The sequence below is a fragment of the Amblyraja radiata genome, chromosome 21 (genome assembly GCF_010909765.2).
Source record: "Amblyraja radiata isolate CabotCenter1 chromosome 21, sAmbRad1.1.pri, whole genome shotgun sequence".
NCBI classification, from domain to species: Eukaryota; Metazoa; Chordata; class Chondrichthyes; order Rajiformes; family Rajidae; genus Amblyraja; species Amblyraja radiata.
The window spans coordinates 42766608-42836948 of record NC_045976.1 but is presented as its reverse complement, the minus strand read 5'-3'; the positions used below and the strand labels follow the sequence as shown (position 1 = coordinate 42836948).

The following is a 70341-nucleotide window of genomic DNA, read 5'->3' as shown; positions in this document are numbered from 1 at the left end:
GACATTTAGGCTGGAGCTATATTCACAGATGGTCATAGAGAAGGCAGCATGGTGGCACAGCGGTAGAGTTGCTGCCTCACAGCGCCAGAGACACGAGTTCAAACCTGACTTCGGGTGCTGTCTGTACGGAATTTGCTTGTTCTCCCAGTGACCGCGTGGGTTTTCTCTGGGTGCTCCCGTTTCCTCCCAAAGACGTGCAGGTTTGTAGGTTAATTGGCTTCAATGAAAATTGTAAATTGTCCCTAGTGTGTGTAGGATAGCGCTAGTGTGCGGGGATCGCTGCTCGGCGCGGACTCGGTGGGTCGAAGAGCCCTTTTCCGTGCCGTATCTCTAAACTAAACTAAACCTACGGCAGAGTGCTAAAGAGGGCTGACAGGTTAGCACGCAACAGAAGCTTTTCACTGCACCTCGGTACACGTGACAATAAACTAAACTGAACTAAAAGGCACGTTTCTTGGTACATTTCCCGATCTCTGGCTGTGGTCCAATCTAGTGCAGGAATCGAGGTGATCAGGAATCACGTTGGGGCATTTATTTTACAAAATCAAGTTTGTTTGCAGGTACAAAACGACAATTAAAACATAGAAACATAGAAAATAGGTGCAGGAGTAGGCCATTCAGCCCTTCGAGCCTGCACCGCCATTCAATATGATCATGGCTGATCATCCAACTCAGTATCCTGTACCTGCCTTCTCTCCATACCCCCTGATCCCTTTAGCCACAAGGGCCACATCTAACTCCCTCTTAAATATAGCCAATGAACTGGCCTCAACTACCTTCTGTGGCAGAGAATTCCACAGATTCACCACTCTCTGTGTGAAAAATGTTCTCCTCATCTCGGTCCTAAAAGATTTCCCCCTTATCCTTAAACTGTGACCCCTTGTTCTGGACTTCCCCAACATCGGGAACAATCTTCCTGCATCTAGCCTGTCCAACCCCTTAAGAATTTTGTAAGTTTCTATATCGTAGAAACAAGGAACTGCGGGAGCTAAATAAACTAAACTCAAGAAATTTAGCCTGAGAACTATATTCTGCAGACAGACACGAAATGCTGGAGTAACTCAGCGGGACAGGCAGCATCTCTGGAGAAAAGGAGTGAATGACATTTTAGGGCGAAACCCTTCCTATATTCTGCACTCTGGTATCCTTCTCTGCATTACACCTATTGTGCCTGTGTTTGGCTTGACTGTTTAGTTTAATTTAGAGATACAGTGCAGAAAAATGCCGTTCGGCCCACCGCATCCGCACCGACCAGCGATCACCCTGTATACTAGCACTATCCTACACACACTAGGGACAATTCACAGAGGGCCAATTAACCTACAAACATGTATGCCTTTGGAGTGTGGGAGGAAACCGGAGCACCCGGAGGAAACCCACGCAGGTCACGGGGAGAACGTACAAACTCCGTTCAGACAACCCCGTAGTCAGGATTGAACCCGGGTCTCTGGCGCTGTGAGGCAGCAGCTCTACCACCGTGCCACCTCAAGAAAAGTCTGAATAAGGGTCCCAATCCAAAATATTTCCAATCCATGTTCTCCAGAGATGCTGCCTGACCCGCTGAGCTACTCCAGCACTCTGTCCTTTTTTGTAAACCAGCAACTGCGATTCCTTGTTTCTACATTTTATGTCTCAAGGGAATTGAGGATGGGGAATAAATGCTAGCCTTGCCAGCAGAGGCCACACGTTATAAACAGAATACACAAAAATAACATACCCCATCAACTTTCTTAATTTGCTTGTATTCTATTTCATCCCTGTATCCAGCTTGTTGGAACCTGTACAAGTTTTCTATTTCTTCAGTCCAATGTTTGGCCCGACTCATGAACTTTGGTTTAACTTCCATTCCATCAGGTCCAAAGGTGTGTAGCGACATAATGTAAAAAATACCTGAAGAGCAGAAGCAAGACATTTTTTTATGTACTGGTCTGAAGAAGGGATCCGACCCAAAACATCTCCTATCCATGTTCTCTACAGATGCTGCCTGACCCGCCGAGATACTCCAGCACTCTGTGAAACGTCACCTATCCATGTTCTCCACAGATGCTGCCTGACCCGCTGAGTTACTCCAGCACTCTGTGAAACGTCACCTATCCATGTTCTCCACAGATGCTGCCTGACCCGCTGAGTTACTCCAGCACTCCAGATACACCACATCCACTGGCTCTCCCTTATCCAATCTACTTGTTACAACCTCAAAAAATTCCAGAAGATTAGTCAAGCTTGATTTCCACTTCATAAATCCATGCTGACTTTGACCGATCCTGCCACTGCTTTCCAAATGCGCTGCTATTACATCTTTAATAATCGACTCAAGCATCTTCCCCACTACTGACGTCAGGGGTAGAGGTGAATCGGACAGTACCCTAGCTTATGGAAGGACCGTTCAGAAGCCTGATAACAGAGGGGAAGAAGCTGTTCATGAGTCTGGTGGTGCGCGCTTTCAAGCTTCTGTGTCTTTTGTCCAACATGCCCACGCTGACCAAGATGCCCCATCGACACGAATCCACCCACTCCACATTTGGTGCCTATCACTAAACCTTTCCTATCCGATTAGCCAGGGTCACTGGTTGTTACCACCCACCACACGACAATTAGAAAGTGCTGGAAGAACTCAGCGGGTCAGACAACATCTGTGGAGGGAATGGACAGGCAACGTTTCTAGTCGGGATTCTTCTTCAAGAGAGGATTTGAGTTTCGGAGCAAGGAGGTCCTACTGCAGTTGTACAGGGCCCTGGTGAGGCCGCACCTGGAGAATTGTGCGCAATGTTGGTCTCTTAGTTTGAGGAAGGACATTTTTGCTATTGAGGGAGTGCAGCGTAGGTTCACCAGGTTAATTCCCAGGATGGCGGGACTGACATATGATGAAAGAATGGGTCGACTGGGCTTGTATTCACTGGAATTTAGGATGAGAGGGGATCTTATAGAAACATATTAAATTCTTAAGGGATTGGACAGGCTAGATGCAGGAAAAATACTCCCGATGTTGGGGGAGTCCAGAACCAGTTTAAGAATAAGGGGTCGGCCATTTAGGACTGAGATGAGGAAAAACTTTTTCACCCAAGAGAGTTGTGAATCTGCGAATTGTCTGCCACAGAAGGCAATGGAGGCCAATTCTTTGGATGTTTTCAAGAGAGAGTTAGCTCTTAGGGCTAACGGAATCAAGGGATATGGGGAGAAATCAGGAACGGGGTACTGATTTTGATGATCACTCTTGATCATATTGAATGGTAGTGCTGGCTTGAAGGGCCGGATGGCCTACTCCTGCACCTATTTTCTATGTTTCGAACCTCTCCCGCTACAGATGCTGTCTGACCCGCTGAGTTCCTCCAGCACGTTGTGCTTTGCGCAAGATCCCTGCGGTTCCCTCGTGCAGGCATCTGGAACTTACCCGGTCAACTGGTTGCACTGGGTTTGGCAGAACTGAGTCCCACTCTCTCATCCGCGGCGTCCGAGAGGAGCTGTCACTGGACTGGCGATCGAAGGACACGCGTTCAAATCACACCAACAACCGCTGCCTGTGCAATGGAAAGTCACGACATTCAGTGTGAGAGAACTTTGCACAACTTTAACTGTTCTGCTTGTTGGGGGAGTCCAGAACCAGGGGCCACAGTTTAAGAATAAGGGGTAAGCCATTTAGAACGGAGACGAGGAAACACTTTTTCACACAGAGAGTTGTGAGTCTGTGGAATTCTCTGCCTCAGAGGGCGGTGGAGGCCGGTTCTCTGGATGCTTTCAAGAGGGAGCTAGATAGGGCTCTTAAAGATAATGGAGTCAGGGGATATGGGGAGAAGGCAGGAACGGGGTACTGATTGGGGATGATCAGCCATGATCACATTGAAGGACCGAATGGCCTACTCCTGCACCTATTGTCTATTGTTGACACGTGTTGCAAAGCTCCAGATGCCACGTTGTTCTGAGGAAAGCCTTGGCCAAATGATTGGAGCATTGTGTACAGATACCTGTTTCTCTGTGTGTGATGTTATTGTCTGTTATCTGCAAAACCAACGGTGCCGATGTACGGGTCTGAGTAATGTAATTTAGGCGGTTTCAATAAAATCGCAAACAAAGGGTCTCGCCCAGAAACATCACATATTCCTTCTCTCCAGAGATGCTGCTTGTCCCGCTGAGTTACTTCAGTAGTTTATGACTCCCTGACTTAGCGTTTTAATAATAATAATAATTTAAAAAAATATTTATGGGCGCCTTTCAAGAGTCTCAAGGACACCTTACAAAAATTTAGCAGGCAGAGGAAAAACATGTAAGGGGAATGAAATAAATAGTAGAGACATGACTAGTACACAAAGTAAAGACAGAATTCAATACAAAACACAAAATGAGGCAATTAATGCACAGAGGGAGGTTCGTTCGGTGGTATATAATCCCGTGCTGTCTGTACACTTGAGGAACTATGGCCCGGGGCAGTCCCTCCGTGATATCATGTATTAAAGTCTCGCTCTCCATCAGTCCGAGTCCTCGATTGATTTATTTGACAATCAATTAAGCTGGAATCAAAAGTTAGTTTTATATACAATACAATACAATTCAATTTATTGTCATTTGGACCCCTTGAGGTCCAAACGAAATGCCGTTTCTGCAGCCATACATTACAAACAAATAGACCCAAGACACAACATAATTTACATAAACATCCATCACATTGCTGTGATGGAAGGCCAAAAAAACTTATCTCTCCACTGCACTCTTCCCCCCCCCCCCGATGTCAGAGTCAAAGTCCAAGCCCCCGGCGGGCGATGGCAATTGTCCCGTGGCCATTAAAGCCACGCCGGGTGATGCAAGGTCGCACACCGGGTCTTGGTGTTAGAGCCCCCGGCGTGCGCTCGCAGAGACCCGCCGCCATTCCAAGCCGCGCGGAGCAGTGCTGTAAAGCCCCGCTCCAGGAGCTCTTCAACCCCGCAACTCGGGCGGGAGAAGTCGCCGCTGCGGAAGCCCCGAAAAGCGGTCTCCCTCCAGGGACCCGCGGGCTCCCGGTGCCGCCGTCCGCCAAACCCGCAGTTGCAGCCACCGAATCTCCGGGGGTCGGGTCGCAGCAGCGTCCACCACAGCTCCACCCGCTCTGGACTCGGCCAGCTCCGCGACGGTGAGGTGAGTAGTCGGCACCACAGCCCCCGGCCTTCCTGTTGGAGGCCGCTCCTCGTTGCAGCCCCAACGACAACGGAGACCCGACAAAGAAAAGGTCGGGTCTCCCGTGCAGGGAGAGATTTAAAAGTTACCCCCAACCCCCCCACACCACCCCCACACACATACCCCAATGGTGACCCTACAACTATAAGCACGGTTTTGGAACAGCTCCATCCGACACCGCAAAAAAATGCAGCCCAGACCATCACACGAACCAACATTCCCTTCCATTGACTCCATCTACACCTCACACAGCCTCGGCAAGGCCAGCAGCATCATCAAGGACCAGTCCATGACCAGTCCATTATCAAGGACTAGTCCAAGGTCCAGTCCTCCCCTTCGTACTGGAGTTGGGCGTTTCAATGCCAGCGTGTGGAGATGGGGGCTTTCGGGTGGAGACCCTTCTTTAAATATGTGGTGTCATGAGATTCTTGCTACAGTGAACAGCATCATGTCAATGCCTCCTGTTATATCACCGCATGCTTTATCAATTATATACAGGGTACATTTCAGTGAAACGTGTGTAAAGGTATATCACGCTGATCTAATCTTGCTCAGTCATACACCCAGCTATGTCTGAATAACTATCACCAGCCTTAAACAGAAGCTTGAAAGCGCGCACCACCAGACTCAGGAACAGCTTCTTCCACTCTGTTTAAGGAAGAACTGCAGATGCTGGAAAAATCGAAGGTATACAAAAATGCTGGAGTAACTCAGCGGGTGAGACAGCATCTATGGAGCGAAGGAATAGGTAACATTTCGGGTCGAGACCCTTCTTCCCCTCTGTTATCAGGCTTCTGAACGGTCCTTCCATAAGCTAGGGTACTGTCCGATTCACCTCTACCATTGCGGACACTGGACTCTGGAACTGATGCGTTACAATGAATAGTTTTCAAGAGTTAGATTTAGCTCTTAGGGCTAACGGAATCAAGGGATATGGGGAGAAAGCAGGAACGGGGTACTGATTCTGGATGATCATCCATGATCATATTGAATGGCGGTGCTGGCTCGAAGGGCTGAATGGCCTACTCCTGCACCTATTGTCAATGTTTCTATCTGTAGTTTAGTTCTCGATTCCCCTACTCTGGGTAAAAGACTCTGTCCATTGTCTGAAGAAGGGTCTCGACCTGAAACGTCACCTATTCCATAGATGCTGCCTCACCCGCTGAGTTTCTCCAGCATTTGTATCTACTGTCCATTAAACTCCCCTGTCTGTTTCCTCTCTTGACCTTGTACACCTCCATAAAGCATATACTTGAGGAGCGGGGGCGGGGTAGGGATGGGGGGGGGGGGGGGGGTGGTAATAAAAGGGAACGGTTGCCAATAACCTCGACAAGGGGAGAGGAGATTCATAACTGAAATCTTGGGTCCGGTTTTGTGGGAGGTTGGGTGAAGTTATGCAATAAATTACACAAGAGTGCTGGAGTAACTCAGCGGGTCAGGCAGCATCTGTGGAAAACATGGATGGGTGGCATTTCGTGTCGAGACTCTTCTTGAGTCTAGCTAACTTCTCTCTATCTCACTTTCTTTCTCTCTCTCACACTTTCTTTCTTTATCTCTCTCTCTATCACCCCCGATGTTGTCCACCCCCGATGTTGGATTCTGGAGGTGGATACTTACCGCGAGTATCTTGTGGCTTGTCAGTGAGCGAGGACGCACACACTCTGTGTGTGTGTGTATGTGTGTGAGTCTCTCTCTCTCTCTCGGCTCCTGTCGCAGCCCGGACGTTGGGAGTTTGCTGATGGAGTTGTTGTGCTCGGTTGCTCGGCAACGTTTGACGCTACAATATTCTGCCAGCACTGGGTAACGTCCGCGTGGAACTCCCCGCCCACCGCGTGTGGCAGCGCAGGGCTCCACTGTCTGTCTGTCAGTGCCAGCCCAGAGTCTTAGAGTGAGTGGTACAGTATGGAAACAGGCCCTTCAGCCCAACTTGCCCACACCGGCCAACATGTCCCAGCTACACGAGTCACACCTGTAGCAACAATACACAGTAGGTGCAGGTGGAGGCCATTCGGCCCTTCAAGCCAGTACCGCCATTCAATGTGATCATGGCTGATCATCCAAAATCAGTACTGCTTTCCTGCCTTCTCCCCATATCCCCTGACTCTGCTATCTTTAAACATAGAACATAGAAACATCAAGTCAAGAGAGTTTATTGTCATGTGTCCCAGATAGGACAATGAAATTCTTGCTTGCTGCAGCACAACAGAATATTGTAGGCATAATACAGAACATAGAAAAATCGGCGCAGGAGTAGGCCATTCGGCCCTTTGAGCCAGCACCACCATTCAATATGATCATGGCTGATCATCCAAAATCAGTACCCTGTTCCTGCCTTCTCCCCATATCCCTTGATTCCGTTAGCCCTAAGAGCTAAATCCAACTCTCTCTTGAAAACATCCAGTGAATTGGCCTCCACTGCCTTCTGTGGTAGAGAATTCCACAGATTCACAACTCTCTAGGTGTGTACCTCCAGATTCAGGGTCAGTTTCTTCCCAGCTGTTATCAGGCAACTGAACCATCCTACCACAACCAGAGAGCGGTCCTGAACTACTATCTACCTCATTGGAGACCCTAGGATTATCTTTGATCGGTCTTTACTGGCTTTACCTTGCACTAAACGTTATTCCCTTATCATGTATCTCTACCTTCAAGTAACCCTTGCTTTCCCTGTTCCCTACCTGTCCCACTGAGTTACTCCAGCTTTTGTGTCTATCATATATCTGTACACTGGACGGCTCGATTGTAATCACGTGTTGTCTTTCCGCTGACTGGTTAGCACGCAATAAAGGCTTTTCACTGTACACGTGATAATAAACGAAATAAATTAAACTGAACCTGCCTGCGTTTGGCCCATATCCCTCCAAACCTGTCCTATCCATGTACCTGTCTAACTGTTTCTTAAACGATGGGATAGTCCCAGCCTCAACTACCTCCTCTGGCAGCTTGTTCCATACACCCACCACCCTTTGTGTGGAAAAGTTACCTCTCAGAATAAATCTGTTAAAAAAGTTACCTATTAAATCTTTCCTCCCTTCACCTTAAACCTGTGTCCTCTGGTCCTCGATTCCCCTACTCTGTGCGTCTATCCTATCTATTCCTCACATGATTTTATACACCTCTGTAAGATCACTCCTCATCCTCCTGCGCTCCAAGGAATAGAGACCCAGCCTGCTCTACCTCTCCCTGTAGCTCACACTCTCTAGTTCTGACAACATCCCCATAAACATTATCTGACTCCTCTGTGTATACGTGGGAGCCCAGAGCTCCTGTCTGGACACTGCATTCCCCTCCTAGGGACATCTGCAATCCTTGGCTTTATCCTGCTCAAGAAACATGCACCTGCAGATAAACATAATCAGTACGGGTGTCAGAGGTTACGGGGAGAAGGCAGGAGAATGGGGTTAGGAGGGAGAGATAGATCAGCCATGATTGAATGGTGGAGTAGACTTGCTGTGCTGAATTCTACTTCTGTCACTAATACTGACTTTATGACTGGAGATGCTGGTTTACACCGAAGACAGATACAAAGTGCTGGGGTAACTCAGCGAGTCAGGCAGCATCTCTGGAGAAAAAGGAATGCAGATGTTTTTGGTCGAGGCCCATCTTCAGACGTTTCAGGTCAGGAATCTCCTTCTTTAGAGTCTGAAGAAGGGTCCCGATCTGAAACTCCACCCATCTTTATTCTGCAGAGAAGATTTGTGACCTGCTGCCTTACTCGCTGCATTTTAATTTTGGATGAGGGGATTGAAGGCTTTGTGGCCAAGTTTGCGGATGATAAGAAAATAGGTGGAGGTAGTGTAGAGAAAGCAGGGACTCTGCAGAAGGACTTGGACAGGTTCGGAGAGTGGGCAGAGAAGTGGCAGTTGGAATATAGTGTAGCAAAGTGTGGAGTCATGCATTTTGGCAGTAGGAATAAAGGCGTAGACTATTCTCTAAATGTGGAGAGAATCCAGAAATCGGAGGTGCAAAGGGAATTGGGAGCTGGTGCAGGATTCCCAAAAAGTTAATCTGCAAGTCGAATCGGTAGTAAAGAAAGCAACATTTATTTCAAGAGGGCTAGAATACAAAAACAGGGATGTAATGCTGAGGCTCTATAAGGCGCTGGTCAGGCCGCATTTGGAATATTGTGAGCAATATTGGGCCTCATATCTGAGGAAGGATGTGCTGGCTCTGGAGAGGGTCCAGAGGAGGTTTACAAGAATGATCCCAGGAATAAGTACATTAACATATGATGAGCGTATGTCAGCACCAGGCCTGTACTCGCTGGAGTTTCGAAGAATGAGGGGGAACTCATTGAAACGTACAGAATAGTGGAAGGTTTGGATAGAGTGGATGTGGAGAGGATGTTTCACTAGTGGGAGAGTCTAGGACCAGAGGTCACAGCCTCAGAATTAAAAGACATTCTTTAAGGAAGGAGATGAGGAGGAATTTCTTTAGTCTGAGGGTGGTGAATCTGTGGAATTCTTTGCCGCAGACGGCTGTGGAGGCCAAGTCAGTGGATATTTTTAAGGCAGAGATAGATTCATGATTAGTGCGGGTGTCAGGGGTTATGGGGAGAAGGCAGGAGAATGGGGTTAGAAGGGTGAGATAGATCAGCGATGATTGAATGGCAGAGTAGACTTGATGGGCCGAATGGCCTAATTCTGCTCCTATCACATATGAATTTATGAACATCACCCATTCCTTCTCTCCAGAGATGCTGCCCGTCCTGCTGAGTTATTCCAGCTTTTTGTGTCTATATTTGATGTTGTCTGGCCTATTTTCAACACTTTGATGCAATTGCAGTAACAACTTAAGAAAAATCTACCATTCAAATTTGTTTGCAACATATAAATGTCAAATATTGTTAAAGCAGGAAATGTTTTGCACATTTGCTTTCTATATTTTGACATTGTAGACATTTTAATCCCCACTGCCCAGATAGATTGACGCTCCCCACTGCCCAGACAGACAGACGTTCCCAATGGCCCAGACAGACAGACGTTCCCCATGACCCAGACAGACAGACAGACTCTCCCCACGGCCCAGACAAACGCTTTCGTGCTCACCGACTTCCGGGTTCCCCAGATCCCGCCCCCACCGCGCGCTGATTGGCCGGTCTGTGAGGCGGCCTGTAACAGTTTGCCGGCGGACACAGCAGGGAGAAGGGGGGACACGGGGGGAAGCGGCGGCGATGAGCTCGTTCGGGGGCCGCATGGCCGAGTATCCCAGCCTGTCCATCGACAGGTTCGACAGAGACAACCTGGTGGCCAAGGCCTTCTTCCTCTCCCACTGCCACAAAGGTGCGACCCGACTCCTCTCCTCTCTCTCCCCCTCTCCTCTCCTCTTCCCTCCCCTCCCCTCCCCTCCTCTCCTCTCCTCTCCTCTCCTCTCCTCTCCTCTCCTCTCCTCTCCTCTCCTCTCCTCCCCTCCCCTCCTCTCCTTTCCTCGCCTCCCTTCTGCTCCCCGCTCCTCTCCACGTCTCCGCTCCCCTCTCCTCGCCTCTCCTCGCCTCTCCACTCCTCTCCTCTCCTCTCCTCTCCTCTCCTCTCCACTCCTCTCCTCTCCTCTCTCCCCTCCCCTCTCTCTGCCCCCTCATCTCCCCCCTCTCCCACCTCCCCCCCCCTCTCCCCCTCTCACCTACCTCCTCCCTCCCTCTCTCCTCTCCTCTAACCCCTCACCATCATGCCTCTTCCTCCCCACACCCTTTCCCTTCCTCCCTCCCTACCCCTCCTCTCCCCCATCCCAAATGGTCTGGTTCTTGATTTCCCTACTCTGAGTAAGGGTCTATCTATTCACCTCATGATCTTAAACACCTGTAAGATCACCCCCTCCAAGGAATACAGTTCCAGGTTACAGAGAAAAAGTACACGGGCCTTAATGAGCTAGATTGGAAAATCAGGACTAGACCCTAGCTGTACACAGAGTGCTGGAGTAACTCAGCGGGTCAGGCAGCATCTGTGGAGAACATGGATAGGTGACGTTTCACAGAGTGCTGGAGTAACTCAGCGGGTCAGGCAGCATCTCTGGAGAACAAGGATAGGTGACGTTTCACAGAGTGCTGGAGTAACTCAGCGGGTCAGGCAGCATCTCTGGAGAAAAGCGATGGATGACGTTTCGGGTCGAGACCTTTCTTCAGACCATTTGGGAAGGAGGGAGGAAGGACGGACTGTGAATAATCGTGTTTCCCAACCATTATTGTCCGCAGATCACATGAAAGGGTTAAAAGCACCAGCTCTTCAGCGGCGCCTGGAATGCAGGTACGATCCCCCTACCTCCGTGTCCTGCCTGCTATTTGTCTTTGTGGCTGGCTGGTGTTTGTGGTGGGCAGATGTCTCAATAGTCAATGGTGCTTTATGCAGTACTTGTTACATGTGTGTGGCATGTTGGCGCAGCGGTAGAGTTGCTCCCTCACAGCGCCAGGGACCCGGGTTCCATCCTGACTACGGGTGCTGTCTGTATGGAGTTTGTACGTTCTCCCCGTGATTGCGTGGGTTTCCTCCTGGTGCTCCGGTTTCCTTCCACATCCCAAAGACGCGCGGTTTTCGTAGGTTAATCGGCCCTCTGTAAATTGCCCCCTAGTGGGTAGGGAGTGGATGATGAAGTGAGATAACATAGAACTAGTGTGAGTGGGCGATCGATGGTCAGCGTGGACTTGGTGGGCCGAAGGGCCTGTTTCCATGCTGTATCTCTAAAAACAAAAAATGCTTCCTTTCACGTTCACTCGCACAATGTCACCATCATGACATGACCATTGTTCATTGACCATCTGAAACTGTCCCTAAGAAGGTCATGGTGAACTTTGTTCTTGAATTGCAACCAAAGACACTGTCCGTATACGATCACAGTCGCTGAGGTCAGTGTTGTGCAGAGTTCAAGAGCCTGATAGTTGTTGGGGAGAAGCTGTTCTTGAACCTGGAGGTCACGGTTTTCAGGCTCCTGTACCTTCATCCCCAAGGTAGCAGCGAGATGAGAGTGTGGCCAGGGTGGTGTGGGCCTCTGATGATGCTGGCTGCCTTTTTGAGGCAGCGCCTCCTGTAGATCCCTTCGATGGTGGGGAGGTCAGTACCTGTGATGGACCTTCGATGGTGGGGAGGTCAGTACTGTGATGGACCTTCGATGGTGGGCATTTGAATTACTGAATTAATACTAAAGAATTATTCTTTATTTCCTTTTCATTTTAGTTTGAAGCTGAGACTTTACTGTTCACCAGTGACAAAGGAAATTCTACTAACAAGTAGAAAATACAAATTCTGGGAGAACTATATCGTAAGTTCCTTTCTCATTACCCTTATATCTCCTAACGTTGGGATGGCAGATGGCACAATGGGCTAAGTGTTCGGCTGGCAACCGGATGGTAGCCGGTTCGAATCCCGCTTGGAGTGCATACTGTCGTTGTGTCCTTGGGCAAGACACTTCACCCACCTTTGCCTGTGTGTGAATGTGTGTGAGTGATTGGTGGTGGTCGGAGGGGCCGTAGGCGCAGATTGGCAGCCACGCTTCCGTCAGTCTGCCGCAGGGCAGCTGTGGCTACAGAAGTAGCTTACCACCACCGAGTGTGACTGAGGAGTGAATGAATAATGCGATGTAAAGCGCCTTGAGTATTAGAAAGGCGCTATATAAATCCCATTCATCATTATTATTAAATATCTTTAAACTTACCCTGGACATCTCTTTTAAACTTTGTTCCTCATTGTAGATGTAGCCCAGTCCATCACACAGACCACACTCCCCACCATTGTAGATGTAGCCCAGTCCATCACACAGACCACACTCCCCACCATTGTAGATGTAGCCCAGTCCATCACACAGACCACACTCCCCGCCATTGTAGATGTAGCCCAGTCCATCACACAGACCACACTCCCCACCATTGTAGATGTAGCCCAGTCCCTCACACAGACCACACTCCCCACCATTGTAGATGTAGCCCAGTCCATCACACAGACCACACTCCCCACCATTGTAGATGTAGCCCAGTCCATCACACAGACCACACTCCCCACCATTGTAGATGTAGCCCAGTCCATCACACAGGCCACACTCCCCACCATTGTAGATGTAGCCCAGTCCATCACACAGACCACACTCCCCACCATTGTAGATGTAGCCCAGTCCATCACACAGACCACACTCCCCACCATTGTAGATGTAGCCCAGTCCATCACACAGACCACACTCCCCACCATTGACTCCATCAACACTTCACGCTGCCTCAGGAAAGCAGCCAACATCATCAAAGACTTGTCCCTGTCCCACCCCGGTCATTCCTTCTTCTCCCCACTCCCGTCCGGCAGAAGGGACAGAAGCTTGAAAGCGCGCACCACCAGACTCAGGAACAACTTCTTCCCCTCTATTATCAGGCTTCTGAACAATCCTTCCATAAGCTAGGGTGCTATCCCGATCTTTGTCTATTGTCTTCCAACCTACCTTGCTGCAGACCTTGGACTTTTTCTCTGGAACTGTTGTGCTCCAATACTACACTCTTTCTTTGTCTTGACTCTACCTATTGTACTTGAGTTTGACCTGGTTGTATTTATGTGTAGTATAATCTGATTAGATTGGTCAGCATGCTAAACACAGCATTCCACTGTACCTCGGTACACGTGACAACAATGAACCTGAGCCTAAAGCAGATACTTCATCACTGTGAAGGATCCTAGAAGGGATGGGAAAGGCACTATTAAAATGAACATTTCACAAAGCCAGCTGTCTCAAAGGTGTTGAGGATGTAGATTTTAATTGAAAATTCCACGAGAAATGTTCAAAGGGAAAAGTGCAGTAAATGTTTGTTTTTTTCAGACTGCCATTGAAGTTGAAACTCCAACTCAAATCTCCTTGGTTGATGAAGCTGCAGGAAAGGTAGAGCTTCACCTTGTCCTCACTCTGGGGCAGATGTTCAAATAAGTATTATCATCTGAAAATGTTTTTTTTTAAATGGGTATGAACATTACAGTGACAGAGTTACAGCATGGAAACATGCCCTTCGGCCCAACCTGACCATTCTAACCTAGACCCTTCTACAGACCTAGTCGAGAGGGGGAGAGGGATAGACCTTTCTTCAGACCTAGTCAGGGGGGGGGGAGGAGAGGGAGATACAGAGATAAGGAAGTGCAAGGTGTGAAGACAAGGCAAGGGAGATGGAGATCAAGGAAAATGTGGAGTAGATCATTGTTGGCTTGGAGAAGGATACAACAACAGAGATAAGATGTAAGCGAGGACAGTCAGCCTGGTCGGAGAACTGGGAAGGGATGGAGAGAGGGAAAGCAAGGGTTATTTGAAGTTAGAGAGTTCAATATACTTTGTATTTTCTGCTACTGAACCTTGACCTACTTTGCCCATGGTGCAAGCTAGCCTTGTTGTTGGCTTGTGGTTGTGAGAAAAGCCTTGCAGCTGTGCAGAGTGCATTGTTGAACACATGCTCACTCTGTATAACGCTCCAAGCACACACACTCACCCTGTGGGACACCTGTTCTAGGGTACACTGCTGGTCTTACACTACGTGGTTTATGTACTGCAAGTATTTAGGAAGGACAAATTTGAAACCTTCAATCAACACAGTATCAATGTAAAAACAAGGAACTGCAGGTGCTGGTATACAAATAAAGGCACAGAGTGCTGGAGTAACTCAGCAGGTCAGGCAGCATCTCTGGAGAACATGGATAGGTGACGTTTTCTATAAGGGCTGAAGAAGCATCCCGACCACATCACAAATGCATGTTTTTAGTTTAGTTTAGAGATACAACGTAGAAACAGGCCCTTCGGCCCACCGAGTTCGTGCTGGACAGCGATCACCTCGTACACTAGTGCTATCCTACACGCTAGGAATAATTGACAGAAGTCAATTAACCTACAAACCAGCACGTCTTTGGAGTGTGGCAGGTAACTGGAGCGCGCAGAGAAAACCCACGCAGTCACGGGGAGAACGTACAAACTCCGTACAGACAGCACCCGTAGTCAGGATTGAGCCTGTGTCTCTGGCGCTGTGAGGCAGCAGCTCTACCCGCTGCGCCACCGTGCACCCTTCTCCAGAGATGCTGCCTGACCCTCTGAGTTTGTGTCTCTTTTTGCTTCAATCAATACATTTTCACAGGAAAAAAAATGATGGCGCAGCGGTAGAGTTGCTGCCTCACCGCGTCAGAGACCCAGGCTCAATCCTGACTACCGGTGATGTCTGTACGGAGTTTGTACGTTCTCTCTGTGACCTTGTGGGTTTTCTCACCAAAGACGTGCGGGTTTGTAGGTTAATTGGCTTCTGTAAATTGTCCCTAGTGTGTGTCAGATAGTGTTAGTGTGCGGGGATCGCTGGTCGGCACAGACTCGATGGGCTGAAGGGTCTGTTTCTGCACTGTATCTCTTAACTAAACTAAATAAAAACTAAATAGCTTATGGGTCTAACAGCATCATAGAAAAATAGGTGTAGGAGTAGGCCATTCGAGCCAGCACCACCGTTCAATATGATCATGGTTGATCAACTAAAATCTGTACCCCGTTCCTGCTTTTCACCATATCCGTTGATTTCGTTAGTCCAAAGAGCTAAATCTAACTCTCTCTTGAAAACTGAGATGATATGGGGAGCAGGCAGGAACGGGGTACTGATTTTGGATGATCAGCCATGATCATATTGAATGGTGGTGCTGGCTCGAAGTGCTGAATAGCCTACTCCTGCACCTACATTTTATATGTTTCTAAACTAATGATCTGCCTTTTGATTGTTTTGCATAAAACCTACGGATGCTATTTTGACTTTGAACAGAAGGAAGACATTCTGGTGACTCTACTACCTGCAGGCCATTGCCCTGGATCCGTTATGTAGGTACCATTGTGTTTTATGCCATCGCTTTACCAAGCTCCGATCCTCAGTGCAATTATTAGTGTAGGAGCCTTTTATGTTTATTGTTGGCATATCATATTATTTTGCTGAGATATATCTTGCAGTATTATTTTGGACACTAGGGGGGCGGCCATTAGACGCTGAAGAGGGTGTACATACAAGGGCGGAGGGGACAGGGAGTGGCAGGCACAAGGAGGGAGCGCATACAGTTCTCACCAGTCCAGGGACAGAGCAGTCAGCTACAACTGAATTAGGAAAACCTGGTACGTTCATCTCTTTGTTTATACGACTACTTCCAGGGGGGATTTCAAGCACGGTCTCGTGATTCTGTCCGGATTAAAGGAGGTGCCGGACCAGCAGTTGCGGGAAAATCGGTGGTGGACCCATACAACAAACAATAATACATTAATACACACCGGAGACCCCGGTTCCATCCTGCCCACGGGTGCTGTCAGTACGGAGTTTGCATGTTCTCCCCGTGACTTGCGTGGGTTTTCTCCGGGTGCTGCGGTTTCCACCAACATTTGCAAACGCGTACAGGTTTGTAGGTTTGTTGGCTTGGTATAAATGTAAATTGTCCCTAGTGTGTGTCGGATAGCGTTAGTGTGCGGGGATCGCTGGTCGGCGTGGAGTCGGTGGGCTGAAGGGCCTGTTTTTGTACTGTATCTTAGTTCAGTTTAGAGGCACAACGCGGAAACAGGCCCTTCGGCCCACCGGGTCCACGCCGACCAGCGATCCCCGCACACTAACACTATCCTACACACACTAGGGACAATTTACACCTACACCGCCAATTAACTTACAAACCTGGAGTGTGGGAGGAAACCGGAGCGCCCGGAGAAAACCCACGCACGTCACAGGGAGAACGTACAAACTCCATACAGACAGCACCCGTAATCGGGATGGAACCCGGGTCTCTGGCGCTGTGAGACAGCAGCTCTACCCGCTGCACCATCGTGGCCGCGCTCTAAACTATCTAAAGCATGCAGGTACAGCAGGCAGTGAAGAAAGCCAATTGGCCTTTATAACAAGAGGAGTCGAGTATAGGAGCAAGGAGGTCCTTCTGCAGTTGTACAGGGCCCTAGTGAGACCACACGTGGAGTATTGTGTGCAGTTTTGGTCCCCTAATTTGAGGAAGGACATTCTTGCTATTGAGGGAATGCAGCGTAGGTTTACAAGGTTAATTCCCGGGATGGCGGGGCTGTCATATGCTGAGAGAATGGAGCAGCTGGGCTTGTACACTCTGGAGTTTAGAAGGATGAGAGGGGATCTTATTGAAACATATAAGATTGTTAAGGGTTTGGACACGCTAGAGGCAGGAAACATGTCCCCGATGTTGGGGGAGGCCAGAACCAGGGGCCACGGTTTAAGAATAAGGGGTAAGCCATTTAGAACGGAGACGAGGAAACAATTTTTCTCACAGAGAGTTGTGAGTCTGTGGAATTCTCTGCCTCAGAGGGCGGTGGAGGTCAGTTCTCTGGATGCTTTTAAGAGAGAGCTAGATAGGGCTCTTAAAGATAGCGGAGTCAGGGGATATGGGGAGAAGGCAGGAACGGGGTACTGATTGGGGATGATCAGCCATGATCACATTGAATGGTGGTGCTGGCTTGAAGGGCCGAATATACTACTCCTGCACCTATTGTCTATTGTCTATCTCTAAACTAACGGCCACTTTGTGCTGGGGTTGTGCTGTGTGCTTGGTTGCAGGTTCCTGTTTGAGGGGATGGGTGGCACGGTGCTGTACACTGGAGATTTCCGGCTGGCCAGCGGAGAGGCTGCTCGTCTGGAGTGGCTACACTCAGGTGGCAGGTAACGCAACAACATCAACCTTGACCCTTCCCAGTGTCAGCTCCTAGCCCAGTCTAACGCACAAACCAGCACCCCTCACCCCCCACCATCGACTCCATCTACACCTCTGAAGAAGGGTCTCAACCCGAAACCTCACTCATTCCCAGACTTGATGAGCCGAATGGCTGCAGGGACCCGGGTTTGATTCTCGTGCTGTCTGTACGGAGTTTGTACGTCCTCCCATTCTCCTGCGTGGGTTTTCTCCGGGTGCACCGGTTTCCTCCCACATTCGAAAGACGTGCAGGTTTGTGGGATGTTTGGCTTCAGTAAAATTTGCCCTTCGGCCTAACTTGCCCACACCGGCCAACATGTCCCATCTACACTAGTCCCACCTGCCCATGTTTGGTCCATATCCCTCCAAACCTGTCCTATCCATGTATCTGTCTAACTGTTTCTTAAACATTGCTATAGTCCCTGCCTCAACTACCTCCTCCGGCAGCTCGTTCCGCACACCCACCACCCTTTTGTGTGAAAAAGTTACCCCTCATATTATTTTTTAATCTTTTCCCCTTCACCATGAACCTATATCCTCTGGTCCTCAATTCCCCTACTCTGGGCAAAAGACTCTGTGCATCTATTTCTCTCATGATTTTATACACTTACATAAGATCACCCCTCATCCTCCTGCGCTCCAAGGAATAGAGTCCCAGCCTGCTCAACCTGTAGCTCACACCCTCTAGTCCTGGCAACATCCTCGTAAATCTTCGCAATACCTTTTCCAGCTTGGCAACATCTTTCCTATAACGATGTGCCCAGAACTGAACACAATATTCAAAATGCGGCCTCACCGACATCTTATACAACTGCAGCATGACCTCCCAACTTCTATACTCAATGCTCTGACTGATGATGGACAATATGCCAAATACCTTGTGATGTGGGCGATGTGACTGCTGAAGATAGCATGTATTGGATGGCCCGAATGGCCGTGACCGTTCTGTCATTCTTCTACCTCAGGGTCAAAGACATATCGACTGTGTATTTAGACACGACATTCTGTGATCCACGATTCTACCAAATCCCTAGCCGGGTAAGTATATCTCAACTTCAACGCACATCTCAGATTTTGACAAGAGTTTCATTTATCCTCCCCGGGACCCCCAAACATATGTTCATGAGTTCATACGTGATAGCAGCAGAATTAGGCCATTCTGCCCATCAAGTCTACTACGCCATTCAATCATGGCTGATGTATCTCTCCCTCCTGAACCATTCTCCTGCCCTCTGCCCGTAACCCCCAACGCCCAACCTGATGACATTGGTTTAAGGTGATGAGAGGAAAGACCTTACAGGAACCTGAGGGGCAACTTTTTCACACAGAGGGTGGTGGGTGTAAGGAACGAGCTGCCAGAGGAGGTAGTTGGGGCAGGGACTATAACAACATTTTAAAAGACATTTGGACGGGTACATGGATAGACCATAGACAATAGGTACAGGAGTAGGCCATTTGGCCCTTCGAGCCAACACCACCATTCAATGTGATCATGGCTGATCATCCCCAATCAGTACCCAGTTCCTACCTTCTCCCCATATCCCCAATCAGCAAGGTTAAGTCCCGCCATCCCAGGAATTAACCTTGTAAACCTACGCTGCACTCCCTCAAATAACCCTTTATAATCTTATATGTTTCAATAACCCGGGTCTCTGGCGCTGTGAGGCAGCAACTCTACCGCTGCGCCACTGTAAATTCATAAATGGTCCCCAGTGTGTGTAGGATAGTGTTAGTGTGCGGGGATCGCTGGTCGGCGCGGACTCGATGGGCCGATGGGCCTGTTTCCGCGCTGTATCTCTAAAGTGTGAACTCTGCAGCGGGTCTTGATGTATTAATGTTGGAGATGTCTGTGGGACTGAGTGTGTGGTTTGGTGCCCAGGAGGAGTGTCTGAACGGGATCATGCAGCTAGTCGGCAGCTGGGTCACCCTCAGCCCTTACCACGTGGTCTGGCTCAACTGCAAGGCAGCCTACGGATACGAGTATCTCTTCACCAACCTCAGCGAGGAGTTCGGCATCCAGGTGAGCACTTCATAAATCATAGCAGCACTATTAGGCCATTCGGCCCTTCAAGGCAGGGGACTATCCCAACGTTTAAGAAACAGTTGGACGGGTACATGGAGAGGACAGGTTTGGAGGGATATGGACTAAACGTGGGCAGGTGGGACTAGGGTGTGGGCAGGTTGGGCCGAAGGGCCTGTTTCCGCGCTGTAACACTCCATGACTCTCTAAGTCTACGCTGCCAGTTGATTGGCTTGGTAGAACATTTTAATTGGCTTGACTGTATCTCGAAACTAAACTAAACTAAAACTAAACCTTTCTCCCAACCCAATCCTTGTGAGGAAACAGGCCCTTCGGCCCATCGAGTCCGTGCCGGCCAGCGCTAACACTATCCCACACACACACTAGGGACAAGTTACATTTATACCAAAGCCAATTAACCTACAAACCTGACGGTCAATAGACAATAGGTGCAGGAGTAGTTCATTCGGCCCTTCGAGCCAGCACCGCCATTCAATGATCATCCCCAATCAGTACCCCGTTCCTGCCTTCTCCCCATATCCCCTGACTCCGCTATTTTTAAGAGCCCTATCTAGCTCTCTCTTGAAAACATGCAGAGAACCTGCCTCCACCGCCCTCTGAGGCAGAGAATTCCACACACTCACAACTCTCTGTAAGAAAAAGTGTTTCCTTGTCTCCGTTCTAAATGGCTTACTCCTTATTCTTAAACTGTGGCCCCTGGTTCTGGACTCCCCCAACATCGGGACCATGTTTCCTGCCTCTAGCGTGTCCAAACCCTTAACAATCTTATATGTTTCAATGAGATACCCTCTCATCCTTCTAAACTCCAGTGTACAAGCCCAGCCGCTCCATTCTATCAGCATATGACAGTCCCGCCATCCCGGGAATTAACTTTGGAGTGTGGGAGGAAACCGGAGCACCCGGAGAAAACCCACGCAGGTCACGGGGAGAACGTACAAACTCCGTACAGACAGCACCCGTAGTCGGGATGGAACCCGGTTCTCTGGCGCTGTGAGGCAGCAGCTCTACCCGCTGCACCAGTTCTAAGGTTAATTTCTGGTATGTGTTTCATAGGTTCATCTTAACAAGCTAGACATGTTCAAAAACATGCCGGAGATCCTCCACCACGTGACTACGGACCGCATGACACAGATCCACGCGTGTAGGCATCCCAAGGTAGCTGTGACCTCTGCACTTTCTGCCAGTTTTGTTTCTTGTTTCGCCGCTGTGAGGCAGCAACTGTGTCTGATGTTTCCACAGGAAGACTACTTTGTCCGTGGGAACAGGCTTCCGTGTGGGAACATCGCCGCTGACGGCACTCCCCTGCGCATCATCAGCATCAAACCCTCCACCATGTGGTTTGCGGAAAGGATAAAGAGGGCCAACGTGATAGTCAGGTGAGGGGACCCCCCCCCCCCCGGTCTAGCCCCCCCCCCCTCCCCGGTCTAGCCCCCCCCCCCCCCGGTCTAGCCCCCCCCCCCCCCCCCCCCCCGGTCTAGCCCCTCGCCCCAGTCTAACCCCCCCCCCCCCCCCGGATGACTCTCGCCCGCGAGAGGAGGTTCAGTGAAATGATCGCTAGTCTGCACTTGTTCTTGCCGATGTATAGGGTGGTGCAGCGGGTAGAGCTGCTGCCTCACAGCGCCAGAGACCCGGGTTCCATCCTGACCACGGGCGCTGTCTGCACGGAGTTTGTACGTTCTCCCCGTGACCTGTGTGGGTTTCCTCCGGGTGCTCCGGTTTCCCCCCACACTCCAAAGACGTGCAGGTTTGTAGATTAATAGGCTTGGTTATGAATGTAAATTGTCCCTAGTGTGTGTAGGATAGTGTTTAGTGTGCGCGGATCACTGGTCAGCGCAGACTCGGTGGGCTGAAGGGCCTGTTCCCGCGCTGTATCTCTAAACTAAACTAAACTTAGAACAGTGGATATAGATACTGGGCCTCCTCCATTGTCAGAGTGAAGCCATACACAAATTGGATGAACTCATCCTCATATTTCGCTCGGGCAGCTTCCACCCCAGCAGTATGATTAATGACTTCTCTAATTGTAAGTAACCCTTGCTTCCGCTCTCTCTCCGACCCTCACCCACCCTGGTCGTCGTACTAGTTTCACTGTCATTCTGTTGAGTTTCACTGTTGGCATCCGCTCGCTATCACCTTCCCCACTGCCAACAATGGCCCATTGTGGGCTCCACCTTTCCTTGACCATAGTTAATGGCTTTGATTGGTTCTTTTCATACCTTTCATTCAATTTGTTCTTTGTTCCCTTTAATATCCCTCGTTTCCCTCTCCCCCGACTCAGTCTGAAGAAGGGTCTCAAGCCCGAAACATCACCTATCCATGTTCTCCACAGATGCTGCCTGACCCGCTGAGTTACTCCAGCACTCTGTGAAACGTCACCTATCCATGTTCTCCACAGATGATGCTGCCTGACCCGCTGAGTTACTCCAGCACTTTGTGAAACGTCACCTATCCATGTTCTCCACAGATGCTGCCTGACCCGCTGAGTTACTCCAGCACTCTGTGAAACGTCACCTATCCATGTTCTCCACAGATGCTGCCTGACCCGCTGAGTTACTCCAGCACTTTGTGAAACGTCACCTATCCATGTTCTCCACAGATGCTGCCTGACCCGCTGAGTTACTCCAGCACTTTGTGAAACGTCACCTATCCACGTTCTCCACAGATGCTGCCTGACCCGCTGAGTTACTCCAGCACTCTGTGTCTGTCCCAAGATGACTGTATCAGTCTTTAACTTCTAGTTCAGTTAGTCATACAGCGCGGAAACAGAACCCTTCGGCCCACCTTGCCCCTGCCGACAAACATGCCCCATCTACACTAGTCCCACCAGCCTGCATTTGGCCCATATCCAAAGAATAAGGGGTAGGCCATTTAGAACGGAGATGAGGAAACACTTTTTCACCCAGAGAGTTGTGAATTTGTGGAATTCTCTGCCTCAGAGGGCAGTGGAGGCAAATTCTCTGGATGCTTTCAAGAGAGAGTTAGATAGAGCTCTTAAAGATAGCAGAGTCAAGGGATATGGGGAGAAGGCAGGAACGGGGTGATCTGATTGTGGATGATCAGCCATGATCACAGTGAGTGGCGGTGCTGGCTCGAAGGGCCGAATGGCCTACTCCTGCACCTATTGTCTATCCCTCTAAACCTGTCCTATCCACGTATCTGTCTAAATGTCTTAAATGTAGACACAAAATGCTGGAGTAACTCAGCAGGTCAGGCAGCATCTCTGGAGAAAAGGAATAGGTGACATTTTGGGTTGAGACCCGTCTTCAGACCCTCTGTTCCTCCAGCACGTTGTGTTTTGCTGAAAGGTAAGAATTTGCAGAATGTCTTATCCTCAGAATTAAAAGACGTTCCTTTAGAAAGAAATTTCTTTAGCCAGAGGGTGGTGAATCTGTGGAATTCATTGCCACAGACGGCTGTGGAGGCCAAGTCAGTGGATATGTTTAAGGCAGAGATAGATAGATTCTTGATTAGTGCGGGTAGTCGGGGGTTACGGGGAGAAGGCAGGAGAATGGGGTTAGGAGGGAGAGATAGATCAGCCATGATTGGATGGAGGAGTAGACTTGATGGGCCGAATGGCCTAATTCTGCTCCTATCACCGTGAACATGAACCAAGCGTGCAGGAAAATGGGTGGTGGACCTATATATCTATTTGCGTGTCATTGTGTTAACAGGCCTGTAAATCTGCATCTTGCAAGTATCTCATTCTTCTGTTCTCTGTACATACAATTAAACACTCTCGATGGCGGAGTAGACTTGATGGGCCGAATGGCCTAATCCCGCTCTGATGAACATATGAACTTTTCGCTAAACCTCGGTTCACGTGACAATAGACTAAACTGTAAACTATAAAACTCATGACCCTTCAGCTCCTCCCCCCCTAATTCCAATAAAGCTGCTGTGAATTCCCACCCATGTCGAGGTCTCTATCTTACGACCACAGAGCCCTGTGTGAGGTTATGAGGTTGAGATGGAACCACCTGGAGCAACGTTTCCCACAGCAGCTGCACCACTGGCACCCATGCAGAACCCGTCACAGAGGCGCAGCGGTAGAGTTGCTGCCTCACAGCGACAGAGATCCAGGTTCGATCCTGACTACGGGTGCTGTCTGTACGGAGTTTGTACATTCTCCCCGTGACCTGCGTGGGTTTTCTCCGGGTGTTCCGGTTTCCTCCCACACTCCAAAGACGTGCAGGTTTGTAGGTTCATTGACTTTGGTAAAATTGTAAATTGTCCCTAGTGTGTGTAGGATATCCATGTTCTTCACAGATGCTGCCTGACCCGCTGAGTTACTCCAGCACTCTGTGAAACGTCACCTATCCATGTTCTCCACAGATGCTGCCTGACCCGCTGAGTTACTCCAGCACTCTGTGAAACGTCACCTATCCATGTTCTCCACAGATGCTGCCTGACCCGCTGAGTTACTCCAGCACTCTGTGTCTTTTTTCTGGATAAAATTGGATTATTTTCTGTGGAGTGCCGGAGGTTGAGGGGAGGACATATATTTAAATTATGAGAGAAATAGATGCGGTACTTTGTAAACCAGCATCTGCAGTTAGTTATCTTATAGAAACATATAAAATTCTTAAGGGATTGGACAGGCTAGATGCAGGAAAAATGTTCCCCATGTTGGGGGAGTCCAGAACCAGGGGTCACAGTTTAAGAATAAGGGGTCGGCCATTTAGGACTGAGATGAAGAAAGCCTTTCTCACCCAGAGAGTTGTGAATCTGTGGAATTCTCTGCCACAGAAGGCAGTGGAGGCCAATTCACTGGATGTTTTCAAGAGAGAGTTAGATTTAGCTCTTAGGGCTAACGGAATCAAGGGATATGGGGAGAAAACAGGAACGGGGTACTGATTTTGGATAATCAGCCATGATCATATTGAATGGCGGTGCTGGCTCGAAGGGCCGAATGGCCTCTACTCCTGCACCTATTGTCTATGTTCCTCGTGTCTACATCTCCTTAATCTGATTGTCTGTATTTTTCCAGGACTAGCGAGAGTTGCTACCGTGCCTGTTTCTCCTTCCATTCGTCCTTCACTGAGGTAATAATCTACAGCTTAGCGTCACATCCGAGCTTCAGTTGGTAGAGCTGCTGCCTCACAGAGCCAGAGACCCCTGTGTGTGTGTGTGTGTGTGTGTGTGTGTGTGTGTGTGTGTGTGTGTGTGTGTGTGTGTGTGTGTGTGTGTGTGTGTGTGTGTGTGTGTGTGTGTGTGTGTGTGTGTGTGTGTGTGTTTTGCACAGCTTAGTTTAGAGATACAGTGCAGAAACAGGCCCTTCGGCCCACCGATCCACTCCGACCAGCGATCCCCGCACACTAACACTATCCTACACACTCTTTTATCTTTAATTTAAATAACAAGAGAAACAATGTAAAGTGATATTTTGTTTAAGAAGGAACTGCAGATGTTGGAAAAACAAAGTTAGACAAAAGTGCTGGAGAAACTCAGCGGGTGCAGCAGCATCTATGGAGCGAAGGAAATAGGCAACGTTTCGGGCCGAAACCCGGAAGGGTTTCGTCCCGAAACGTTGCCTATTTCCAGAAGGGTTTCGGCCCGAAACGTTGCCTATTTCCAGAAGGGTTTCGGCCCGAAACGTTGCCTATTTCCAGAAGGGTTTCGGCCCGAAACGTTGCCTATTTCCAGAAGGGTTTCGACCCGAAACGTTGCCTATTTCCAGAAGGGTTTCGGCCCGAAACGTTGCCTATTTCCTTCGCTCCATAGATGCTGCTGCACCCGCTGAGTTACTCCAGCACTTTTGTCTATCTAAAGAAATATTTTCTTTAAATAAAATGAATTCTTTGTTTCTTCTCTCCCTCTCTCTCTGCCAGATAAAGGATTTCCTCTCGTATATCCAACCAGTGACTGTCCACGCTAATGTGCTACCTATGGGCAAGACCTATGAAGAGGTGAAGGAGTTGTGAGTAGACGTGTTGATGCAAGCTCTGAGCTCATGTGATTTTCACTGTGGTGGCATTTGGACAATAGACAATAGGTGCAGGAGTAGGCCATTCGGCCTTTCGAGCCAACACCGCCATTCACTGTGATCATGGTTGATCATCCACAATCAGTGCCCCATTCCTGCCTTCTCCCCATATCCCCTGACTCCGCTATCTTTAAGAGCTCTATCTAACTCAGAGAATCAGCCTCCATTGCCTTCTGAGGCAGAGAATTCCACAGACTCACAACTCTCTGTGTGAAAACGTTTTTCCTCATCTCCGTTGTAAATGGCTTACCCCGTATTCTTAAACTATAGTCCCTGGTTCTGGACTCCCCCAACATCGGGAACATGTTTCCTGCCACTAGCATGTCCAAACCCTTCATAATCTTATATGTTTCAATAAGATTCCCTCTCTTCCTTCTAAACTCTGAAGAAGGGTTTCGGCCCGAAACGTTGCCTATTTCCTTCGCTCCATAGATGCTGCTGCACCCGCTGAGTTTCTCCAGCACTTTTGTCTACCTTCTAAACTCCAGAGTCTCCAAGCTCAGCCGCTCCATTCTCTCAGCATATGACAGTCCCGCCATCCTGGGAATTAACCTGGTGAACCTACGCTGCACTCCCTCAATAGCAAGAATGTCCTTCCACAAATGTGGAGACCAAAACTGCAGATAATAGGAGAACAAACATGGGCACCGTGGCAGGTGGGGGTCTGGGGAGTGTTGTAGAGCAGAGGGATCGAGCAATGTAGATAAAGACACAAACAGCTGGAGTAACTCAGCGGCTCAGACAGCATCTCCGGAGAGAAGGAACAGTTGATGTTTCAGATCAAGACGCAACAGTGTAAAGGATAAATACAATAATGTTCTAGTGCAAGATAAAGTTTGATCAAAGATAGTCCGGGGGTCACCAATGAGGTAGATAGTAGTTCAGGACCACTCTCTGGTTGTGGTAGGATGATTCAGTTGCCTGATAACAGCCGGGAAGAAACTGTCCCTGAATCTGGAGGTGTGCGTTCGTTTTCACACTTCTGTACCTCCTGCCAGAGGGGAGAAGAGGGAGTAACCGGGGTGAGACTGGTCCTTGAGTTTCCTACCTGTTCTTCTCCAGATTGAAGTCGTTCTGCAGGAAGGATTGTGGGGATGAAGCCACCTACAAACCACTGGGGAAGCTGAAGAGATGGAGGCAGAGCTTCTCCAACGAGGGAGGTGAGTGTGTGGAATATGTGGGATGGGGTTAGTTGGATCACTCCGAGTCTTTCCCAGGAAGCTCCCAACATCACCTCATCCCACCCACTCTGGAATTAGTTCCTCCAGCACTTTGTGTTTTGCTTAAGATTCCAGCATCTGCAGTTCCTTGTGTCTCCGTCTAACTGCAGCATGAGGTCTGGTCCGCATTGTTTGACCAACAGGTGGACAAATAGTTTGATGTGTAAATGAGAGGGTCAGACACTGACGCACACGCACACACACACACGTGTGCACGGACAGAAAGACAGACGCACACATACACAGCCAGGCACAGATACACAAAAACACACACACACACAAATGATGTCTGAGGGTCTCGACCTGAAACGCCACCTGGTCCTTTTCTCCAGAGAAGCTGCCTGAGTTACTCCAGCATTTTGTGTCTACAACACACACACACAGCCAGACACAGACACACACTCAAAAACAGACAGGTGGATTCTCACACACACGCACAGAGTGAGAGAGAGAGTGTGAGAGTGAGTGTGAGTGAGAGAGAGAATGAGAGGGAGAGAATGAGAGAGAGAGAGATGGAGAGAGAATGAGGGAGAGAGGGAGAGAGAATGAGGGAGAGAGAGAGGGAGAGTGTGTGAGAGAGTACGAGAGTGTGTGAGAGAGAGAGTGTGAGAGTGAGTGAGAGTATGAGAGAGTTTCCTGAGTCCAGACACAGGTGAGCTTCCGTTCCCCAGTGAGGTGTTCGGGCACCTCGGTGTACCCAGCTCCACCCACGGATGTGGGCTGTGATGATCAACCTTGCTCCTGGTGAGGTCAGTGCTGTCTGGAGGGAACATGGGAACAGTCTGATAAACAAACCAAAGTCCATGCCTTTCACCTCTCGCTGCCCTCTGGCCAAATAACAAGGCAGCTGTTTGCAATGTGATTGTGTGGTCGCTGGTCGACCAAGTGTTACACACAGCCCTGTCCCTCCTGACACACACAGAGTGCTGGAGTATCTCAGCGGCTCCTAGTTTAGTTTTCAGATACAGCGCCGAAACGGACCCTTCGAGTCCGTGCCGACCAGCGATCCCCGCACACTAACACTATCCTACACACACCAGGAACAATTTACAATTTACCAAAGCCCATTAACCTACAAACCTGCGCGTCTTTGGAGTGTAGGAGGAAACCGGAGCACCCGGAGAAAACCCACGCAGATCACAAGGAGAACATGCAAACTCCGTACAGACAGCACCCGTAGTCAGGATGGAACGTGGGTCTCTGGTGCTGGGAGGCAGCAGCTCTACCCGCTGCGGCATTTACGTGCGGTGACTGACTCTGTCTTCAGGAGTTATCTTTAGTTTATTGTCTAATGCTGTTCCTCTCTAGAGAGCAGTCCTGAACTACTATCTACCTCATTGGTGACCCTCGGACTATCTTTGATCATATTTTATACTGGCTTTACCTTGCACTAAACGTTATTCCCTTTATCCTGTATCTGTACACTGTGGACGGCTCGATTGTAATCATGTATTGTCTTTCCGCTGACTGGTTAGCGCGCAACAAAAGCTTTTCACTGTACCTCGGTACACGGGACAATAAACTCAACCAAAACTACTTACTCACAAAAAGCTGGAGCTACTCAGCGGGACAGGCAGCATCTCTGGAGAGAAGGAATGGGAGATGTTTCGGGTCCTTTCTTCAGTCTGAAGAAGGGTCTCAACCCAAAACGTCACCTATTCCTTCTCTCCAGAGATGCTGCCTGACCCACTGAGTTACTCCAGCATTTTTGTCTCCCTTCGATTTTTCAGCAGTTCTTTGTTAAACAAAATGTTGGAGTAACTCAGCGGGAGAGGCGGCATCTGTGGAGCAAAAGGAATAGGTGACGTTTCGGGTCTAGACCCTTCTTCACACTGAGAGCCAGGGGAAAGGGATGCTTTTTGCATATCTTTCATTCATTTGTCTTGTGTACCATTTATCCCTCGTTTCCATTTCCCCTGACATCAGTCTGAAGAGTCTCGACCCGAAACGTCACCCATTCATTCTCTCCACAGATGCTGCCTGTCCCGCTGAGTTACTCCAGCTTTTGTGTCTATCTTCGGATTAAACCAGCATCTGCAGTTCCTTCCTCCACAGATGGTGATGTCGATGGACTCTTCGACGACTACCATGTAATGCCGGTGAAACGGGCGCTGTGCGTCCCACCTCCCTCGCCCCCCACGGACAGACGTGAGCCAGACGACGAGGTCCCGGTGAACAGCGAACCTCCCGCCTGCTTCACCCCCGAGTTCCACGATTGCGAAGAGTCGAACGAGGAGGATGAAGAGGAAGAGATTGACGGAGCCGACGCTGAAGAGAGGAGCGCGCCGAGGGCCAGCGGGGGCGCAGGGCAGCGGGTCGGAGGCACGGCGGGCGAGGAGACGCTGGCACTCGCACCCAGCTGGCACTCGTTCTTCCAGCGGGAACGGGAGGAAGATTGGGAGCGGGAGATGGCTCCTCACTCGCCCAAACTCTTCAGCGACTCCGAAGATGGCGACTCCACCCACGATCCGTCCCAAAGTTCGTCGCAGTCAACGCACATATCGGAGCGGGCCAGTCAGGGCAGCGGGCTGGAGACGGAGTGAGTCGACCCTCCCGCAGGTAGGGAGAGGCGGTGTGCGACCACGAGAGATGGCAGGGGCCGAGCGGGGGAGCGACCTGTGTGGACTTTTTCCCATCGCTGACCCGCGATCTGTTCAGCCTCAAGCCGCGGTCTGCGGAGCTTCTAGCCGCAGGCACGGCGTGGACTTACCATCCGGAGCCGGATCCCTAGAGAAGAGCTCAGACCGTCGGCCTGCGGCCTACATCATCGTGAAGCCGCGGTCTCCGGTAGGGAAGCACCAATTCGGGACTTACCGTCCCGACGAGAGGGCCTGTACATCTGGCCGCCCACAGCGGCGACTGCGGAGGGTTCATGGCCCCAACCACGGGGGAACAATTAAGGACTGACTGTGCCTTCCGCCACAGTGAAGAATGTGTGTGGTGAATGTTTGTGTTACATTTTATTGTGTATTGTGTGTTCTTTTTGATCGTACCGCTGCTGGCAAATTCATTTCACTGCACTTCATTGTGTAGATGATCAATAAATCTGATTGATTGATTGATAAACTCCTTGAGGGTTTGACGGAGGCCTGCGTCAGGGTTCTAGCGAGACTGCAGCGAAATCATGGTTTTCATCTTCAATCGATCGGGCTGTTGGAGTGACAGAGTGATTCAGCATGGAAACAGGCCCTTCTGCCCATCATGCCCCATCTATCCTAGTCCCAACTCTGCCACCGTGCTGCCCTTAGACTGCAGGACCTTGAGGGGTAACGGGCAGAAAATGGTGCTGAGAAACAAGCAACCGCAGATGCAGAAATCTCAAGCAAATCACAGAGTGCTGGAGTAACTCAGCGGGTTAGGCAGCATCTGTTGGGAACATGGATAGGTGACGTTTCACAGAGTGCTGGAGTAACTCAGCGGGTGCAGCAGCATCTATGGAGAACATGGATAGGTGACGTTTCACAGAGTGCTGGAGTAACTCAGCGGGTGCAGCAGCATCTATGGAGCTAAGGAAATAGGCAACGTTTCGGGTCGAAACCCTTCCGGGTTTCGGCCCGAAACGTTGCCTATTTCCGGAAGGGTTTCGGCCCGAAACGTTGCCTATTTCCTTCGCTCCATAGATGCTGCTGCACCACAACTCAGCGGGCCAGGCAGCATCTGTGGAGAACATGGATAGGTGACGTTTCACAGAGTGCTGGAGTAACTCAGCGGGTCAGGCAGCATCTGTGGAGAACATGGATATGTGACGTTTAGGTTCCAGTATAGACGTCACCCATCCATGTTCTCCAGTAGTGCTGCCTGATCTGCTGAGATCATAGGAACAGAATTATGCCATTCGGCCCATCAAGTCTACTCCACCATTCAATCATGGCTGATCTATCTCTCCCACCTAACCCCATTCTCCTGCCTTCTCCCCATAACCCCTGAAACCCGCACTAATCAAGAATCTATATATCTCTGCCTTAAAACAGTGTGTCTTTATTTTGTAAACCAGCATCTGCAGCTCCTGGTATCTCCATGTGTTGGTGAAGATCAACAAGAGACCATTGCAGAACCATTCCTTTAAGCAAACACTCTACACCAATTTGCAATTCACAGCTCAGTATAAAGAGGTATACAAGACTCGAAACAATCCTACTACAAAAAAATAACTGAATGCAACCTTATTTTCTCCACACCGAGGTCTCGTGACCTCAAAGCAATGGGTGGTCCAGGCCATGGTTGGAGATGTTCCTACACCCCAGACACAAAATGTCCCCCTCCCCTTGGTTCAACATGAGATACCCACTTGACCAAGGAGAGGGGTGACACAGCTGGTAGATGTTCCATTTGGCATCTTCAAGTGTCCGTGGAGAACCATTGTTGAACATCTCCCCTGGAGACACTCGGTGAGCTGAGCTCACGCACACACGCACGCACACACTCACACACGCGCGCAGTCGGTCGGTTCAGTGTGCGACCCGTTTAGCACCAAAAGTTGCAGCCGACAACATAGCGTTGCCACTGTCTCCACCGTTCATTTCAACTCGAGCTGCAAACTCGACATCTCTGCTGTTTTTCTAAAGAGAGCGCTCCCCAAAGCACAAGAGTGCGGCGATTTTTGTTATAAGGAAACAAGAAAGCAAATACAAAAATAGAAATTTCCAAAGAAGAAAATGGAGTCGTCTTTCATGTCAAAAACTGTTGGTAGAAACAAACTTCCATGGGAGATCTAGTGATCTGTTCTAGCTGTACGTTTAACCCGAAATCCTGAGACTTGCAGACAAGGTTTAAGAAAGCAAAAGGCCTAGTCTTGTCAACGTTAAAAATCCCTCTCTTCTTAAAACGTGAAGAGGTATTGCTGTTGGAAGAAGTCATTGTGTCTCAAATCAGCTGCTCGCAACAAGCCCTCCAGTTGTCGGGCTGCGGTGAGATACAACAAGCTCTGCAATCAGCGCACGACACGATATCGCCAGCAATGCTCGAATTTTAAAACAGTCCGTGAATATTTCCTGAAAGACACAACAGAAGGTGTGGCGGTCGTCCGATACCGATCGTTGAAGCAAGCTGGCAAAAGGTTAGTCTGAGGCTGAATATTAAGAATTACATTTGTGGTTCTAATCTTAATTGGGTGCGTTTAATTGTTCCGCTCACACTGTGGGGGCAAAATCCTTCCTCTCGAGCACCTGAGAGGTCAAAACGCGAGCCTTGTTATTGCCTGGAGATTAAGGGGTGGTGTGAATTATTTGACTCTAATCCTTAGGCAAACATACACCTTTGTCCGTTAACAATGCGTCTTGAGATTTGGCGGCCAGTGTTACTTGCACAATCTCACCTGGAGAGGACAGAATGCTGCCCTGACAGGTGACCCGCAGGTTCCACACAGCGGCCTGAACGCTGACTTCTCAATTCATCACACCTGGACAGTCGCCTCCAGAGAGTGAAGATCTAAACGGTCTTCGAAGACTCGAAAGGCAGAAGGACAAACTGAACCAGTGACATCAGAGAGAATGTTCAGCTGAAACAGGTCACATTTCACGGGGGGCGAGGGAGGGGGAGGGGGGGGGGGCAGGGACACACACACACAAAGCTGCCCCAGCAAGTCGGCCCAACCCAGGTCACGGAACAATTAGCAATTATCCAAATCCAAAGCAAACAATTAAAAAGGGGAAACTTTTCTTCCCCGAGAGGAAAGCTGCCTTCAGTCCAGGGGCCAAGTGGAGTGGTCACCTTCTGACAGAGGTCCCCCTCTCACCAACGCCTCCAATCTCTGGGCCTCTGGAGAACACACCCCCCGCTGGTCCAACACCAAGCTTGGCTTCCTATCCTCGCTGTGGCGGGTTAGTTCATGTAGCCTCTGCACGAGGCTGAGCCGCACTTGCATTCCATCCTGCGCTGCTTCTTACTTGGCCCGTTGGTCTCTGATGTCTCGGTGATCGAGACGTCGCCCGAGCCTACACAAAAGATTAAATACAACGTTTAGTGTGTAAGAAGGAACTGCAAATGCTGGTTTAAACCGAAGATGGACACAAAATTGCTGGAGTAACTCAGCGGGACAGGCAGCATCTCTGGAGAGAAGGAATGGGTGACGTCTCGGGTCGAGACCTTTCTTCAGGCTTCTTCATTGACGCAGAGACAACAACCTGGCAGCTTAACACCCGGCTTGAGATCTAACTATTCCTTTGGTTTATGTTTCAGTCGCAAGAAGGCGGCTAACAATGGCATGTTCTCTTTATAATTGTTACTTTTTTGCATAACTTTCGTTCATTTGTTCTACATCTCTCTACATCACCATCTATATCTCTTGTTTCCCTTTCCCCTGACTCTCAGTCAGAAGAAGGGTCTCGACCCTAAACATCACCCATTCATTCTCTCCAGAGATGCTGCCTGTCCCGCTGAGTTACTCCAGCTTTTTGTGTCTACCTTCGGCCCACCGAGCCCACGCCGACCAGCGATCCCCGCACACTAACACCCGAGACAATTTACATTTATCCCAAGCCAATTAACCTGCAAACCTGCACGTCTTTAGGAGTATGGGAGGAAACCGGAGCACCCGCAGAAAACCCACGCGGTCCGGACTCACCCTTCATCTGGTAGTCAAACGTCAGCTCTTCACCAATCTTGATGGAGCGCGTGGAGAACAGAGCGATCCTCGGTAAACGTGTGTCCAAACTATCGATAAAAACATTGTAAACCTGAAGGTTGGGATCACACTGTGGAAGAGAGAAACAAATTGGAATCCAACTCCGAAAATTAACGCCAGACCCTTCTCCACAAACATAAAACAAATCATATTAAATAAGTTATGGGAAGGAACCAGCCCACACCGACCAACATGTCCCATCTACACTCACACCGCCTGCCTGTGTTTGGCCCATATCCCTCCAAACCCGTCCTATACATGGACCTGCCCAAATGGAACAGCAGGTGCTGCTTCTTCTTGCGTGTGGCGGGGTGCACAGCCTAAAGTTGTAAGACAACTTGTTCTGTTTGATCTTCTGTTTGTGCACGCCAGGTTGATTGCATTCGTCGAAACAGGGCGGACCACGTGAAGGTTGCAATCTCCCACCCCAGTGCTGGTTTATACCAAAGGTAGACACATGGTGTTGGTGTAACTCAGCGGGTCAAGCATCATCTCTGGAGAAAAAGAATGGCTGACGTTTAAAGAAGTCTGAAGAAGGGTCCCGACCCGAAACGTCACCCATTCTTTCTCCCCAGAAATGATGCCTGACCCGCTGAGTTACTCCAGCATTTTACGTCAAACTTCAGATTAAATAAGGTTTGATGCAATTGCAGTTTCAACAGTGGTGTTTCATTGTCATAACTACCGACTATAGAGCAAAAATACTCTCACCCAGCAGCAGTCTGTAAACACAGTCGACGCAGATAATATATTGTCAAACAAACATTCAAATTATTAATCAGAAAACTGGTGCAGAAAAGCTGTAGTCGGTATTGCACAGACACGGTCCGTAGACGATCACAGTCGCTGAGGTCCGCGTTGTGCAGAGTTCAAGAGCCTGATGGTTGTTGGGAAGAAGCTGTTCTTGAACCTGGAGGTCCCGGTTTTCAGGCTCCTGTACCTTCTTCCCCAAGGTAGCAGCGAGATGAGAGCGTGGCCAGGGTGGTGTGGGTCTCTGATGATGCTGGCTGCCTTTTTGAGGCAGCGACTCCCGTAGATCCCTTCAATGGTGGGGAGGTCAGTACTGTGATGGATCTTGGATGGTGGGGAGGAGGTCAGTACCTGTGATGGACCTTCAATGGTGGGGAGGTCAGCGGCGGTGGGCGGCGGCGGCAGTGGTTGGCGGCGCGACTCACCCGTTGCAGCGCCCCCTACAGCCTGTCTGTCTTTTTTTATTTTTTGTCTAGTTAAATGTAGTGTTGGTGTTTTTTTTAATACTAGTTTTAAATGTGTATATGTGGGGGGCGGGGGGGAGGGGGAACCCGTTTAAAATCTCTTCCCTGTCCGGGAGACCCGACCTTTTCCCTGTCGGGTCTCCGTTGTCGTTGGGGCCTAGCACCGTGGAGCAGCCTCCAACCTGAACGACCCGGGGGCTCGGGAGACTGCGGAGCTGCGGACTAACCATCGTGGGGCTGGCCGGCCTTGGAGCGTGGGGAGCGGTGGTGACTCGCTGCTGCGACTCGACTCCTGGGGCTCGGAGGCTCCAGCAACGCAGCCGCAGGTCCGGTGGACTGTCGGGACATCGGGAGCTCGCGGGTCCGGGTGGAGAGAGAGACCGCTTCCTGGAGCTCCCGCAACGCGACTTCTCCAGCCCGTGTCGCGGGGTTGGAACGACCCGGAGCGGGGACGTACATCGCCCGGCGCGGCTTCATGGCCGTGGGACATTCCAGCGCCCGCCGGGGGCTCCAACTTTGTGACTTTTAGACCGCGAGCGGGGCCGTAAATCGCCCGGCACGGCCTAATATGGCCGTGGGACTTATCATCGCCCGCCTGGGGCTTGGACATCGGGAGAGACATGGAGAACAGTGGAGAGAAAAGACTTTGCCTTCCATCACAGTGGGTTCACTGTGATGGATGTTTGTGTAATTAAATTGTGTGTATGTCTAGGAAATTGTCTTTGTTTGTATGGCTGTGGAAACAGAATTTTGTTTGAGCCTCACTGAGGCTCAAATGACAATAAATTGTATTGTATTGTATTGTCAGTACTGTGATGGACAGGGCAGTGTCAGGACAGAACCATCAAAGTGGGGAGGAGTCAAACTTTGATGATATTCTGTATATCAGTGAATATTCTATCGAACCTCTACGCATGTACAATAGAGAGAGCAGACTGACTGGTTGCATCACGGCCCGGTTCAGCAACTCAAACACTCAGGAATGAAGGAGACTACAGAGAGTGGTGGACACTGCCCAGTACAAACTCCATACAGACAGCACCCGTAGTCAGGATCGAACCAGGTCCCTGGCGCTGTGAGGCAGCAACTCTACCGCTGCACCACCGTGCCGCCCACTATAACGGTGTTGTACCAAGTAGAGGGGAGAGATTTAGAGCAGGACATTCAAGGTGGTTAGCGTGGACAAGGAGCTTTTCGCTGTACCTCGGTGTACCTTATAAAGGACCCCACACATCTCCATCATGGACTGTTCACTCTGCTGCCCTCGGGTAAAAGATATGGTGGTATAAGGAGCAGAACGGCCAGGTTTTGCAACAGCTTCTTCCCACGAGCCATCAGACTCTTGAATGCCATGTAATGGGCCGCCACCATTATTTATTTTATCTTTTTATCCATTTTATCCTTCTGTTTATTTTTGTGTTGCACGGGGAGCCAATTGCAACGGAATTTCGTTTAGAATTGCATATATCGATGTATTTCTCAATGACAATAAAGTTTTGATTGATTGATTGGTGACAATAAACCAAGCCGTAACAGTAACACTTACACTGTGATTGACAAAGTGCGATATGTTTCCATACCGCGCGGCGTCCACTGTATATTCATCCTCCACGTAGTCCAGGTCGAACAGGTAGGTGATGCCCTTACTGTCGTAGAATCGGCCGCGGCGTTCCGCCTCCTCACTGGTGATCACCTTCCAACAGAGACGGGCAATAGAGTCACGCAAAGCCAAACGTACTGACACAGACACAGACACAGACACAGACACAGAGTGCTGGAGTAACTCAGCGGGTCAGGCAGCATCTGTGGAGAACATGGATAGGTGACGTTTCAGAGTGCTGGAGTAACTCAGCGGGCCAGGCAGCATCTGTGGAGAAAATGGATAGGTGACGTTTCAGAGTGCTGGAGTAACTCAGCGGGTCAGGCAGCATCTGTGGAGAACATGGATAGGTGACTTTACAGACCATCTTCGGGTCTAAAGAAATATCACCCATCCTTTTACTCTAGAGATGCTGCCTGACCCGCTGAGTTACTCCAGCACTCTGTGAAACGTCACCTATCCATGTTCTCCACAGATGCTGCCTGGCCCGCTGAGTTATGGTGCAGCAGCATCTATGGAGCGAAGGAAATAGGCAACGTTTCGGGCCGAAACCCTTCCGGAAATAGGCAACGTTTCGGGCCGAAACCCGGAAGGGTTTCGACCCGAAACGTTGCCTATTTCCTTAGCTCCATAGATGCTGCTGCACCCGCTGAGTTACTCCAGCACTCTGTGAAACGTCACCTATCCATGTTCTCCACAGATGCTGCCTGACCCGCTGAGTTACTCCAGCACTCTGTGAAACGTCACCTATCCATGTTCTCCACAGATGCTGCCTGACCCGCTGAGTTACTCCAGCACTCTGTGAAACGTCACCTATCCATGTTCTCCACAGATGCTGCCTGACCCGCTGAGTTACTCCAGCACTCTGTCTTGCCTTTTAAATATTGGTCCTGCGAGGTTGTGCAGTGGGTGGAACTGCTGCCTCACAGCGCCCGAGACCCGGGTGCGATCCTGATTTCAGATGTTGTCTGTGTCTGTGTGGAGTTTGCACGTTCTCCCTGTGACCGCATGGGTTTCCTCCGGATGCTCCGGTTTCCTCCCACATCCCAAAGACGCGCAGGTTTGTAGGCTAGTCGGCCCTCTGTAAATTGTCCCTAGTGTGTGCAGGGTAGTGCTAGTGTACGGGTGATCACTGTTCGGCACGGACTCGGTGGGCTGAAGGGCCTGTTCCACGTTGTATTTCTAAACTGGAAGGTCCCGTGTTTCCCGAGTCTTGTTGAAGGCTCACGGAGAGCGTTCCTTCAAACTAGGGACGACAGATGGCACAATGGGCTAAGTGTTCAGCTGGCAACCGGAAGGTGGCCGGTTCGAATCCCGCTTGGAGTGCATACTGTCGTTGTGTCCTTGGGCAAGACACTTCACCCACCTTTGCCTGTGTGTGAATGTGTGTGAGTGATTGGTGGTGGTCGGAGGGGCCGTAGGCGCAGATTGGCAGCCACGCTTCCGTCAGTCTGCCCCAGGGCAGCTGTGGCTACAGAAGTAGCTTACCACCACCGAGTGTGACTGAGGAGTGAATGAATAATGGGATGTAAAGCGCCTTGAGTATTAGAAAGGCGCTATATAAATCCCATCCATTATTATTATTATTAAACTCCGGACACGAACCTTGGAGCAACAGAATGGACGGCCTCTGGGAGTGAGTCCAAAAGCAGACCGTGGCATTTTAGACAGGTACGTGGACATGGAGGGATACGGATCACGTGCATGCAGAGGACAGTTTAACTTGGCATCGTGTACGGCATGGACATTGTGGGCCGAAGGGCCTGTTCCTGTGCTGGACTGTTCTACGTTCTATGAGAGATGGGATATAACTGTTGAGAGGAATAGATCGGGTAGATGCACAGAGTAGGGGAATTGAGGACCAGAGGACATAGGTTTAAGGTGAAGGGGGAAAGGATTTAATAGGAATCTGAGGGGTAGCTTTTTCACACAGAGGGGGGTGGGTGTGTGGAACGAGCTGCCAGAGGAGGTAGTTAAGGCAGGGACTATCCCAACTTTTAAGAAACAGTTGTACAGGTACATGGATAGGACAGGTTTGGAGGGATATGGACCAAACACAGGCAGGTGGGACGAGTGTAGATGGGACACGTTGGTCGGTGTTGTCAAGTTGGGCCGAAGGGCCTGTTTCCGTGCTGTATCACTCTGTGACTCTATCCTCTGTATTCTCAAGGCCAGAGTACACTGGCTTTACACACTGACAAGAGGTACATTAATAAGAGGGGTCACCGCTGAGGGGAATATTCACTTACTGATGTCTAAATGCAGGGGAACTTTGAGCAATAGACAATAGACAATAGGTGCAGGAGTAGACCATTCGGCCCTTCGAGCCAGCACCACCATTCAATGTGATCATCCCCATGGCAGATGGAGTTTAATGTGGATAAATGTGAGGTTATCCACTTTGGTAGCAAAACAGGAAGGAAGATTACTATCTAAATGGTGTCAAGTTGGGAAAAGGGGAAGTACAACGGGATCTGGGGGGTCCTTGTTCACCAGTCTATGAAAGTAAGCATGCAGGTACAGCAGGCAGTGAGGAAAGCGAATGGCAGTTCTATTCTCTGTGATTCTATCAATAAAGTTCGATCGAATACTCTGGAGTTTTGCAGGATGAGAGGATATCTTATTGAAACATATGATTATTAAGGGTTTGGACACGCTAGAGGCTGGAAACATGTTCCCAATGTTGGGGGAGTCCAGAACCAGGGGCCATAATGCAAGAATAAGAGGTAAGCCATTTAGAACGGAGACGAGGAAACACTTTTTCTCACAGAGAGTGGTGAGTCTGTGGAATTCTCTGCCTCAGAGGGCGGTGGAGGCCTGTTCTCTGGATGCTTTCAAGAGAGAGCTAGATAGGGCTCTTAAAGATAGCGGAGTCAGGGGATATGGGGAGAAGGCAGGAACGGGGTACTGATTGGGGATGATCAGCCATGATCACATTGAATGGCGGTGCTGGTTCGAAGGGCCGAATGGCCTACTCCTGCACCTATTGTCTGTTGTGACATGACGTATCGTAAGCTAAGACGTACCTCTCCCACGTATTCCATGACGAACCGATTCTTCTTGATCTTCTGCAGGGTCTTGATGCCCCAGCCTCTGCCGTTGGATGTGCGGAAGATGCAGAGATCATAGAGAGTTCCTTTCTGCACCACACGGTTGGGACACAGCGGGCCACAGCGGCAGCACGAGTTACACTCGAAGATGGGCTTCCCCGGAGCGATCCTCAGCTTGCGCTCGGCGTTGTAGGCAAACTTTGCCCCTGCCTCCTCTGGGCAACACTTCTCCACCAGACAGTCCGAGCACTCGCACCCAACTAGCGGTTCCCGGGTCAGGTTAATCCCACGTGACGGCAAGTACTGGTTGATGTAGTGGAAGTCCAGGGGCGGAGGCTCGAAGTCCACCTCGTTCTCCACCAAGATCTTCCCCTGGTGGTTCTTCTTCCTGTTGAGTTGCTCCTCCCAGCATTTCAGGGCCAGCCTGTGCATAGACTTCCTCACCACGTACTCGGTGAAGGCCATGCCTTGGTCCCGGGCCCGGCAGTGGTTCAGCTTCACCTTCCTGGCCGCCTTCACCTGCACATGGAACGCCCTCTGGTCTTCCTGGAACTGCTTGATCAGCCCGAGGCAGTGGAGGTGCCTCCGAGGCTCCCAGGTGTTGGTGCTTTCCGGCCATCCCTTCCACTTCACCAGGTAGTACGCCGTACCCTGTACGACACACACAAGCAAACACCTCTTAGCGTAAAGAAGACACACCACATGCTGGAGTAACTCAGCAGGACAGGCAGCATCTCTGGAGAGAAGGAACGGGTGACGTTTCGGGTCGAGACCTGTTTATGTGAGATTTCTAATAGAAAGAAATCACATGTGGTTATGACACTAAGCTGGGGGGCAGTGTTAGCTGTGAGGAGGATGCTAGGAGGCTGCAAGGTGACTTGGATAGGCTGGGTGAGTGGGCAAATGCATGGCAGATGCAGTATAATGTGGATAAATGTGAGGTTATCCACTTTGGTGGCAAGAACAGGAAAGTAGACTATTATCTGAATGGTGGCCGATTAGGAAAGGGGGAGATGCAGCGAGACCTGGGTGTCATGGTACACCAGTCATTAAAAGCAGGCATGCAGGTGCAGCAGGCAGTGAAGAAAGCGAATGGTATGTTAGCATTCATAGCAAAAGGATTTGAGTATAAGAGCAGGGAGATTCTACTGCAGTTGTACAGGGTCTTGGTGAGACCACACCTGGAGTATTGCGTACAGTTTTGGTCTCCAAATCTGAGGAAAGACATTCTTGCCATAGAGGGAGTGCAGAGAAGGTTCACCAGACTGATTCCTGGGATGGCAGGACTTTCATATGACGAAAGACTGGATAGACTCAGCTTGTACTCGCTAGAATTTAGAAGATTGAGGGGGGATCTTATAGAAACTTACAAAATTCTTAAGGAAATTGGACAGCACCTCATATTCCGCCTGGGTTGTTTGCGTCCCGATGGCATGAACGTTGAATTCTCCCAGTTTTGCTAGCCCTTGCTGTCTCCTCCCCTTCCTTAACCCTCGAGCTGTCTCCTCCCATCCCCACGCCCTCGGGCTCCTCCTCCTCCCTTTTTCCTTCCTTTTCCCCCCCCAACCCCTATCAGTCTGAAGAAGGGTTTCGGCCCGAAACGTCGCCTATTTCCTTCGCTCCATAGATGCTGCTGCACCCGCTGAGTTTCTCCAGCATTTTTGTGTACCTTCGATCTTCCAGCATCTGCAGTTCCTTCTTGAACAAAATTCTTAAGGGGTTGGACAGGCTAGATGCAGGAAGATTGTTCCTGATGTTTGGGAAGTCCAGAACAAGGGGTCACAGTTTAAGGATAAGGGGGAAATCCTTTAGGACAGAGATGAGAAAAACATTTTTCACACAGAGAGTGGTGAATTTCTGGAACTCTCTGCCACAGAAGGTAGTTGAGGCCAGTTCATTGGCTATATTTAAGAGGGAGTTAGATGTGGCCCTTGTGGCTAAAGGGATCAGAGGGTATGGAGAGAAGGCAGGTACAGGATACTGAGTTGGATGATCAGCCATGATCATATTGAATCGCGGTGCAGGCTCGAAGAGCCGAAGGGCCTGGTTTCCACGCTATATCTCTAAACGAAATAAACAAAGGCGGCACAGTGGTGCAGCGGGTAGAGCTGCTGCCTCACAGCGCCAGAGACCCGGGTCCCATCCTGACTACGGGCGCTGTCTGTAGGGATTATGTGCGTTCTCCCCGTGACCTGCGTGGGTTTTCTCCGGGTGCTCCGGTTTCCTCCCACACTACAAAGACGTGCAGGTTTGTAGGTTAATTGGCTTTGGTAAAACTGTAAATTGTCCCTAGTGGGTGCAGGATAGTGCGAGTGTGCGGGAATGGCTGTCCGGCATGGACTCGGTGGGCCGAAGGGCCTCAGTGTATCTCTAAACTAAACTGAACTAGAGACAGACACAAAATGCTGGAGTATCTCAGCGGGACAGGCAGCATCTCTGGAGAGAAGGGATGGGTGACGTTTCGGGTCGAGACCCTTCTTCAGACTTCACACAAAGTGCTGGAGTAACCCGGAATTAGTTAGTGCGGGTGTCAGGGGTTATGGCAAGAAGGCAGGAGAATGGGGTTGGGAGGGAGAGATAGATCAGCCATCAGTGAATGGCGGAGTAGATTGATGGGCCGAATGGCCTAATTCTAATTCTACTGCGTTTGGCAAGCGCCTACCTTCTCCTTCTTGAATCCACACAGATATTCGACCTCGTACTCCGTCAGCTCGCCCCGCCCGATCCCCAGCGCCGCGCAGGTCAGCTCCTCCGTCCGGCACAGCTCCTGTAGGATCTCCAACGATGCCAGGCAGGGGACGCACCACACTGTACACACACACACACACACACAAGGGGCAACAAGACCAGGGTATTAGTGGGGTGCGGGGAGGGGGAGGGTCCATAACACCTAGCAGCACAAGTACGCCAATACGCCCACCATTGTATAGGTACGTTACAAAACTTACCTTCAGCAGCGGGCGCTGCCGTTCTGCCACTGGCCGTGTGCGCGACTTTGGCGCCTTTGAGGGGGGGGGGGGGGGGGGCGGGATTAAAATGCTGTTTTCTTCTGCCTGACCGAGATATATTTTCTCGGGCTACTATCTAATGCTGAAAAATCATCAGACTTCCGTTCTCGGAAGTTTAAAAAAAAAATCGCGGGACAATTTAATCGCTGGAGTAAAATAAAAAAGCGACTTCTAACGCCGATAACGGGACGGATCTCACGTAGGGGACAAAACATAAGGTAAGTCGTCTATTTTACATATAAACCTGCCTCTCAGGATGACTTTAATCCAAATTTCATTGGCGAAAATGTGATTTAGGCCCCATACGAACCGGCAGTGTTTTTCCTGCCAATATGGGGTTTAAATTCACCGCAACCGCAACCGCAACGTTCCAATCGATCGCGTTCCACAAAATCCCACTCGCAAGATGAATGGCCATTAATTTACGGGAATTAAACATTAAATTCCTTCTATTTGGCCTATAAATTAATGTCAATGAGATTTAATAATCATGTTATATTGTGAATTCTTGTGTGAATGTTATTTGGACACTTGGGCTATTTAAAATGTTAATCTTTTCTTAAGAAATGGATAGATGTTTAGATCTAGTAATTGAATTTTGTAATTAGCTACAATTGGATAACTAACTAATTATATGCTTTAATTTCAGGTCATCCAAGTAAGATTGTTTCATATTTGTTTCAGAATGCTTCAATCTATAATAACTGAAAATTTCTTTCAGTTCTCTTAATTTTTAAGAAAGTTATGGCCATTTGACTGTCCTCGATCACAGCTTTTGTGTTAAGTCAATTGAAAAGCAATAGGGAACAAGATGCTAATTTCCGACTTTGAAAATGGCCATAACTTTTTTAATACTGAAGATATGAAAGTGAATTAGGTGTCAAATTAAACTTCTTTTTTATGTTTTATCTGATGGGATAAATTGCAGACTTGATTTTTTAAATCTCAAAATTTTGTAACATTGCTACCTTGTAATAGCAGGAGTAGGCCATTCGGCCCTTTGAGCCAGCACCGGATAGAGGAGGCCCAGGACAGAAAGGTCAGATTGGGAATGGGAGGGGGAGTTGAAGTGTTGAGCCACCAGGAGATCAGGTTGGTTATTGCGAACCGAGTGGAGCGAGGCGATCGCCAAGCCTGCGCTTGGTCTCACCGAGGTTGATCATACGCTGAATAATCCAACCACATTTTTGTTTGGAAGTGGAAAGAAATAATAGAAATTGCATTCATTGCAACGTGTAAAAAGAGTTGAGATACAGTATTGTAATTTTGCTGCATGTCATTGTGGTATATATCATGTCCTGATTGGTGAATATGTTTAGTTTGTGACTTTATTTGAAGCAGAAATAATATGTGAATGCTTCATTGAGCATGATTCCGACTGGTAACTACGCACTTCGTCCGAGCACATTATCGCACGCGTCATGCAAGCTGTCTTAAATGACCACCTAAACTGTCATTTGGCAACTTAAAAAGCTGCCTAGGTTGCCCGGCTGGCAACAGGGAAATAAAGTTAAGTGAGAGCCCTGCCCATCCTGTGACAACGAGCAGGCACAACTGGTTTATCAGTAAATGAGTCAGCAAAGTTAAAATCGTTCCTTAGTGCGTGGATAGATGTGTGAAGACGTGAAACTGTTTAGAAACATAGAAACATAGAAAATAGGTGCAGGAGTAGAGGCCATTCGGCCCTTCAAGCCTACACCGCCATTCAATATGATCATGGCTGATCATCCAACTCAGTATCCTGTACCTGCCTTCTCTCCATACCCCCTGATCCCTTTAGCCACAAGGGCCACATCTAACTCCCTCTTAAATATAGCCAATGAACTGTGGCCTCAACTACCTTCTGTGGCAGAGAATTCCACAGATTCACCACTCTCTGTGTGAAAAATGATTTTCTCATCTCGGTCCTAAAAGACTTCCCTCTTATCCTTAAACTGTGACCCCTTGTTCTGGACTTCCCCAACATCGGGAACAATCTTTCTGCATCTAGCCTGTCCAAACCCTTGAGAATTTTGTAAGTTTCTATAAGATCCCCCCTCAGTCTTCTAAATTCTAGCGAGTACAAACCGAGTCTATCCAGTCTTTCTTCATATGAAAGTCCTAACACCCCAGGAATCAGTCCTGACATCCCAGGAAACGCCTGCACACGTCCCATTAATGTTGGTTAAGGACCTGTCCCACTTGGCAATTTTTGCCGGCAATATTGATTGACGTATCGGGTCGCCCAAAAATTTGCGTGATGGCGTATCGGCGTGCGGTGTTTTTTCAAGCGTCGCAACGTTTTTTTTGTCGCCGCTGGATTTTGAAATGTTCAAAATCTTTTGGCGACACTGATATGACTCCGGCAGTCGCCGAAAAAAATCGCCAAGTGGGACAGGCCCTTTAGTCTTATGGTTTAGTTTAATTTAATTATGCAGCGTGGAAACAGGCCCCTTCGGCCCACCGAGTCCGTGCCGACCAACAATCACCCCGTACTCTAGTTATAGAGTCATAGATTGAGTTCAGTTTATTGTCCCGTGTACCGAGGTACAATGAAAAGCTTTTGTTGCGTGCTAACCAGTCAGCGGAAAGACAATACATGATTACAATCGAGCCGTCCACAGTGTACAGATACAGGATAAAGGGAATAACGTGAATAAAAATGAGTGCAAAATAAAACAGTAAAGATAGTCCAAGGGTAGATAGTATTTCAGGACTGCTCTCTAGTTGTGATAGGATGGTTCAGTCGGATAATCCCACAGCATGGAAACAGGCCCTTCGGCCCAACTTGCCCACACCGGCCAACATGCCCCATCTACACTAATCCCACCTGCCTGTGTTTGGCCCATATCCCTCTGATCCTTTCATAGAGTTCTATCCTACACACACTAGGGGGCAATTTACAGAAGCCAATTAACCTACAAACCTGCACGTCTTTGGAGTTTGGGAGGAAACCGGAGCGCCCGGAGAAAACCCACGCAGGTCACGGGGAGATCGTACAAACTCCGCACAGGCAGCACCCGTAGTCAGGATGGAACCCGGGTCTCTGGCGCTGTGAGGCAGCAGCTCTACCCGCTGTGCCACCGTCAATGGCCAAGCAGTACCACTCATTCATCAGCACACATGCAGACAGGCCTGGATAGAGTGGATGTGGAGAGGATGTTTCCACTAGTGGGAGAGTCTAGGACCAGAGGGCACAGTCTCAGAATTAAAGGACGTACCTTTTGGAAGGAGATGAGGAGGAATTTCTTCACTGGTGAATCTGTGGAATTCTTTGCCACAGACGGCTGTGGAGGACACAAGTCAGTAGATATTTTTAAGGCAGAGATAGATAAGATTCTTGATTAGTGCGGGTGTCAGAGGTTATGGGGAGAAGGCAGGAGAATGAGGAGAGATAGATCAGCCACGATTGAATGACGGAGTAGGCTCGATGGGCCGAATGGCCTAACTCTGCTCCTATAACTTATATACATGACGTACGGCTCTCCGTGTTTAAGAAGGAACTGTGCAGATGCTGGAAAATCGAAGGCAGACAAAAGTGCTGGAGAAACTCAGCGGGTGCAGCAGCATCTATGGAGCGAAGGAAATAGGCAACGTTTCGGGCCGAAACGCTTCTGGAAATAGGCAACATTTCGGGCTGAAACAATTCTGGAAATAGGCAACGTTTCGGGCCAAAACCCTTCTGGAAATAGGCAACGTTTCGGGCCGAAACGCTTCTGGAAATAGGCAACATTTCGGGCCGAAACGCTTCTGGAAATAGGCAACGTTTAGGGCCGAAACCCTTCTGGAAATAGGCAACGTTTCGGGCCGAAACCCTTCCGGGTTTCGGCCCGAAACGTTGCCTATTTCCTTCGCTCCATAGATGCTGCTGCACCCGCTGAGTTTCTCCAGCACTTTTATCTACGTACACCTCTCCGCCATGCTGCTGCACTCTCAGGGAAACAAGCCATGTGCTCTGACACACTTCTGTAGCAGTGACTTTTGTTCACGGCCACAGCCCTTCCATCGCCCCACAGGCCAGGAAGTTCAGTGGAAGTCTAACTATGGGTGGGGGTCGGGGTGGGGGTGGGGGGGTGGGTGGGGGTGGGGAGGGAGGGGGATAAAAATCTCCCGCACTTGCCACCCAGCCCAAGAGCCAAAGTGAAACTAAAGTCAGTTAACAGACACCAAATGCTGGAGTAACTCAGCGGGACAGGCAGCATCTCTGGAGAGAAGAAATGTCTGAAGAAGGTTCTCCACCCGAAACGTCACCCATTCCTTCTCTCCACAGATGCTGCCTGTCCCGCTGAGTTACTCCAGCATTTTGTGTCTACCTTCAATCTAAACCAGCGTCTGCAGTTCCTTCCAACACATAAAGTTGCAGTTTAGTGTAGTTCAGAGATACAGCGCGGAAACAGGCCCTTCGGCCCACCGAGTCCGTGCCGACCAGCGATCCCCGCACACTAACGCTCTCCCACACACACACCAGGGACAATTTACAATTTTTACCAAAGCCAATTAACCTACAAACCCGCACGTCTTTGGAGTGTGGGAGGAAACCGGAGCACCCGGAGAAAACCCACGCAGGTCACGGGGAGAACGTGCAAACTCCGTACAGACAGCGCCCGTAGTCGGGATGGAACCCGGGTCTCTGGCGCTGTGAGGCAGTAACTGTGACGCAGTTGATCAGTACATTACCCCCACCGACACAAGGGAGCAGACGAAGCCAGTGGCTACCATTCACCAGGGGGTTAAGCCACCACAGGCCTGGAGATAGACACAAAATGCTGGAGTAACTCAGCGGGACAGGCAGCATCCCTGGAGAGAAGGAATGGGTGACGTTTTGGGTCGAGACCCTTCTTCAGACTGCCTTGGAGGACAGATACTGAATGCATTTAAACAAAAAGCTGTGTGGGAAGTTAATACTGCATCTGTCTATCTTAAACAAAAATATTGTGTGGGCAAGGGGGCAATTGGGGGCAGGAACTGCACAGAGTGGCGACTAACAGCTGCTGGAGGGGTTGATAAACCAGCATGAGACTCTGGATTCCTACAGCATGCAGGGGCCAGGGCGCCAGTGGAAGGTCGCTGGACCCAGTGCAAGAGTCCAGAGGCCCAGTGCAATGATCCTGCCAGCCAGTGCGGTGATCCCACGTGCAGTGGGTGAGTCTGAGACCCAGTGCAAGAGTCCCAGACGCCAGAGCAAAGGTCCCAGGTGCCAGCGTGTCCTTGGGATCCAGTGCAAATGTCCCTGGACCCAGTGCAGAGAGTCCTGGACGCCAGTTGCAAGAGTCCCGGGGAATCTATGCACTGGATCCGGGAGCCAGTGCAGGTCCCGGGCGCCAGTGCAAACCCCGGGCGCCAGTGCAAACCCCGGGCGCCAGTGCAAACCCCGGGCGCCAGTGCAAGGGCCTCAGTGCAAGGTTTGCCGCCGCCCCGCAACACAAATACTCACTTCCTCGGGCTTCAGCCATCTTGCGCCTTCATTCAAACATGGGGGCGCGTTAAAGACGCTGCATTAAAATGTTAAACTCCTCCCCCGGCCTCGACACTGGGACAGGGGGCCGGGACAAAGAGAAGGAGGGAGGGAGGGGAGAGAGAGAGAGAGAGGCTGCCCACTGCCTGCACACCCTGCAAACTGCAGCCTCTCTCTGCAAACTCTCACCCCCCCTCACTCCTTCCCCCAGCAAACAACTCTTCCCCCTTCACTCCTCTCTGCAAACTCCCCCTCTCTCTGCAAACTAATCCCCCTGCAGCCCCTCCCTCTCTGCAAACTCCCCCTCTCTGCAAACTAATCCCCCTGCAGCCCCCCCCCTCTCTGCAAACTCCCCCTCTCTCTGCAAACTTTCACCCCCTCACTCCTTCCCCCAACAAACAACTCCCCCCTTCACTCCTCTCTGCAAACTCCCCCTCTCTCTGCAAACTTTCACCCCCCTCACTCCTTCCCCCAGCAGACAACTCTTCCCCCTTCACTCCTCTCTGCAAACTCTACCCCCCAGCCCCCTCTCCCCTCTCTGTAAACTGCAGCCCCCCCCCCCCTTCACTCCTTCTCTGCAAACTCCCCCTCTCTCTGCAAACTCTCACTCCTCCCCCCTCACTTCCTTCCCCCAGCAGAACAACTCTTCCCTTCACTCCTCTCTGCCAACTCTTCCCCCTTCCCCAGCCCACTCTGCCCCTCACCCCCCTCTGTAAACTCCAGCCTCCCCCTCTCTCTCCCCCCTTCACTATCCCAGGCTACAAACTCTCTCCCCCTTCACAATTCTCTTGCAAACTGATTGTTGCAAAGAACCAAAAAATAAAATGCAATGCAAAGCTAAAACCCACGTCAGGAAAAGGTTAACGTTTCAGCATCAACATCTATTTTGCTTCCTGGTTGCATTTAGGGGCGTAGTGTTTTATTATCATGTGTCCCCCCAGTGTTAAATCCAAGGAAGAGGCATCTAAATGGGACAGAGGAAGCAGCAAACCAGAGGACTGGGAGAAAGTTAGAACAGAGGAGGACAAGGGGGTTAATTAAGAGGAGGGGGGGGGAGCATGAACGAAAGCTTGCGGGGAATAAAAAACTGACTAAAAGCTTCTTTAGATATGTCAAAAGGAAAAGATTAGTGAAGCCAAATGTAGGTCCCTTACAGTCAGAGACAGGTGGATTTATAATGGGAAGCAAAGAAATGGCAGAACAGTTAAACGAGTACTTTGGTTCAGTCTTCACTAAGGAAGACACAAACAATCTCCCAGAAATACCTGGGGACTGAGGATCTAGTGGGAGGGAGGAACTGAAGAGAATCCACATTGGTCAGAAAATAGTGTTTGGTAAATTGTTGGGACTGAAGGCAGATAAATCCCCAGGGCCTGATGGTCTGCATCCCAGAGTACTCAAGGAGGTGGCCCTAGAAATCGTGGATGCATTGGTGATCATTTTCCAATGTTCTCTCCACTCTGGGTCAGTTCCTGTGGATTGGAGGGTAGCCAATGTAACTCCACTTTTTAACAAAGGAAGGAGAGAGAAACAGAATTATAGACCAGTTAGCCTGACATCGGTAGTGGGGAAGATGCTGGAGTCAATTGTTAAAGTTGTTATAGCCGCACATTTGGAAAGCAGTGACATGATCGGTCCAAGTCAGCGTGGATTTACGAAGGGGAAATCATGCTTGACTAATCTTCTGGAATTTGTTGAGGATGTAACAAGTAGAATGAACAAGGGAGAGCCAGTGGATGTGGTGTATCTGGACTTTCAAAAAGCCTTTGACAAGGTCCCACACTAGAGATTAGTGTGCAAAATTAGGGCACACGGTATTGGGGGTAGGGTATTGACATGGATAGAGAACTGGTTGGCAGACAGGAAGTAAAGAGTAGGAATTAACGGGTCCTTTTCAGAATGGCGGGCAGTGACTAGTGGGGTGCCGCAAGGCTCGGTGTTATTTACAATATACTGTATATTAACGATTTAGACGAGGGAATGTGACATCTCCAAGTTTGCGGATGACACAAAGCTTGGTGGCAGTGTGAGCTGCGAGGATGATGCTATGAGGCTGCAGGGTGACTTGGACAGGTTGGGTGAGTGGGCAGAAGCATGGCAGATGCAGTTTAATGTGGATAAATGTGAGGTTATCCACTTTGGTGGCAAGAACAGGAAGGCAGATTATTATCTGAATGGAGTCAGATTAGGAAAAGGGGAAACTTGGATGGTGTAGAGGGGGGAGGTAAAGGGACAGGTGTTGCATATCCTGCGGTTGCAGGGGAAAGTACCTGGGGAGGGGGTGGTTTGGGTGGGGAGGGACGAGTTGACCAAGGAGTTTCAGAGGGAACGGTCTCGGAAGATGTGGCGGGATCACATTGGATTCTTGATTATACAATACAATAGAATACAATACAATATGGGTTTATTCGTCACATTGCACTTAAGTGCAAGTGAAATGAATTTGTCAGCAGCGATACAATGAGAAAGAACACACAATACACAATAAATATTTAACACAAACATCCACCACAGCATTCATCACTGTGGTGGAAGGCACAAAAATTGTCCAGTCCGCCTCCATTTCCCCCAGAGTCCAGAGCCAGTCCATAGTCAGCTCTTCCCCACCGGAGACCAGGGCTTCAGGTTGGTGTAGGCCGCAGGCCGGCGGTCGAAGATTTAAAGTCCCCGCCGCTGCCAGAAGCACCGCAGACCGCAGGGCCGGCGGTCGAAGCTCCCCTCCAGAGGCGATGGTGCGGGTGTCAGGGGTTACGGGGAGAAGGCAGGAGAATGGGGTTGAGAGGGAGAGATAGATCAGCCATGATTGAATGGCAGAGTAGACTTGATGGGCCGAATGGCCTAATTCTGCTCCTAGCACTGCAGAACTTCTGAACTATTCGCCCCTCCACTATTCTTATCTGCTCATCTCACACTTCTGGCCTTTGTCTAGCCTCCCATATCCTCCCTCACCTGTATCCACCCATCACTCACCAGGCTTTGCCCCGTCCCCACCTCTCTCACAGCTTTCTCCTCCCTACTACAATCAGTCTGAAGAAGGGTCCCTACACTACATGTCCATTCCCCCCACAGATGCTGCCTGATCCGCTGAGTTCATCCAGCACTCTGGGTTTTGCTCAGGATTCCAGCATCTGCAGTCTGTTGTCTTTAAGCTAGGTTGCCTGTCATAGAGTGATAAGGGAGAAATCTTTTAGGATCGAGATGAGAAAAACATTTTTCACACAGAGAGTGGTGAATCTGTGGAATTCTCTGCCACAGAAGGTAGTTGAGGCCAGTTCATTGGCTATATTTAAGGAGTTAGATGTGGCCCTTGTGGCTAAAGGGATCAGGGGGTATGGAGAGAAGGCAGGTACAGGATACTGAGTTGGATGATCAGCCATGATCATATTGAATGGCGGTGCAGGCTCGAAGGGCCGAATGGCCTACTTCGGCACCTATTTTCTATGTTTCTATATCCTTCCAAACATGTCCTATCCATCTACCTGTCTAAATGTTTCTTAAACGTTGGGATAGTCCCAGCCTCAACTACCTCCTCCGGCAGCTCGTTCCATACACCCACCACCCTTTATGTGAAAAAGTTGCCTATTAAATCTTTCCCCCTTCACCTTGAACCTATGTCCTCTGGTCCTCAATTCCCCTACTCTGGGCAAGAGACTCTGTGCGTCTACCCGATCTACTCCTCTCATGATTTTGTACACCTCTATAAGGTCGCCCCTCATCCTCCTGCGCTCCAAGGAATCACATGTTCATCACAGGTGGCGGCAGGCGGTAGATGGGACCATTGGGGGATTTTTTGTAATATTGTCGGTGACACTTGTGGGCTGCATAGGTTCGTACACAAAGCAAAGCACTTCACTGTACCTGCAGAATTGTTCAGCGGCACGGTGACGCAGCGGGTAGAGCTGCTGCCTCACAGCGCCAGAGACCCGGGTTCCATCCTGACTACGGGTGCTGTCTGTACGGAGTTTGCACGTTCTCCCCGTGACCTGCGTGGGATTTCCCCGGGTGCTCCGGTTTCCTCCCACACGCCAAAGACATGCAGGTATGTAGGTTAATTGGCTTTGGTATAATTGTAAATTGTCCCCTAGTGTGTGTGTAGGATAGTGTTAGTGTGCGGAGATCGCTGGTCGGCACGGACTCGGTGGGCCGAAGGGCCTGTTTCTGCGCTGTATCTCTAAACTAAACTACCGTATGAATGAATCATTGAATGCTCTTTACCTGCATCCGCTGCTCTAGGTGTCAGCTGCTCTACATCGGTGAGACCAAGCGCAGGCTTGGCGATCGCTTCGCCCAACACCTCCGCTCAGTCCGCAATAACCAACCTGATCTCCCGGTGGCTCAGCACTTCAACTCCCCCTCCCATTCCCATTCTCGACCTCTCTGTCCTGGGCCTCCTCCATGGCCAGAGTGAGTCCCACCGCAAATTGGAGGAGCAGCACCTCATATTCCGCTTGGGTAGTTTACACCCCAGCGGGATGAACATTAACTTCTCCAATTTCAGGTAGTCCCTGCTTTCTCCCTCCTTCCCCCCACCCTACCCAGCTCTCCCATTGCCCACTGTCTCCGCCTCTTCCTTTCTTCTTCCACCCCCTCCCCCCCCACCCCCCCCACCCACCCATCAGTCTGAAGAAGGGTCTCGACCCAAAACGTCGCCCACTCCTTTTCTCGCATAGATGCTGCCTCACCCGCTGAGTTTCTCCAGAATTTTTTGTCTACTTTTGATTTTTCCAGCATCTGCCGTTCCTTCTTACAAATCACCTCCCCTGGCCCGAGGGCAACAAATGGCAGCTTTCCAACGATGTGCAAAATAACAACACTTTCTCCACCCCGGCCTCTGCAGGTTCAGTCACGTCAAATTCCTAGATTTTTATACAAAGATTAACCCTTTGTGTATTTTCATTAATACTCTTTCCGTAGATGCTGCGTATTTTCAGTGGGTTTTTTTAATTTCCGTTTTGTAGCATCTGCAGTACTTTAGCTTTAGTGACAATCCTATCTCATTTCTGAAGCCTGAAATCTGTAACGTCCAGGTTCACGACCAGCAGCTTCCCTACTGTCATCAGGCTATAAAACACAACAACCTCCAAATAAGCTCCGAGCTACACAGACTTGGCGGCATCGGATTTTAGTCCCTGCACTATTGTTAGTTAAATATATATATATATATATATATATATATATGTACGGAACTTTTGTGTATCTTGTGTTACTCAGTTTAGTTTAGAGCTAGGCTGCAGAAACTGGCCCTTCGGCCCACCAAGTCTGTGCTGACCAGCGATCGCACCATATACAAACACTATCCTAAACTAACCTACAAACCTCCACATCCTTGGAGTATGGGAGTTACTCCAGCACTCTGTGAAACGTCACCTATCCATGTTCTCCACAGATGCTGCCTGACCCGCTGAGTTACTCCAGCACTCTGTGAAACGTCACCTATCCATGTTCTCCACAGATGCTGCCTGACCCGCTGAGTTACTCCAGCACTCTGTGAAACGTCACCTATCCATGTTCTCCACAGATGCTGCCTGACCCGCTGAGTTACTCCAGCACTCTGTGAAACGTCACCTATCCATGTTCTCCACAGATGCTGCCTGACCCGCTGAGTTACTCCAGCACTCTGTGTCTATTTGCATATTAACCAGCATCTGCAGGCTTGAATGTTACATTTTAATAAGAAGTTCAAAGAACAAAATGCTGGAGTAACTCAGCGGGTACGTGGTGGGTACATGGAATTAGTTCCCGTCTATAAGTGATAGCAGAATCAGGCCATTCAGCCCATCCAGTCTACTCCGCCATTCAATCATGGCTGATCTATCTCTCCCTCCTAACCCCATTCTCCTGCCTTCAGCTCAGTTTAGTTTATTGTCACGTGTACCGAGGTACAGTGAAAAACTTTTTTGGTGCGTGCTAACCAGTCAGCCGAAAGACATCGGATGATTATAATCGAGCCGTTCACAGTCTACAGAAACATGACAAGGGAATAGCGTTTAGTGCAAGGCAGAGCCAGTAAAGTCCAATTAAAGATAGTCCGAGGATCTTCAATGAGGTAGATAGTAGTTCAGGACCGCTCTCTAGTTGTGGTAGGATGATAACAGCTGAATAAGGAGCAGAATTGGACCATTTTGGATCATTCGGACTGGGAGAAATTCAGAGACCAGCAGAGGAGGACAAAGGGCTTAATTAGGAATGGGAAAATAGATTATGAAAGAAAACTGGCAGGGAACATAAAAACTGACTGCAAAAGCTTTTATAGATATGTGAAGAGAAAAAGATTAGTTAAAACAAATGTAGGTCCATTGCAGTCAGAAACAGGTGAATTGATCATGGGGAACAAGGACATGGCAGACCAATTGAATAACTACTTTGGTTCTGTTTTCACTAAGGAAGATTTAAATAATCTGCCGGAGATAGCAGGGGACCGGGGGTCAAATGAGATGGAGGAACCGAGTGAAATCCAGGTTAGCCGGGAAGTGGTGTTAGGTAAATTGAATGGATTAAAGGCCAATAAATCCCCAGGGCCAGATAGGCTGCATCCCAGAGTACTTAAGGAAGTAGCCCCAGAAAGAGTGGATGCATTAGTGATAATTTTTCAAAACTCTTTAGATTCTCGAGTAGTTCCTGAGGATTGGAGGGTAGCTAATGTCACCCCACTTTTAAAAAAAGGGAGGGAGAGAAAACGGGGAATTACAGACCAGTTAGTCTAACATCGGTAGTGGGGAAACTGCTAGAATCAGTTATTAAAGATGGGATAGCAGCACATTTGGAAAGTGGTGAAATCATTGGACAAAGTCAGCATGGATTTATGAAAGGTAAATCATGTCTGACGAATCTTATAGAATTTTTCGAGGATGTAACTAGTAGAGTGGATAAGGGAGAACCAGTGGATGTGTTATATCTGGACTTTCAGAAGGCTTTCGACAAGGTCCCACATAAGAGATTAGTATACAAACTTAAAGCACACGGTATTGGGGGTTCAGTATTGATGTGGATAGAGAACTGGCTGGCAGACAGGAAGCAAAGAGTAGGAGTAAACGGGTCCTTTTCACAATGGCAGGCAGTGACTAGTGGGGTACCGCAAGGCTCAGTGCTGGGACCCCAGCTATTTACAATATATATTAATGATTTGGACGAGGGAATTGAATGCAACATCTCCACGTTTGCGGATGACACTAAGCTGGGGGGCAGTGTTAGCTGTGAGGAGGATGCTAGGAGACTGCAAGGTGACTTGGATAGGCTGGGTGAGTGGGCAAATGCATGGCAGATGCAGTATAATGTGGATAAATGCAAGGTTATCCACTTTGGTGGCAAAAACAGGAAAGGAGACTATTATCTGAATGGTGGCCGATTAGGAAAAGAGGAGATGCAACGAGACCTGGGTGTCATGGTACACCAGTTATTAAAAGTAGGCATGCAGGTGCAGCAGGCAGTGAAGAAAGCGAATGGTATGTTAGCATTCATAGCAAAAGGATTTGAGTATAGGAGCAGGGAGGTTCTACTGCAGTTGTACAGGGTCTTGGTGAGACCACACCTGGAGTATTGCGTACAGTTTTGGTCTCCAAATCTGAGGAAATACATTGTTGCCATAGAGGGAGTACAGAGAAGGTTCACCAGACTGATTCCTGGGATGTCAGGACTTTCATATGAAGAAAGACTGGATAGACTCGGCTTGTACTCGCTAGAATTTAGAAGATTGAGGGGGGATCTTATAGAAACTTACAAGATTCTTAAGGGGTTGGACAGGCTAGATGCAGGAAGATTGTTCCCGATGTTGGGGAAGTCCAGGACAAGGGGTCACAGTTTAAGGATAAGGGGGAAATCTTTTAGGACCGAGATGAGAAAAACATTTTCCACACAGAGAGTGGTGAATCTGTGGAATTCTCTGCCACAGAAGGTAGTTGAGGCCACAGTTCATTGGCTATATTTAAGAGGGAGTTAGATGTGGCCCTTGTGGCTAAAGGGATCAGGGGGTATGGAGAGAAGGCAGGTACGGGATACTGAGTTGGATGATCAGCCATGATCATATTGAATGGCGGTGCAGGCTCGAAGGGCCGAATGGCATACTCCTGCACCTATTTTCTATGTTTCTATCAAGTCTACTCCGCCATTCAATCAAGGCCATTCTATCTCTCCCTGCTAACCCCATTCTCCTGCCTTCTCCCCATAACCCCTGACACCCGTACTAATCAAGAATCTGTCTATGTCTGCCTTGGTCAAAGGGACAAGAATGCATTTCACCACACACAAGGGTGACCGAGCTATTTCAGTTGAAACGATCTAAACTTTATAGAATAATTCAGAAGATTTCAGATTAGTTACACGGCACAACTGATTTCCTGCAGTTATTGTTGGAACAAACCAAAAACATCCAGGCATCCAACGTTTTAAAACCAGCTCGGCTATTCTATACTTTGGTCTTTTCCACATTAACCGGCCCTCTTCCAGGTAACTCGTCCAAAGTAGGAGTGGTAGAGGTACGGCCTCGCAGCGCCAGAAACCCGGGTTCAATCCTGACCTTGGGTGCTGTCTGCTTGGAGTTTGCACGTTCTCCCTGTGACTGCGTGGGCTTCCTCCGGGTGCTCCAGTTTCCTCCCACGTCCCAAAGACGTCCCGTGGGACGGCAGATGGCGCAATGGGCTAAGTGTTCGGCTGGCGACCGGAAGGTAGCCGGTTCGAATCCCGCTTGGAGTGCATACTGTCGTTGTGTCCTTGGGCAAGACAATTCACCCACCTTTGCCTGTGTGTGAGTGATTGGTGGTGGTCGGAGGGGCCGTAGGCGCAGAATGGCAGCCACGCTTCCGTCAGTCTGCCCCAGGGCAGCTGTGGCTACAGAAGTAGCTTACCACCACCGAGTGTGACTGAGGAGTGAATGAATAATGCGATGTAAAGCGCCTTGAGTATTAGAAAGGCGCTATATAAATCCCATCCATTATTTATTATCATTATTAAAGACGTGCGGGTTTGTAGGTTAATTGGCCCTCACGGGTGAACAGGGAGGACTGGCTAAACTTTGTGCCTTCCACCACAGTGAAGAATGCTGTGGTGGATGTTTGTGTTAAATGTTATTGTGTATTGTGTGTCCTTTTTAAGTGTATCGCTGCTGGCAAATTCATTTCACTGCACCTTCGGAGGCATGTGCCGAATAAAATTGACTTTGACTTTAAATTGCCCCCTAGTGTGTAGGGAGTAGATGAGAAAGTGGGATGACGTAGAACTAGTGTGAACGGGCGATCGCTGGTCGGCGTGGACTCGATGGGCCAAAGGGCCTGTTTCCGCGCTGTATCTCTAAAGCTGCAACCTTCCCCCCATTGATGAACTGTACACTGCAAGGGCCAGGATGCGAGCGGGCAAGATCATCTCTGCCCCTCTCACCCTGGCCACAAACTCTTTGAATCACTTCCCTCTGGAAGGCGACTCCGGACTGCCAAAGCTGCCACAGCCAGACATAAAAACTGTTTTTATCCACGAGTAGTTGCTCTACTCAACAGCCAAAAATCTGTAGCCTCCCTTTGACTGGTATTTTGTTGGTTCACATGCTTGATCAATGGTGTTTTATCATTAATGTTTTATTATTATTAATGTTTAGTGTTTTCTGAGTCATTCGTAACTGTCACTGTATGTCATGCTGTTACTTGTGGGCGGAGCACCAAGGCAAATTCCTTGTATGTGAATACTTGGCCAATAAACTTTCTTACTTTTACTTTTTTTAAACTAAAACCAGGGTGTTTATTGAACGCTTTGCTTCATTTCACAAGGGAAAGCAACAGGTGTCCTAAACTTTCCGAGGCGCAACTTTCATCATTGTTCAACTTCTGTCAAGGAGAAGCTATACTTCACCCTCGTTAGACCTCATTTGGACTACGCAGTTGCAGCATGGGACCCATACACAAATACAAACATTTCTTCCATCGAACGTGTCCAAAGACAGGCAGCTCGATTTGTTACTAACACCTATGAGAGAGAAGCGAGTGTCACCAAACTTCTGAATTCTCTGGGGTGGAAGGAACCTTCTCCAAGACAGACAGACGTGAAGCTCACCGTTTGACCTGTTTTTACAAAATGTTAAATGGTCAGCTCGACATAGACTACAAGACCTACACCAAACCCAAACCAATTAGGAGCAGGCGAGGGCATTCGATCCAATTTGTGATCCCAGCTACAAAGACAGATGTGTACAGCAATTCGTTCTTCCCCCGCACAATTAAAGCATGGAATAATCTCCACCCTACTATAGTTACCCAACCAGATGCAACTAAATTTAAAGTAGCTCTTTCGTCCCAATAACCCTTTCTGGCTTAAGCCCTCCCTTCACCACCTCCAGTTTAAATTCCATTTGGAATATTTTGGAGGACCAAGAAACCAAGAAATTCATTCCGAGGCCGTGTCTTTTCTTGACAAAATCAAAAAGTAGATCGGACCCCCTGAACTGAACACGACTGATTTGAAACTAAAGGTGTGACATTGTGTAGGCAGTAATACTGAGTTAACATAAGCATGTTATAACATCATGACTAAACTCCCACCATCAGAAAAAATTAGCATTTATCCTCGCTAATACTTCCGAACGAGCCAAATATTACCAGCAATTTTTAAAAAAACAAGCTACTGGAATAATTCAGGGGCCAGGCAGCATCTGTGGAGAGAATAGTTAAGAAGGAACTGCAAATGCTGGACAATCGAAGGTCGACAAAAATGCTGGAGAAACTCAGCGGGTGAGGCAGCATCTATGGAGCGAAGGAAATAGGTGACGTTTCAGGTCGTGAACCCGGAAAGCATCTATGGAACGAAGGAATAGGCGACGTTTCGGGTCGAGACCCTTCCGGGTCTCGACCCGAAACGTCACCTATTCCTTCGCTACATAGATGCTGCCTCACCCGCTGAGTTTCTCCAGCATTTTTGTCCATCTGTGGAGAGGAGCCTGGTCAGTGTTTCGGGTCGGGACTCTGCATCAACAACATTTGCAACAGTCTTTGTTTTTTTATTTCCGATTTCCAGCCTCTGCAACATCTCCGCATTGAGAGAAAAGATGGATCAAGCTGTGACCGACGGTCGTAATAAACAGCGCGCTGCACATGTCACAGAGGCAGGGCCGGCGTTAGAACGAGGTCGGAAGTTCCTTGTGGTTCAGGTCTTTGTCCAGAGGGGGCAGCTTGAAGTAAAGTGGGTCCTTCGGCAGCTTGTCCTCCGGTGAGCTAACAGCAGGGCTGGCCCCGATCACTGGCTACAACGCCACTTCGATGGTGACGGCCTCCGAGAAGCCAGCTCCCTGCTCCGTACAAGTGACGTGCAGCGATCCGTCCCTGCACACAACAACCAAACATCAATCAAATCAATTATGTACAAGAATAATGTACAAAACTCTTACAAAATAACGTACAAAATTCTTAAGGGGTTGGACAGGCTAGATGCAGGAAGATTGTTCCCAATGTTGGGGAAGTCCAGGACAAGGGGTTTAAGGATAAAAGGGAAAACCTTTAGGACCGAGATGAGAAAAACATTTTTCACACAGAGAGTGGTGAATCTGTGGAATTCTCTGCCACAGAGGTAGTTGAGGCCAGATCATTGGCTATATTTAAGAGGGAGTTAGATGTGGCCCTTGTGGCTAAAGGGATCAGGGGGTATGGAGAGAAGGCAGGTACAGGATACTGAGTTGGATGATCAGCCATGATCATATTGAATGGTGGTGCAGGCTCGAAGGGCCGAATGGCCTACTCCTGCACCTATTTTCTATGTTTCTAAAACCAAAGGGCGGCACGGTGGCGCAGTGGGTAGAGCTGCTGCCTCACAGTGCCAGAGACCCACGTTCCTCCCACACTCCAAAGACGTGCAGGTCTGCAGGTTAATTGGCTCGGTATAATTGTATATTGTCCCTAGTGTGTGTAGGGTAGTGTTAGTGTGCGGGGATCGCTGGTTGGCGTGAACTCGGTGGGCCGAAGGGCCTGTTTCCACGCTATATTAGTTTAGAAGGATGAGAGGAGATCTCATTGAAGCAGAAAAGATTGTTAAGGGTTTGGACACGCTGGAGGCTGGAAACATGTTCCCGATGTTGGGGGAATCCAAAACCAGGGGCCACAGTTTAAGAATAAGGAGTAAGCCATTTAGAATAAGAAGAATAAGGAGTAAGCCATTTAGGACCCGGGTTTAATCCTGACTACGGGTGCTGTTTGTACGGAGTTTGTACTATAGACAATAGGTGCAGGAGTAGGCCATTCGGCCCTTCGAGCCAGCACCGCCATTCAATGTGATCATGGCTGATCATCCCCAATCAGGTCAAATAAATCAAACTGTTGCTTTACTGAAAAAAATGCAAAATATTATTATTTTTTCCTCAATACAACGGAACCATTACATGTTACAATGAATGCAGTATCTGATATCTGTCTGTAAACCAAGTACAAATAATCTGTCACAAATATACAGTGCCCTCCATAATGTTTGGGACATCATCTACCTATTTGCCTCTGTATTCCACAATCTGAGATTTGAAAAAGAAAAAAAATCACATGTGGTTAAAGTGCACATTGTCAGACACTAACAAAGGTCATTTTTATACATTTTGGTGTCACCATGCAGAAATCACAGCAGTGCTTATACATAGCCTCCCCCCCCCCCCCTCCCCCATTCCAGAGCACCACAATGTTTGGGACACAGCCATGTCATACAAATGACACAATCTCACCGGTTAATTGACTTCGGTAAAATTGTAAATTAGGGTTAGGGTTAACCCTGATAACACTTTGGCCCACCGGGTCCGCGCTGACCAGCGATCCCCACACACTAACACTATCCTACACACACCAGGGACGATTTTCACACTTATACCAAGATAATTAATCTACAAACCTGCACGAAAGACTGGATAGACTCGGCTTGTACTCGTTAGAATTTAGAAGATTGAGGGGGGATCTTATAGAAACGTACAAAATTCTTAAGGGGTTGGACAGGCTAGATGCAGGAAGATTGTTCCCGATGTTGGAGAAGTCCAGAACTAGGGGTCACAGTTTAAGGATAAGGGGGAAATCTTTTAGGACCGAGATGAGAAAAACATTTTTCACACAGAGAGTGGTGAATCTGTGGAATTCTCTGCCACAGAAGGTAGTTGAGGCCACAGTTCATTGGCTATATTTAAGAGGGTTAGATGTGGACCTTGTGGCTAAAGGGTCAGGGGGTATGGAGAGAAGGCAGGTACAGGATACTGAGTTGGATGATCAGCCATGATCATATTGAATGGCGGTGCAGGCTCGAAGGGCCGAATGGCCTCTACTCCTGCACCTATTTTGTATGTTTCTATGTCTTTGGAGTGTGGGAGGAAACCAAAGATCTTGGAGAAAACTCACGCAGGTCACGGGGAGAACGTAAAACTCCGTACAGACAGCGCCCGTCGTCAGGACCGAACCCGGGTCTCCGGCGCTGCCAGCGTTGTAAGTCAGCAACTCTACCGTTGCTCCACCGTGCCGTCCACAAGTGTTGTTCTATGTTCACAGGCCGTGCTGGTCAATGGAGGGGTTTCCACTTCGGCTGCGACTCTAACAATCCTGGAGTAGAGGCGGGGGGAGAGCTGGCTCCCGCAAGTGCCGCAGCGTTCAGCTCTCTAAGCTAAGCTAAGCCTCGTACCGAGTATCGATGATCCTCAACAAGGGGGGAGGGGGGGGGGGAGCAGCCCCGGGAAGGAAAGAAATATGTCAGAAGACCACCATAGACAATAGGTGCAGGAGTAGGCCATTCGGCCCTTCGAGCCAGCACCGCCATTCAATGTGATCACCACAGCTGCTGGTGAACCACATTCCATAGAAAATAGACATAGAAAATAATTGCAGGAGGAGGCCATTCGGCCCTTCGAGCCAGCACCGCCATTCATTGTTATCATATGTTCACACGTTCTAGGAGCAGAATTAGGCCATTCGGCCCATCAAGTCCACTCTGCCATTAAATCACGGCTGATCTATCTCTCCCTCTCAACCCATTCTCCTGCCTTCTCCCCATAACCCCCGACACCCGCACTAATCAAGAATCTGTCAATCTCCGCCTTAAAAATATCCACTGACTTGTGGCCTCCACAGCCGTCTGTGGCAATGAATTCCACAGATTCAACACCCTGTGACTAAAGAAATTCCTGCTCATCTCCTTCATAGATCAGAACGCACAAGAACAGGCCATTCGGCCCACAATGTCCGTGTCACACCCGGTGCCAATTGAGTATCAATCCCTTGAGGGGCAAAATGATAAATTATCTTCCAACTATTGTCCCCATCAACATGAAAGCTAAGAACACACACACGTACCGTTTCATGGTGAGGATCGCTAAGATCTCATGATTGTTGCTTTCCTTCAGTTGCAAATCTCGGAGGACAATCTAGTCAATAAAATGGAGAAAAAAAATAGAGTAAATCCTAAGTGTTAGCTTGTTCAGTTTAGTTTATTGTCACGGATATCAAGGTACAGCGAAAAGCTGGAGAAACTCAGCGGGTGCAGCAGCATCTATGGAGCGATGGAAATAGGCTACGTTTCGGGCCAAAACCCTTCTGGAAATAGGTAACGTTTCGGACCCGGTGGGCCGAAGGGCCTGTTTCCGCGCTGTATCTCTAAACTAAACTACATACTAGGGGGCAATTTACAATTTCACCAAACCCAATTAGCCCGCAAACCTGTACGTCTTTGGAGCAGTGGGGGCCAAAACTGATGCTCCAAATGCGGTTTCACCAATGTTCTATCAATAATCAATACCACTATAGATTATCTATAGAAATGCTGGAGAAACTCAGCGGGTGCGGCAGCATCTATGGAGCGAAGGAAATAGGCAACGTTTCGGACCGAAACCCTTCTGGGTTTCGGCCCGAAACGTTGCCTATTTCCAGAAGAGTTTCGGCCCGAAACGTTGTCTATTTCCTTCGCTCCATAGATGCTGCTGCACCCGCTGAGTTTCTCCAGCACTTTTTGTCTACCTTCGATATTCCAGCATCTGCAGTTCCTTCTTAAACACAGTGAAAAGCTTTTTTGTTGCGTGCTATCCATTGAGAAGAAGGACAGTGCATGATTACAATCGAGCCGTCCAGTGTAGATACATGATAAAGGGGAACTGCCAAATAAAGCTAGTGAAGTCTGGTGATAGATCTCCAGAGATAGAGGTTGTGGTAGGATGGTTCAGTTGCCTGATAACAGCCGGGATGAAACAGTCCCTGAATCTGGAGGTGTGCGTTCGTTTTCACACTTCTGTACCTCTTGCCCGATGGGAGAGGGGAGAAGAGGGGGTGACCGGGGGGGGTGAGACTGGTCCTTGATGATGCTGCTGGCCTTGCCGAGGCAGCGTGAGGTGTCCACAATTTGCTACAATTAGGGTTAGGCTGGCTCGAAGGGCCGAATGGCCTCCTCCTGCACCTATTTTCTATTTTCTATGATACAAATGCACCCATAAGGGCGTCCAGCCTAGACTGAGATGTTTGCAGGAAGGAACTCCAGATGCTGGTTTAACCCGAAGACAAGCAGAAAAAAGCTGGGAGTAACTCAGCGGGACAGGCAGCATCTCTGGAGAGAAGGAAAGGGGTGACGTTTCGGGTCGAGACACCTTCTTCAGACCAGTTGTGGATATGGGAAATAGAGATATAGACGGTGATGTGGAGAGATAAAGAGCAACGAATGAAAGGTTGATGGATGGACAAGTTGGATTATTATAGACTGATGAAGGAGGGCAGACCTGGGCCACTTTGTCGCCTCCTGCTTCGCATCGCTTTCCGCCGGACTGGTAGAGCTCGAGACACACGGAGGCCAGCGTTCCCGGGGCTTGAAACGCGTGCTGCCTCCTCGCTGGGAGCGGAGTACCAGAAGGGAAGACCACAGTGTAAGTGTCCGAGCCACACTCGTCAATGCCCTGCACACAAACACACAGTCAATTAACATGGTGCCAGAGACTCAGGCTCACCGCCGGACACTGACAGGGTGAGAGAATCGAGCGGCTGGGCTTGTACACTCTGAAGTTTAGAAGGATGAGAGGGGATCTCATTGAGACATATAAGATTATTAAGGGTTTGGACACGCTAGAGGCAGGAAACGTGTTCCCGATGTTGGGAGAGTCCAGAACCAGGGGTCACAGTTTAAGAATAAGGGGTAAACCATTTAGAATGGAGATGAGGAAACATTTTTTCACACAGAGTTGTGAGTCTGTGGAATTCTCTGCCTCAGAGGGCGGTGGAGGTAGGTTCTCTGGATACTTTCAAGAGAGAGCTAGATAGGGCTCTTAAAGATAGCGGAGTTAAGGGATATGGGGAGAAGGCAGGAACGGGGTACTGATTGGGGATGATCAGCCATGATCACATTGAATGGCGGTGCTGGCTCGAAGGAAGAACAAATATCTACAAATCCAGAAGCAACAAATTTACCACCTGGGTCAGCGACATTTACCCCCCTGGAGGTACATTTAGCCCAGGTTGGGAACCCTTGGTTTAGGGGGTACAGCGCTACCTTAGCAAGAATGTTTTGTGCCGAGCACTCCACGATGTGGGCATCGTCCTCCAGCGCGATGTTCTCCCTCCCCAGCAGCAAGGCGGCCTCTATGGCAGCACCCACCGCGATCACTTCGTCCGGAGGGATGGAGTTGAGCAGCTCAGCGTCTGGGAAGATGTCCAGGATCATCTGCTGCAGCCGCGGGATGCGGGCCGAGCCTCCGCACAGCACCACCTGCACCGAATAAACGCAAGTAATTTAGAGATTACCGACTGGACAACACACAGCAAAAAGCAGTTCACTGTACCTCAGTATAGGTGACAATGAACTAATCTGAGATGCAGATCAGAAACACGTCCCTTCGGCCCACCGAGTCCATGCCGACCAGCGATCCCCGCACATCAACACTATCCAACACACACTAGGGACAATTTACAATTTTAACTGAAGCCAATTAACCTACAAACCGGTACGTCTTTGGAGCGTGGGAGTAGCTGGGGGAAGCCCCACGCAGGTCACGGGGAGAACGTACAGACAGCACCCATGGTCGGGATGGAGCCTGTGTCTTGGCGCTGTGAGGCAGCAGCTCTACCCGCTGCGCCACCCTCAAGCAGTTGGAACACCGAGATGTAAATAGAGTAACTGAAGAGATAGCATAAAGCATAGCTTGTGTTCTCAGAGTTGCATACAATATTCTGCCTGGCACCAGACAGGATCCTTGGTACAGGTCCACCACCCTTGGCTCCAGAGTCTTTCTGGAATCCCCGGGGTGGCGGGGGGAGAACAAACAAGGACCTGACACGGAGGGGAACCGCCGAGAACGAAGGGGGAACCACAATGGAATGTGTCCAACATGGTTTGTGTAACGTGGAACACTGAGCAACGTTTGTTGGTGCCCTTTATGTGGCCACTGTTGGCATACCATGGGTGCTCAACACAAGGAATATCACTGTGACAAGAAGGTTCATTCTGTTCAGTGGTCTGATAACAGCGGGGAGGAAGCTGTTCCTGAACAGTAAAGGCGCTCAGACTCCTGTTAACTAGAAGATTTATTATTATTCTTAATGTTTAATGTTTTATGTGCCATTCCTAACTGTCACTGTATGTCATGTTGTCACTTGCGGGCGGAGCACCAAGGCAAATTCCTTGTATGTGAATAATTGGCCAATAAACCTATTCATTTATTCAAGCTAAAAACTGAAGCTTCAAGAATAATGACCGATTCTAAACTGCCAAATAAAAGTAAGTTATGGAATGGAAATCTCCTGCATTCAGTCGGTTGAAAAATAAAATGTTAGCACCAAAGAAATGTTGCTGTAATCGGCTTTTTGTCTCCATCGGCAAAGAAAACGGAAGTGAAATCTTGTCTTTGTAAATGACAGTTCAGATTGTAAGCTGTGGAAATAATTACTGAAGGTAAGATGATTCATAACTCTCCACCACGATCACGCCCAGCGGAAACTTTACTCCGCTTGCTCTTTGTACAAATTATTCAACGTACTTGACTTTAGAGATACAGTGCGGACACAGGCCCTTCAGCCCACCGAGTCTGTACTGACCAGCGATCCCCATACACTAGCACTATCCTACACAATTTACCCAAGCCAATAAGCCTACAAGTCTGCACATTGTGGGAGGAAACCGGAGAAAACCCACGCAGGTCACGGGGAGAACGGTACAAACTCCGTACAGACAGCGCCCGTAGTCAGGATGGAACCCGGGTCTCTAGCGCTGTGAGGCAGCAGCTCTACCCGCTGCGCCACCGTGCCGACCACAAGGACCTTTCCCACCCCGGTCATCCCTTCTTCTCCCCGCTCCAGTCCGGCAGAAGGTACAGAAGCTTGAAAGCGCACACCACCAGACTCAGGAACAGCTTCTTCCCCTCTGTTATCAGGCTTCTGAACGGCCCTTCCATAAGCTAGGGTGCTGCGCCCCTGTGCCACCTTGTGAACGAACGATTGTGTTCATAGCAGCTGAGTGAAACAAATCTCCTACACCCAGAACTACCCAGTGGGCGATCGCTAACATTCAATGTCTGTTTAGAACTTTCATTTCTGTCTGTACGAACCTTAGAAATATCACTTCTAGAAAGTCCTGTTTCTTCCACAAGTTTCTCAATCGGTTGGATACTTTGACTGAACAGTGTTGCACACAGCGATTCAAGCCGTGCCCTGCAAATAAACAGCACATTTAAATACAAAGTCAGTCTAAGATGCAAGATAGGTGGCTCAGCGGTAGCGTGAGACCCGGGTTCCATCCTGACTACGGCTGCAGTCCGCGTGGAGTTTGCACGTTCTCCCCGTGACCTGCGTGGGTTTTCTCCGGGTGCTCCCGTTTTCTCCCATACTCCAAAGCCGTGGAGGTTTGTAGGTTAACTGGCTTTGTAAAAATGATAAATTGTCCCCATGCCTACGTGGGATAGTGTTAGTGCGTGGGGGTCGCTGGTCGGCACGGGCTCGGTGGGCTGAAGGGCCTGTTTCCACGCTGTATCTCTAACTAAATGAAACACTTGGACAGGTGCATGGATGCAAAAGGTTTGGAGGAATGTGAACCAAATGCGGGCAAATGGGACAACTTGGATGCGACACATTGGCTGGCATGGACAGGTTGGGCCGAAGGGCCTGTTTCTGTGCTGTATGACTCTATAGAGGAGTCTTGCGGAACAAGGTCAAAGAGTCAGAGAGTGATACAGTGTGGAAACAGGCCCTTCGGCCCAACTTGCCCACACCGGCCAACATGTCCCAGCTACATTAGTCCCACCTGCCAGCGTTTGGTCCATAATCCTCCAAACCTGTCCTATCCATGAACCTGTCTAACTGGTTCTTAAACACTGGGATAGTCCCAGCCTCGACTACCTCCTCTAGTTAAGATAAATGTGGGACCCTTGAAGCCAGAAACAGGTGAATTTATTATGTGGAACAAGGAAATGGCAGACAAATTGAACAGGTTATTTTGGATCTGTCTTTACGAAGGAAGGCACAAACAATCTCCCAGATGTACTAGTGGCCAGAGGACCTTGGGTGATGGAGGAACTGAAGGAAATCCACATTAGGCAGGAAATGGTGTTGGGTAGATTCAGATTCAGATTCAGATTCAATTTTAATTGTCATTGTCAGTGTACAGTACAGAGACAACGAAATGCATTTAGCATCTCCCTGGAAGAGCGACATAGCAAATGATTTAAATAAATAATAATAAGTGATAATAAGTGTCCGGGGGGTGGGGGGGTGATTGGCAGTCACCGAGGTACGTTGTTGAGTAGAGTGACAGCCGCCGGGAAGAAGCTGTTCCTGGACCTGCTGGTTCGGCAACGGAGAGACCTGTAGCGCCTCCCGGATGGTAGGAGGGTAAACAGTCCATGGTTGGGGTGAGAGCAGTCCTTGGCGATGCTGAGCGCCCTCCGCAGATAACGCTTGCTTTGGACAGACTCAATGGAGGGGAGCGAGGAACCGGTGATGCGTTGGGCAATTTTCACCACCCTCTGCAATGCCTTCCGGTCGGAGACAGAGCAGTTGCCATACCATACTGTGATGCAGTTGGTAAGGATGCTCTCGATGGTGCAGCGGTAGAAGTTCACCAGGATCTGAGGAGACAGATGGACCTTCTTCAGTCTCCTCAGGAAGAAGAGACGCTGGTGAGCCTTCTTGATCAGAGTTGAGGTATTGTGGGTCCAAGAGAGGTCATCGGAGATGTTGACTCCCAGGAACCTGAAGCTAGAAACACGTTCCACCTCCGTCCCGTTAATGTGGATGGGGGTGTGCGTGCCGCCCCTGGACTTCCTGAAGTCTACAATGAGCTCCTTGGTCTTCTTGGAGTTAAGGGCCAGGTTGTTGTCAGCGCACCATGCTGCTAAGTGCTGGACCTCCTCCCTGTAGGCCGACTCATCGTTGTTGCTGATGAGGCCAATCACCGTTGTATCATCTGCATACTTGATGATGGTGTTAGTACCATGTACAGGTGTGCAGTCATAGGTGAAGAGGGAGTAGAGGAGGGGGCTCAGCACACAGCCCTGTGGAACGCCGGTGTTCAGGGTGAGGGTTGAAGAGGTGTGCTTGTCTAACCTAACAGACTGGGGTCTGTTGGTTAGAAAGTCCAGTATCCAGTTGCAGAGGGAGGGGTCGATGCCCAGGTTACCGAGTTTGGTGATCAGTTTTGATGGTATAATGGTGTTGAATGCTGAGCTGTAATCGATGAACAGCATTCTTACGTAAGTGTCTCTGTTGTCGAGGTGGGAGAGGGCGGAGTGAAGTGCCGTTGAGATGGCATCCTCCGTACTCCTGTTCTTGCGGTAGGCAAACTGATAGGGATCCAGTGTGGGGGGTAGGCAGCTTTTGAGGTGTGCCAGGACCAGCCTCTCGAAGCACTTGGTGATGATGGGGGTAAGTGCAACTGGGCGGAAGTCGTTGAGGCTTGCCGCAGTGGAGTGTTTTGGCACTGGCACGATGGAGGTGGTTTTAAGGCACGTGGGGACAACTGCTTGGGCAAGTGACAGGTTGAAGATGTCAGTCCAGACGTCTGTCAGCTGCGCAGCACAGGCCCTGAGCACGCGCCCGGGGATGCCGTCAGGGCCAGCAGCTTTACGTGCATTAGTCCTACTCAGTGCCACAAATACGTCGTAGGGGGTGAGTGTGAGGGGTTGGTGATCGGCAGGTAGCACAGCCTTGATGGCTGTCTCTAGATTGATGGGACTGAAGGCTGATAAATCCCCAGGGCCTGATGGTCTGCATCCCAGGGTACTTTAGGAAGTGGCTCTAGAAATTGTGGATGCTTGGTGATTATTTTCCAATGTTCTATAGATTCAGGATCAGTTCCTGTGGATTGGAAGGTAGCTAATGTTGTCCCACTTTTTAAGAAAGGCAGGAGAGAGAAAACAGGGCATTATAGACCAGTTAGCCTGACATCGGTGGTGGGGAAGATGCTGGAGTCAATCATAAAAGATGAAATAGCGGCACATTTGGATAGCAGTAACAGGATCGGTCCGAGTCAGCATGGATTTACGAAGGGGAAATCATGCTTGATTAATCTTCTGGAATTTTTTGAGGATGAAACAAGTTAAATGAACAAGTAGTGTATTTGAGGATGTAACTAGGAAATGGACAAGGGAGAGCCAGTGAATGTAGTGTACCTGGACTTTCAGAAAGCATTTGATAAGGTCCTACATAGGAGATTAGTGGGCAAAATTAGAGCACATGGTATTGGGGGGTAGAGTGCTGACATGGATAGAAAATTGGTCGGCAGACAGGAAACAAAGAGCAGGGATTAACGGGTCCCTTTCAGAATGGCAGGCAGTGACTAGTGGGGTACCGCAAGGCTCGGTGCTGGGAGCGCAGCTATTTACAATATACATCAATGATTTAGATGAAGGGATTAAAAGTAACATTAGCAAATTTGCAGATGACACAAAGCTGGGTGGCAGTGTGAACTGTGAGGAGGATGCTATGAAGATGCAGGGTGACTTGGACAGGTTGGGTGAGTGGGCAGATGCAGTTTAATGTGGGTAAAAATGAGGTTATCCAATTTGGTGGCAAGAACAGGAAGGCAGATTATTATCTGAATGGTGTCAAGTTAAGAAAAGGGGAAGTACAACGAGATCTGGGTGTCCTTGTACATCAGTCACTGAAAGTAAGCATGCAGGTACAGCAGGCAGTGAAGAAAGCTAATAGAATCATAACAAGAGGAGTTGGGTATAGGATAAAGGGGCCCTTCTGCAGTTGTACAGTGCCCTAGTGAGACCACACCTGGAGTATTGTGTGCAGTTTTGGTCTCAAAATTTGAGGAAGGACATTCTTGTTATTGAGGGAGTGCAGTGTAGGTTTATGAGGTTAATTCCCGGGATTCCCGAGACTGTCATATATTGAAAGAACGGAGTGACTGGGCTTGTATACTCTGGAATTTAGAAGGATGAGAGGTTATCTTACAGAAACATATGATCATTAA

At 49.3% G+C, this 70341-nt stretch overlaps 4 protein-coding genes across 7 annotated transcripts in view; 1 reads left to right on the top strand and 3 right to left on the bottom strand.

The window, feature by feature from the left end:
* meig1 (meiosis/spermiogenesis associated 1) overlaps positions 1–6877 on the bottom strand; it is a 7302-nt gene extending 425 nt beyond the window's left edge. The window contains exons 1-3 of one of the 3 annotated variants that reach the window (XM_033040206.1): positions 6763–6877; positions 3392–3518; positions 1718–1890 (exon numbers count right to left, since the gene is read on the bottom strand). In XM_033040206.1, the coding sequence (XP_032896097.1) occupies positions 1718–1876 (159 nt within the window). In that variant the 5' untranslated portion in view covers positions 1877–1890; positions 3392–3518; positions 6763–6877. Of the gene's footprint in view, positions 1–1717; positions 1891–3391; positions 3535–6762 lie in introns of those variants that run through there. The other 2 variants (XM_033040208.1, XM_033040207.1) reach the window with 2 other exon arrangements.
* A 3389-nt stretch (positions 6878–10266) lies between these two features.
* On the top strand, positions 10267–29835 carry dclre1c (DNA cross-link repair 1C). Of its 2 annotated transcripts, none has more exons than XM_033040203.1 (14): positions 10267–10427; positions 11333–11384; positions 12309–12393; positions 13927–13986; positions 15881–15936; positions 17666–17767; positions 18764–18836; positions 19678–19818; positions 20893–20994; positions 21079–21215; positions 24827–24881; positions 25668–25756; positions 26885–26982; positions 29098–29835. In XM_033040203.1, exons 1-14 carry the CDS (start codon positions 10319–10321, stop codon positions 29583–29585), a joined length of 1647 nt encoding a protein of 548 aa, XP_032896094.1. In that variant the 5' UTR covers positions 10267–10318; the 3' UTR covers positions 29586–29835. The 2 variants fall into 2 exon arrangements, with proteins under 2 accessions (XP_032896094.1, XP_032896093.1); XM_033040202.1 differs by having other exon boundaries at positions 29083–29835.
* Positions 29836–31000: 1165 nt separating this feature from the next.
* Positions 31001–48135, bottom strand: suv39h2 (suppressor of variegation 3-9 homolog 2). The gene is made up of 6 exons (XM_033040205.1): positions 47950–48135; positions 42191–42336; positions 39505–40179; positions 36425–36571; positions 33605–33734; positions 31001–32975 (listed from the first exon to the last, which is right to left on the bottom strand). The coding sequence occupies exons 1-6, from the start codon at positions 47966–47968 to the stop codon at positions 32863–32865; spliced, it is 1230 nt and encodes a 409-aa protein (XP_032896096.1). The 5' UTR covers positions 47969–48135; the 3' UTR covers positions 31001–32862.
* Positions 48136–58929: 10794 nt separating this feature from the next.
* hspa14 (heat shock protein family A (Hsp70) member 14) overlaps positions 58930–70341 on the bottom strand; it is a 40714-nt gene continuing 29302 nt past the window's right edge. Inside the window, exons 11-15 of the mRNA XM_033039289.1 lie at positions 66473–66575; positions 64423–64638; positions 63659–63832; positions 62250–62320; positions 58930–59267 (exon numbers count right to left, since the gene is read on the bottom strand). Coding sequence (XP_032895180.1) covers positions 59189–59267; positions 62250–62320; positions 63659–63832; positions 64423–64638; positions 66473–66575 — 643 coding nt within the window. The 3' untranslated portion in view covers positions 58930–59188. The remainder of the gene's footprint in view (positions 59268–62249; positions 62321–63658; positions 63833–64422; positions 64639–66472; positions 66576–70341) is intronic.

Coding starts and splice junctions, on each gene's coding strand:
- suv39h2 (XM_033040205.1), bottom strand. Junction 40,180..42,190: donor GTGGATTCAAGAAGGAGAAG/GTAGGCGCTTGC, acceptor TGTGTCGTACAG/GGTACGGCGTACTACCTGGT. Junction 33,735..36,424: donor CGCACTTTGTCAATCACAGT/GTAAGTGTTACT, acceptor TCTCTTCCACAG/TGTGATCCCAACCTTCAGGT.
- dclre1c (XM_033040202.1), top strand. CDS start 10,319: ATGAGCTCGTTCGGGGGCCGCATGGCCGAGTATCCCAGCCTGTCCATC. Junction 13,987..15,880: donor TTGATGAAGCTGCAGGAAAG/GTAGAGCTTCAC, acceptor GACTTTGAACAG/AAGGAAGACATTCTGGTGAC. Junction 25,757..26,884: donor TATGAAGAGGTGAAGGAGTT/GTGAGTAGACGT, acceptor GTTCTTCTCCAG/ATTGAAGTCGTTCTGCAGGA.